We start from the raw sequence: 72,089 nt of genomic DNA, 5'->3' as shown, positions 1-72,089 counted from the left end.
TAGTGGACCTGTCAGTAAGTGTAGCCTGACCTTTCCCTTTCCCTGGAATCCCAATTCCAGAGGACCAAACCAAGATATGAAAATACTCCTATTATTTCTTTTCCTGCCTGCCTCAGGTCAGTGCTCTATTTATTTTTCAGAAAGTTTGAAGTATTCTGAAGAATTGTTTCTCAAGAAAGAAGATAATTAAGACAGATATCAGAAATCCACCAGATGTAGACCCTGGGAAGTGTCCCTATGGTGAAAAGTCTGCTGGTAGAAAAGATTGAACAGCATCCAAAATAAGCCAGCTGCTGAAAAATATGGATAGTCACAGAGATAGGAAGAGGGCTTGACCAGGATAGATGTAGGTTACAGTAATTCACTGCCAAGAGCTGGGCCTCACAACTAAAATGTCAAGTTATTGCAGACAGCCCTGTCATGGGAAATTGTAGTAAACTTTTTTAGAAGACATACGGAAATGAAACAAATGTTAATAGATTCATCTAGCTTGGGGGAAGTCATGTTTCTGGTTTGCTATATCATTCTGTCCACCTTTCTCGCAGCCCTCCTTCTCTCACAGTTTCTGCCTCCAGGCCACTGAGTCTATAAACAGGAACAAGGTCATCAGTAAAACACAATTTAGCTCTTCCGAGAGCCTGATAATTAGTATTTACATTATTGAAATGGAACTGGCTGAATTTGTTGTTGGCAGTGTATTCTGAGTTGACTACAACAAAGTCAGCTTCATCTGTCACCTTGCTGAAAATCCATCAGTCTGGGTGAGTAAATGCTCGTACTCCTGCATTGTTATTAGCTAAAAGGAATCAGTGACTCCTAGTTCAGGTATGTATTAAAAAAAATAAAAAATCCCTTTCTTGCTGGCTTCTCTGATTGAGACGAGCTGTTATGGATTGACCATAACGCCCCATTTCCCATCCCCTTTGCACCACTCGGCATGGGGCGGGGAGGGGGAACGCCTGTGACAGTAACTGACAACTGATCTCCCTGTCCTTATCTCAACTCACGAGCTTTTTCATCTTATTTTCTACCCCTGTCCTGTTGAGGAGCGGGAGTGAGAGAGTGGCTGGGTGGGCATCTGGCCGCTGGCCAAGGTCATGCATAACATTGTATTGTTAGCTATGCACTATATACATTACTATATACATTAATACGCTTAATTGACAAAGTTTCCACCCCTAACTGAAAGGCAAAGGTGCTTGAAAAATTATATGATGAGGTCTGGAGACGTTGCTGAGAATAACTTTAGAACAGACAGTGTGAAAGGAAGAGGCAGGAGAGTGAAAAACAGAAAGATAAACCTAGAAAAAAACAGGAGCAGGCTTCAGCACAGCTCAAAAGCACCATAATAAGAGCCAAAGTATGGGATCTGGGGGTAGCATGTTTGCTGAAGCCTGGTAAAGCAAGGAAGCTGTTCTTACTTATTTGATTCCTCCTTTAGTAGTTATACGTATCAAAGTCACCTGACTTTACTGTCATGAATTCCATCTTCTAATGAGAACAATCTGCAAAACCTACTATTTTGGCTAGCCACTTAGGCCGAAAGAGAGAAAATTCACACGTTATCAGCATAGTTAGTGTTTAATATTCTTACTTTTACACATGGATATCATAAAGATTGTTTCTTAGAAAATATTTACAGACTTATGGATGTTATTTTTAAATTCTTAATTTTTTTTTTCCTCAGTAACTGAATAAGAATGAGGCTAGGGCTTTCACTCCGTGACTTTGGTTTCACATTATTCCTCATGCTGCATTCCTCTTCATGAAGAGAAATTTTCTTTAAATCATTTGGTTCCATAAAAAAGACATTGTTATCACTGGCATTTCCTTTGAATCAGACAAGGGCCAATATATAATAATGTTGTGACTCACTTTTCATACTGTGTCACTTTACCTTATCACTTGCCCTTTTAAAATGTGCCATTCTCAACTTTAGAAATAAAAATTAAAGTGGGAAGCCAACTAAGGTCTTCTTCAGGAAGGTCAATAAGCATTCAGAGATAGGAGTAGAGAAGCTTCCAATTCTAACTGTAGCTATTCTGAGGCGTGAAAAAGAAAAAACACTCTCAGTTCTTCACTTACATCTTTGCTATATCCAGATGTGCAAAACGAGTTCTAGGCTAATGTTATATCAGCTTCAGAAACAATGGGTTTCACAGGAGGAAAAAAAAAAAAAAAAAGATGATGAATGTAAGGAATAAGAAGTTGTTTTGTTTTGGTTTTTTATACCTTTGTTTGCTTGGAGCATCTTCAATATCAGTGTTTTCTGTTATCAGCACTGAAATAGGCATGTAATTTAAAATGTATATTGTACTTTAGTTTCAAACAACACTGAACACTTAATTTTTACTAGGATATGTTTTCCCTGTATCAATTTCCTGAGAAACTTAAATTTTAACTGAAAAGGTTTTCAGATGGTGCCCTCATTGAACTGCAATTGAGATTCCCTTGCTAATGCCTCTCTTCTCCCACTCCCCCCATCTATCTGTCACAGAGCTCGGTTCTGCTTTTATGAGAAAAAAAAAATATATTTCATCCACAGAGGCTTTGCTGTTCCCGAGTGAATGATAACCAAAAGCAAATTCTTCCTCTTTTCCTGCTAAAAGCACTGTTTGGTGGTAACACTATGGAGATTTTACTTTCAAGTTTAAAAAATTGTCTTCCAGACTTGAAAATGAACTAAGTAAAACCCAGGATTTTAACAGCAGCAATCTTTCAACAAAGTGTCTCTGAAGCACTAGAAACCTGTATGAACTTTGAAAAGCTAAACCTAAGACCTGAGAAAACAGACAAATATATCTGTCAAAACGACATCACATGTATGGGTAGAAAACATTCACAGCTAGCCTGATGAAATCCCAGTCAAGGCATACTAGTCAGAAGTCTATACTAGTCAGAAAGACACAATACAAAAATCTTGCACATCCCTAGTAATAAGTGATAAAACATATTCAAATCCTACTTTTTTGATAATGCAGAGCCCTTAATATTCCTCCTGTACTGTTACCTCTGTGTGCCCAAGGTTGCGGTCCTCATAGTATGGCTGCTACTAGAGATCCCAGCCAGCATTTGCCTGCCTCTGATCAGTACAAGCATCTTCAGTATTTCAATTTAATAATATTCAATCAACTTTCCGTTTCTGCTTTAGATCCAGTTTTAGTTTATTTTATGTTTATTGGCTTTTATTTGTCTCCTGTGACCAGCATCACTTTTTGTGAATATTCATTCCTAAGGGAATGTTTTTCCCCAGGACACATAAACTCGCCCTATGGTCTGATGTTTTTGGGAAACTGCATCATCTGGATAACCTGTGGTAGAATACATTTGGTAAATTATTTCATTATTTACTGAAGAAAGGGAAATTTTAAAAGAAATTAAATCTTATGTTGTGATGCTTTCTAAAATAACTTTTTCAGAAATGTTGAAATTTTTTATTTGGAAAAAAAATTTTTTGATGTTTCATTTCAATATTTTATTAAAATTACTTATGCATTAAAATATGGTTTTTTAAAATTCAGTATCTGAAAAATAAAGCAGAATAGTTCATCTAAGGCTCCCCCTCCGCCTTAGCTATTGGCTTTTTGTAGTGTGAAATCCTGGACTTCATCTAAGAGTTGACAAACTTCTTGATTTCATTGGCACCAGAGAGAGACACCCTATCTGGAAAATAGTTTCTAATTCGCAGTTGTATTTATCAGTGATGTAGTTCCCTCATGTCTCATTCACTTTACTATGACTCATACATTGTCATGAATAATGGCTTTTTTCATGAGAGGTCTGAAAATAGCTATTGCAGGTAATCTATGTGACGCAGCTGTGAAAATGACTAACATTCATTTGAGTTCCAGCTAAGGAAGTGGAGGGAACACTCACATAACTTATTCTGGCAGAGTTAAGGTAACACAAGCACTAGATCTTCAGTATCTTCAGTTCTTCAATAAAGGGTCAGCCGTACCTTAATTCAGTATAAAATTTAACATTTATTTTAACCAGAGCAGTGCTAGCTGAGGAGTTTTGTGTTTTGGTTTGGTTTTGTTTTTAATCTGACCTATGCTGTTCACTCAGAGATTTTATAAAAATGAAACTATGCTGCATTTGATGTTGACAGCAATAGGAAACAAACTCAAGTGTAGTGCCAGTCTTATAAAGCATCCGTGTCCTTAGAGACTGATTTTGTTTCTTCCTTTCATGAGGGCAATGAGAAATCAATATACAAATCAACTCTAAAATTGGGTCACTCTCCAGAGAATACGTTGAACCTTTCTGGTTCACATGAACCTGAGAGAGGATGCATGAATGAAAAGCTGTTTTTAAAAGGGATCTTTAGATGCATAGGAGAATAACAGACTTCTTCCTGTATAAAAATAAATATCTCCTAACAGCAAAGGAAAACAGTGTTGGAGATTACATATGTGATCTCTTAAATCATTTACTTGAGTCATTTATTAAGATAAGAACTTTTTTCCTAATATCAACAAAGACTGTGATCTGCTAAAAGGCAAAACTATGCAGTGTTAACAGAGGCAATACTCTGAGCCATTGAAATATATCCATAATTACAGTATTAAAGGGCTTAGAGAGAAAACATCTACAGACCTCAGTGAGTTCCAACTCAAGAATAACAGAAGGTTGGGATGGGGCACTTAAGAATGAGCATGTAAGAAAAGAGGATCAAAGTTTGTGACAGTATTACAGGTCAAAAGGCTGAACTTGAGCACAATTTAAGAGAAGAGGCCAAATCCACATATGAAATATAAAGTGGACTGCAACTACACCCAAGTTTTGTTTGCATTTGTAAAATAATTAAATTTGTTCCACAGTATCCTTTTGTCTTCCTCACTCATTCTGTCATCATTAGGTCAATACAGTGGACAGCACGCAACATTAAATATGTAAACTGAAAGATGAAATGTAATGGGTGTGTGCATGGAAAGATTACTTTGAGCAGAGTTTTATTGCAAAAAAGTCAATGTGATAGGCATACTAATTCAAACTACCAGCTGCTAACTAAGAAGGGGCAATAAAGAGTCAGGTTATTAGCAGATCTTTTTATATGTGACTTACTGTGGTTAAATGGCTCTTAATCCACTATAAGAGAAATATATGCCAGAAGCACAGGACATTAATATCCCTCATCCCTACCTCCCTGTATTCATAACCAGCATCAAACTAGAATGAGGAATGTTACAGTCAGAAGAAATAGGTGTTTCCTTGCACAGTATAAATAACCAAAACATGTTTTGCTTGTTCCATAACATCTTGCTAGTTCCTTAGATTTCCTTATCAGGCTAAATCTGAAGGCACAATGCAGCCAAGTGACTGTCTGATTTATATAATGATAATATCCCCTCTGTTATGATGTACCAAAGAAAGATGAGGTGCCTTTCAGCTACCTTCTCTTTCAACCCTCAGCTTGTATCAAAGAACATTGGGGTTTATGCTGAAGATGTTAGCAAATTCAAAAGATAAATTCTGACTTTACATTAAAAAAAAGAAACATAATAAAAGGTTCTACTGAAGAATCAATATTGAAATTTGATACTGATCTAGCAAGAGATGGTATTTCTCTAATTCGAAGGACTTTTGTTCATAAGTTTAAGAGTCCTATCAACCATACGCATAAAGCGACAGAAATAAATGCTCAAATAACAGTTATTTTATATCAGTATTTAAAGAAGAGACCTATATGGAAAACATTTCTCTCCTATCAAGCCCTAAAACTGTTAGAATATCTACAAAACTTCACGGATTAAGTAAGAAGAAAACAGGCAAGTCCTTTTTAAAATCATGATTTTGACCTAGTTAGAGTCTTTCTCAAAATAAAAATTTTCATGTGGACATCTGTCTTGTACTGTTGGTACTCAAAGAATTCTCTCTCATTGTGCAGGGAGGAGAAAAATTAATAGGATAAAAATAAAATTCTAACCAAGTATCACCATCCTCGAGCTTTATGAGGAATTAAAATCAGAACCTTACTAATTTATATTTTCGTATTAAGGTATTTACTTTTAGCTCAAACTAATACCAGGAGCATTGCACTAAGCAGCTATATGTTGTTATACATTCAGCAATGCTTTTCTAGTACTAGAATCATAAAATCATAGAATCATTAACGTTGGAAAAGACCTCTAAGATTACTGAGTCCAACCATCAACTCAACACCACCATGCCCACTAAACCATGTCGCTAAGCGTCACATCTACATGTCTTTTAAATACTTCCAGGGATGGTGACTCCACCACTTCCCTGGGCAACCTGTTCCAAGGCCTGAACACTCTTTCAGTAAAGAAATTTCTCCTAATATCCATCTAAACCTCCCCTGGCACAACTTGAGGCCATTTCCTCTCGTCCTATCGCTAGTTACTTGGCAGAAGAGACCAACACCTACCTCCCTACAACCTCCTTTCAGGTAGTTGTAGAGCGCGATGAGGTCTCCCCTCAGCCTCCTTTCCTCCAGACTAAACAGTCCCAGTTCCCTCAGCCACTCCTCATGAGGCTTGTTCTCCAGACCCTTCACCAGCTTTGTTGCCCTTCTTTGCACACGCTCCAGCATCTCAATGACCTTCTTGTAGAGAGGGGCCCAGAACTGAACACAGTATTCGAGGTGCGGCCTCACCAGTGCTGAGTACAGGGGCACGGTCATATGTCTACTCCTGCTGGCCACACTATTTCTGATACAAGCAAGGATGCTATCGGCCTTCTTGGCCACCTGGGCACACTGCCGGCTCATGTTCAGCCGGCTGTCAACCAGCACCCCCAGGTCCTTTTCTACTGGGAAGCTTTCCAGCCACTCTTCCCCAAGCCTGTAGCGTTGCCTGGGGTTGTTGTGACCCAAGTGCAGGACCCGGCACTTGGCCTTGTTAAATCTCATACAATTGACCTTGGCCCATCGATCCAGCCTGTCCAGGCCCCTCTGCAGAGCCTTCCTACCATCAAGCAGATCAACACTCCTGCCCAATTTGGTGTCGTCTGCAAACTTACTGAGGGAGCACTCAATCCCCTCATCCAGATCATTGATAAAGATATTGAACAGAACTGGCCCCAATACTGAGCCCTGGGGAACACCGCTTGTGACTGACCACCAACTGGATTTAACTCCATTCACCACAACTCTCTGGGCTCAGCCATCCAGCCAGATTTTTATCCAGCGAAGAGTACACCCGTCCAAGCCACGAGCAGCCAGTTTCTCCAGGAAAATGCTGAAGGAAACGGTGTCAAAAGCTTTACTAAAGTCTACATAGGCAACATCCACAGCCTTTCCCTCACCCACTTAGTGGGTCACCTTGTCATAGAAGGAGATCAGGTTGGCCAAGGAGGACCTGCCTTTCATAAACCCATGCTGACTGGGCCTGATCACCTGGTTGTCCTGTACGTGCCGTGTGATGGCATTCAGGATGATTTGCTCCATAACCTTGCCCAGCACCGAGGTCAGACTGACAGGCCTGTAGTTCCCCAGACCCTCCTTCCGGCCCTTCTTGTAGATGGGCGTCACATTTGCTAACCTCCAGTCACCTGGGACCTCTGTGGTTAGCCAGGACTGCTGATAAAGAATTCAAAGTGGCTTGGTGACAGGTTGCTAACCACTTCCCCTTGAATTATGGGGGCTTCATTCTGCCCCTCGTACTTGCCTTCCAGCTCAGGGGGCTGGGTACCCCAAGAACAATTGGCCTTACTATTAAAGACTGAGGCAAAGAAGGCGTTAAGTACCTCAGCCTTTTCCTCATCCTTTGTCACTATGTTTCCCCCCACACCCAACAAAGGATGGAGATTCTCCTTAGCCCTCCTTTTGGTGCTAATGTATTTAAAGAAACAGTTTTTATTGTCTTTTATGGCAGTAGCCAGATAAAGTTCTAGTTGGGCTTTGGCCCTTCTAATTTTGTCCCTGCATAACCTCATGACATCTTTGTAGTCCCCCTGAGTTGCCTGCCCCTTCTTCCAAAGATCATAAACTATCCTTTTTTTCCTGAGTTCCAGCGAATGCTCTCTGTTCAGCCAGGCCAGTCGTCTTCCCTGCTGGCTCGTCTTTCGGCACAGGGGGATGACCTGCTCCTGTATCTTTAAGATTTCCTTCTTAAAGAATGTCTAGCCTTCCTGGACTCCTTTGCCCTTCAGGACTGCCTCCCAAGGGACTCTGTCAATCAGGCTCCTAACCAGACTAAAGTCTGCCCTCCAGAAGTCCAAGGTAGCAGTTCTGCTGACGCCCCTCCTTACTTCTCCAGGAATCAAAAACTCTATCATTTTGTGATCACTATGGCCGAGATGGCCTCCAACTATCACATCACCCACAAGTCCTTCTCTGTTTGCAAACAACAGGTCCAGCAAAGCACCTTCCCTAGTTGGCTCACTCACCAGCTGTGTCAGGAAGTTACCTTCCACACACCCCAGGAACCTCCTAGACTGTTTCCTCTCTGCTGTGTTGTATTTCCAGCGGACATCTGATAAGTTGAAGTCCCCCATGAGAACAAGGGCTAGTGATCTTGAGACTTCTCCCAGCTGCTTATAGAATATTTCATCTGCCTCTTCATCCTGGTTTGGTGGTCTATAACAGACTCCCACCATGACTACTGCCTTGTTGGCCTTGCCCCTGATTGTTACCCAGGAACACTCAACCCTATCATCACCATCATCAAGCTCTAGCCAGTCAAAACACTCCCTAACATACAGGGCTACCCCACCACCTCTCCTTCCTCGCCTATCCCTTCTGATGAGTTTATAGGCATCTATTGCAGCACTCCAGTTGTGGGAGTCATCCCACCATGTTTCTGTGATGGCAATTATATCATAGTTTTCCTGCTGCACAATGGCTTCTAGCTCCTCCTGTTTGTTGCCCATGCTGCGTGCATTGGTGTAGGTGCACTTCAGTTTGGCTATTGATCCCACCACCTTTTTGAGAAGCCCTAATTCCTATGTGACTTAATTCCTAGGTGCTTCTGTGGTTTCTAACACATCAATAATGCTTGCGTCTTTGCTGCTGCATGGATCTGCACGGATCTCCCCTACCTCCACTGAGACAGCAGACCAAAGGACCTCGCTAGCACACCATCCCTCAAACATTGGCGCACTGCTCCCAGGCTTATCTCTAGAGAGCCTAGTTTTATCCCTTTTCCCCTTCAAATCTAGTTTAAAGCTCTTTCAATGAGCCTTGCTAACTCCTGTGCAAAGATCCCCCTGAAGTCTCTTTTGATTGCCCTCAGACTTCTTGTTGCAACTTCATCGCTGCCTACCTGAAAAATCAATAATGGATAATAATCTGAGGGCCATACCAGGGTAGGAAGCTTTCTCTTCACGTCTTTAACCTGGGCCCCAGGGAGGCAGCAGACTTCCCTAAGAAGTACGTCTGGTTGGCACATTGGGCCTTCTGTTCCCCTCACAAGAGAGTCTCCTATGACAATGACCCACCCATCTTTTTTTCTTTATGGAAGCAGTTTTGACGCAGGGCGTAGGCTGACTTAACCTTGGTGACACCTCCAAGCTAGATGAACCATCGTCCTCGTTATAGTTCTGTTTCACTTGCAGAGCCTCACACCTATTAAGCAAGGGCACCTGGGAAGGTGGGGTAGTCGAAGAGAAAACGCACTTGCTGCATCAGGCAGGACCTTGTCACCATTGCCCCCTATCCCTTAAGTCCCTGTGTTCAGCCAGGCAGAGAGAGGATAGGGAATCCTCTGGATCATGTGTCCTGTCTGCCTGTCCCAGGGAAGGTAGGGTGAGATTCCTGTAGTCTCTCTCTCTCTCGCACTCCCTGATATTTCTCAACCTAGTCACCTCCTCCTGGAGCTCTGTCACTAAGCAGAGGAGTTCCTCTACCTGGGCGCAGCTCCCACAGATGTGCTCACGGCTGCCGTCCGACACTGGCGTAAGAGCAGGGCACAGCCCGCAGCCTGGCACCTGGGCGGCAGCGTGTTCCCAGCAGAGCTCTGCCTGGGAAGCTGCGTCACTTGTGGTGGGTGCAGAGCTTGGAGAGGCCGTGGCTTTCTGCCGGATGGATACCATTGCTCACTGGTCGAGCTGGCAGAGCTTCAGCGCTCTTCCTGCACGCCCTGCCACGCAAACTGCCGCGCAAACTGCCGCGCCACGCCCTTGCTGCCGCGCCACGCTCTGTTTGCCCGCCCTGTTCGCAGTACTCCTGGTCGCCAGCGCTCCTTGAGGGCTTCTTTTATACGGGGGGGGCGGGGGGCTTGGCTGTCGTTGATCCTGGCCCCGTCCAAGTCTCATCAGCCGCTGTCGCGCCAGCTGTGGGCTCCTGGCGGGTCTTTCAGCTCCCCCTGAGGTTCCCCCGGTTCAGGAAACCCCCCTGTGCACCGCACTAGGGCGGTGTGCCGCGGATCGTGCCGGCACCAGAGCTGCTCCCCTCGGTGACGAGTGCTAGTTTCGCTTACACTGCGTTTAAATTTCCTGCTATTGCTCCTGGCCCCGCGCAGGTCTCGTCAGCCATTGAGGGACTTCCTCAAGAAGGAAGAAAGTATCTCAGAAATAAAGCTGATATTAATTATTTCCACGTATTTTGACACCAATATAGGTGTCAAAATAGATTTTCTCCAGCATCCACTGCATTTTATTAAAACACAGTTCCTATCTTCAACACTTACCACTGCACACACATGAATGTTCCTGTATTCTTTGCATGCAATGATAGAAATGAGTGCTTAAAGAGCTCTAGTTGTCTGAGGCTTAGATCTTGAGGACAAATTATATAAACACCAAAACCTTCACAGAACAATTTTGAGTAGTTACTTTCTTCTCTAGCTGTTCTTCCAACTGACAATGCCAAGGAAAAGTGATTTCAATGTGTTCTCACTTTTCATTCTCCCTCCGAACTCTTATCGTGAGGGTGCTCATTGCAGTTCAAGTGCCAAGTTTCTTGTCTTGCTTTTATAAAGCCTCTGAACATTGTCCTCATTCCATGGTAATGGGGCGTTAATTTTTCAAATACAGCTTCTCTGATGCCATACTCACGGGATATAGATTGCTTCAGGGACTCTTTGGATGTATATTCCTTTATCGAGTTAATGTCACCATTAGTTCTGATTGCCTCTTTAAGTGCCTTCTTGTGTTCTGCTCAGGGTATTACAGATTCTTATTGTTGTCTTCTTTTGGGCAATTTTACTTTAATGCTTTGTTTGTTTGCAGTCTCCCTGATTCGTACAGGAGATTTTGCCTCAATTTTCCTTCAAAGTGGATTCCAGTTGTGTTATTAGGTGGAGTACAAAGTGGTTTTCCATCACTTCAGACAGTTTTATACTTGCTTAATGAGGTTAGAGTTTCTGTTTCTGGGGATGTGACTTGCCTTATTTAGTGGGGTTTTAGTCATGCACACTAGTCAATGAGTTTGTTGGCTGAATCTTTTCAATTCCCTTCTGTATATTTGGTGTTTCTTGTAATATTATTCAGAGTTATGACCAGCTGCAGCTGTGTGATTCCATGGCTGAGGTCTGCAGAAAATTCTGCTTATCAATAGCTTCTCAACAGCTGATGAACTTCTTTATTTGTGTATAGTATTAAGCCACAGAATTAACCAAATCCCCCATAACAAATTTTGCTTTTACCTGTGCATGCATGAGTAAGTGTCATTTAATGGGAATTGATGTCAGACTAGAAAGGCTGCATTTCTCCTATTGCACTCTATTCCCTGGTTAGGAATAGCTTTACACATTTTAGTGCACTCATAACAAACTTTAGTGCTTTAGACCTCTGGGTTTGTTCATCCTTAAAGAACCGAGTGGGCTGAGACATTACAACTCCATTCTTCAAGAAGGAAAATACAACAATTTCAATACCTGACTACTAAATTTTCTTCCTGGATACATTATTAGGTGGACAGAAATAAATTTAGCAGGATATTAAAAAAACAAAGGCCTGTATCAGTAGCCCCACTGCAGACATTTAAACTATTCGGATTTTGGCAAATGAAGTTTTCACAGAATCCAATATATTATGGAGGAAAATGGCCTACTTTCACTGCGGGTTTCCTCTGGCTTCCTGAAGAAGAAGGTTTGATTCATATCCCCAGGGTGGATGCTTCTGACATGGCCACCACCCTTCTTCTGCCACAAAGCTCAAACCAGCTCAGGCTGCTCTGTGACAATGTGATTTTGGTGCTCTAAAAGCTGTTTATTTTTTATCTGGTTTTCTCTCAGCCCATTAGTGTGTATTAGTCTTCCAAAGGTAAAAATGCAGTGAGGATAAAGCACAATAGTTGTACTTTGAGGTTAACTTCAACTACTACACCAGGTGATGTATCATATCACCTTAGGTAAAAAGCACAGCATTTACTACTTTTTATTCTTTAAAGCCATGAAGCCATGAAACTTGATAGCTGTGGAGATAAATTATTTCAGCTCTGAAATACTTCAGTCAGAAAAGCTTTCCATAGCCACATTTTAAAGATTATTTCCAGGGAAAAAGGAATTTGTCTTGGTTTATGTTTCTTCATGGCTCATAAACAAGCCTGAAGAGTTTTGTTTACTTTAAAGGGATGACTAGTGGAGTCCCCAATATCAGAGGCTGACTTAAAAATAAATAGAAATGGAATATTAAAAAAAAATCATAATTTTTATTTTTGTTCAACATTGCAAGTCTTTGGATGCAATCGAATCATGTTTTAAAGCGTTTCTCAGTGACTGTCAAACCAAGAAACTCCCTGAGGAAAAAAAAGACTATTATGGAGTAAACATGGGATCACTGCTGTGGGGCTTCAGAGTAGATCATTCAACAGACTCCCTCATGAATGGGATTATTGCATTATTGGAAGTACTGCTTGAAAGAGGCTTTGGAACCTGGACCTAAAACAAGAAATAGGTTTCATCTGCTCAGATTCAGCAGTTTCAATATTAGATGTCCAAGTCAGGACACGGCATTGTTAGCGCTCCACTAGTCATTTACTCAGAGGAGAGTAAAAAGCATTTCCAGGAGATAGCTCATCTCATTCCCAAACCAGTGTTTAGGACAGGCCAGATGAATCACCCTTCATCTGCTTTTATCTATTGGCTATTAGGGGAAATTAGATTTATCTCCATCCCTAAGAATAAAGCAATAATCTAACCATCTTAATTAATGCTGTGTGATTAGTCCTGAGATCCTCGAAGAACTTGGTTATTGTCTTGATAACAAATCTGTGAACCACACCTTCAAGAGAGTAATTATGAGATGTATTAATGCGTGTATACGGGAATAAAATGCTTCATGTTTAAACAACCCTTTGTAATTGTCAAAACAAGAGACTACAATTGTTGTGAAGACGATCATGGCTCAATTTGTATAAGTATCATTTATGTTCTTGGGCATTCAGACGTGCAGGTGTAAAATTCTGTAATGATTCAATGCTCTGGAATCAAGTACTGTAACTAAAAATAATTATTTCTGTGCATCAGAAGTCACTAATTGTTCAGTTACCTTGTAGACTTTGAAAATATAGGCAAGGCTAGACTGCTTTTTGAATTTTCAGTCTTTTAGTCTTGCAAAATTTGGAAGACACTTCAGCAACTATCAAAAGGCACTTGTTCACTTCTAGCAGACAGAATATACCTAGAAGTTCGTGCTCTATGCATGTTTGTCTGACATGGCTTTGGAGATTTATGCTACTAAAACCCCACAAATTAATTCCCTGTAAGATCTGATTGAGTGATGGGTCATATCAATAGCAATATTCCCCTTGACTCAGGAACTAGTGTCATTGTAACTCACCAGCAGCTATATTTCTACATTTCTTTAACATCTCTTAATAATGATAACGCTCGTTGTCTTCACAAAAATCCTTGATTTAGATCTTTCTGTTTTAAGAAGTGGTACTAAGAATGAAAAGATGTGTTGGCATAAACTTCCAGTAAACAAAGATGTGATCCTGCGGAAGCTGGAGTTCGTTTGAAAAAGCACCTGCTGAAATCTCACAGCATCATATATGATAGGATAGAAAATTGAAACTACTGTCTGAGTTAAAATTTTGGGAGCAATGTTGGAGAAATATGAAAACATTATAAAGGGAAGTATTTACCATAGGTAATGACAGCTCATGGAGATCAAACAGGTAGAATATTGAATTGGTCTTAGTTTTCATTACTATGCATGTGGATGCCTTGGAAATGTCTGGTATTTTCCGGCTTTCTCTGAGTGCAATAGGGTGAAAGAAGCAATCCTATGTGAGGATTTCAAATGTGCCTAAATGTGAATACCCTTTTTACATCAATGTGAATAAAAGTAGGTTGCTCAAATGCCAATGGTCTCATACCTTTAGGTGAAGTCTGGACAAAACGAAAGGGCTTTTTTCAAGATGTGTTTATTCCCAGATCCTTTGCATTCGCATTAGGATGCAAAATGTACATTGGAGATATGTAGCCAAACAAGGGGGAAGTGCTAGGCTTGTTATTCCTACTGATGCTGTTGTGAAAAGTGAGAGCTCTCTTGTAGCAGCAGTGGCCATTATTCACAGCCTCTGACCTTTTCCTCAGAATCTGTATTAGGAAAAAAGTGAGCTTTCCAGTGCTCCAGAGCAAACTGGGCAGCGTCATAAACATTTTGTTACCCTTGGCAGGACATCGATCTGGGCAACCTCTTGTCTTGCTTATGTCTACAGTTGACCCTGGCTGATAAGTAATTACAAAACCATTATTGTTGTAGGAGGGGAGGAAGAAAAGACTCTTTCTTTGCAAAAGCAATGGAGGTGGAGAAGAAGAAAGGCTACAGTGGTTGATATGTGTATGAATACATGTATACATAGTTATTTAGACCTTTTGTGAAGGCAAAAGAGAGAAAGTAGAAAGTATGGAGTTAAGTGCAGATGGTAGTAGGTAGGGGTGATAAAGGATTCTGCAGGGACAGAGAAGTAGTGCCTTTGGCAGGGAATTGGGCAATGCTGCATGAAGAGAAATCATTGTTATAGTGGAAGACTTCTGCAGAAGAAAATAGCTCAGGGCAGATTTCACTGAATCACAGAAGAGAACATGGTGATGAATATTGACAGAGAAATTGTTCACAGTCCTTACCTAATTCACAGTTTCTCCTGTATAAGTATAAACATAAATTGTTCTTTTTCTAAGTTTGTTTATGTCATAACTATATGACCCACCACAAAAATAAGTTAATGTCTTATTATACACCATATGTATTTGCAATTTATCACTTTCTTCCCAATGACTATTCTCAGAATACTTTCTAAATATCTTTTAATTAAAAGTTTTCAAGTATTCCTCCTTTATTTTAGGATAGCTTTGCATTTATCTTTCTAGGTAAAGAGATTTTGACAATTAATTGTGTATACACTATCCATGTGGTTTTTTGCGTGGTGATTATTAATATTTTCCCTAGATACCTTTCAATCATTTTTATTATTTGGTTTGAATAAAAAGCATATTTTTGCTACCAGTTTTTCTCCTCTGTAATTCATTTGAAGTTTTAACAGGTTTTTATTGTTTATTTGTGTACTGCCTAAAGTAATGTGAGTAGGAAAGATTGTTCACCATATTTACATCTCAAGTATCTCTACGTTGTTGGAGTGCTTGATTATTCCCTTAGAGAAAAAGCTAATTATAAGTGATGAAGATTCCTCTTTGCTTTTCAGAATATATCTATGGATAAAGTATTGGGCCAAATAATTTTCCTGATAGTTCAAGAACCCTCATTGCCCAGCCCATTGATCCATTTTCATAAAGCATATGTTGCAGAAGTCAGTAATATTTGCTCAATTTACTTGATCCAGAATTGTGTATAGATTTTTATGGTTTATTTGATCCAGAATTGTTATTTATGTCAGTGCCTCCTAAAATATGTTACACCACTTTCTGTCTGGTTAGTGTTCAAACCTCCCTTTCTTGTTACTCTTGCTTGTTTTGCAATTATCTTGAAGTTACTTTGGATTAAAGGTATTACATCATTTGATATTTACACATATCTTTCAATATTGTTCTCATATCAACTGAGATGCTACAGTGCCTTCCTAGACCCACTTCTCTCAAATTTATTAACAAAACAGCACTGCTGGGTTTGTGTGTGTGTGTTTGTTTGTTTCATCAAAACTCATTCTCCTTTTGTCGGGATCTCAACAGAAACAACAGAAAAAGAGGTTCTGTGGGAGTAAGGCTGAGATAGGATAACTTTATGAAGTGGAACCCTCTGTGAAACTGCCCACTTGCCACAGACCCTTTATTCTGGATATCTCAGTACATGAATCTGATTTCATCTTCAGGGAAAGACAACTGCAAATTTGGCACTAAAGTTGACAGAACACAGAACCTGTGTGTGGTGAAATAGCTTTTGAAACAAACTCATTTAATTATATTGAATTTAAATTTAGATTAAGTAATTGAGTTTGTGACATTTGTCAGGATCTTGTTTTGTGTCTAAAGAAAGAAATACTTATTTATATTGTTTAAACCTGAATGTTTTTGTCGTATGCATCTCTTTTAAAAACAATGCAGAAAAACATCCCTTTGTATACAGTTACTGAGAGTAGAAGTTGGCTAAGAGTACTGGAAATTTAATCTGTTAGTGGAATTCCAGAAAGAAAGCATTTTAAAGTTACTCTCATGGTCTGAAGTTAGTAATTACAATCCCTGCATAAGATCAAACATTGTATGTTATATAGCAGTTCTTACATGAAGAATATAACTTCATTTTGACATAAAATGTACGTTAAAAAAAATGCAGAGAATCCATTGCATCCATTTATATTTTTTTCTCAATTTTTGATTGATGTAATTATTCCAAAGATACCTTATTCTTGCACTGAATTTGTTTAGTTATATTTTCTGGATATTAGACCTTTTTTACATAGTCCACCCCCAGCTTTAAGTAAATATCTTACTATTTGAAAGGATCTTTGGCTGTTTCTACAGAACAAAACTTCCAGTAGTTGGTGAAAATCATCCAGAATTTGTGTTCATCTTTCCCAAATGATGAATTCTCTGTTCAATTATTTGTATATATGATGGCTATCATGAATATAAAGTTATTCACAGATTATTGAGTCAAAAGGATTCATTAGGTAAACTTTGCCAGATGGGATTTACTGGGGATATTTTCTTTCAGAAGTCTATTGACTGTCCTTGAGGTGGAATAGAAATGTATTTCCAGCATGCACTAGGTTAGTGTCTGCTTCATTTCTAAGGTGCCTAAACGACATGAAAAACTAGTGGGAAGTTACGGGCAAATCTCTCCTCTTGGATGGTTGAAGTGAGAGCAATGTTAAATGTGTCTTGATTTCTGCAGGTATAACAATGTTACCTATGTCTTGAAGTGATTTGTTTGGATGCTTATTTTTGTAAGTAAAACAGACCCTGAAGGAATGGATACATCTATAGTTAGCACTCCATGTTTGTATTATTGTCCTTATAATTGCTCATCATCTCATAATGCCCACTCCTAATACAGGCTGATTTGGACTCTGGAAAATATAATCCGTGTTTATTTTACATCAATAAAGTTATATCTAATGATGACTGCACCCCAGAATACTGTATGGTATTTCAGTGGTGCACATTGGTAGAACAGCTTGATGGAATACAGAGAGAGGATTTCAGGAAACTACAGGTGCCATCTGCTGTACTTTGTGGAGAGCTGGAAAGATTTTTTTCTCCCATTTGACAGTGACATACATAAAATGTATGGCAGCACAGCTTGAAAAAAGCTAGGTCATGCCCTTGCTCTGTATTTATCTCCACACAGTTCTTGAAGCCATTAATAAAGACAGCACTGACAGAATTCCTGCTGAGTAGGCAGCTGTAGGCAGTTCCCAACACAGTGAACTGAGCTGGATATTTAACACGGGGCTTAAAAGTTCTGGATATGTTTTGGCCATACCGTTGGATATACAAAAAGTTCAGAAACAGCTTTTCATAGTGCAATGGAAAAAAACCCTTCAAGCAGTTGAGGAACTGAGGAGGCTCCTGCCATGGTGGCTATTTGTTTCCAAAGCACATTCATCACTATCACAAATGGGGATAAGCCAGTTTCAGTACTTCTTTCCTGCCTGTGACTAGTGGCATCAGACATTTTTTCATGACTCAAAAATTGATGTGCTCTTTAAAGTAGGACACACTGTACACCTCTGAGTGATAATGCATATGTGATGGATACCCCCGTTAATTGATAGAATAGCTCAGCTGAGGAGTCAGTAGAGTCAAACTTCACATTAACCTCACTCTGGCTCAGGAATATCAAACACCTGTCAAACCAACAGAAGCCAGAGGCTGCCTGTTATACGTAAAGTTGTAGAGCATGTTGAGATTGTATCAATGATTTGAACCCTGTTACGCCTTAACCTGTCCTTGCCACATCGTTTGTAAAATGTGCTTCTTCTTAACATGAGTTTCTGTCACATTACCTAGCTTGAGTTTTCAGACAAAGACTAATAGTGAAAGTATCAATATGGATGACAAGGAGCTATTTAATGATGAATATTCCATATCAGGCATGACATATAGTTCATCTTACCGAAATATTTCTTAAAGTATTAAAACTGAAATATCCATAGCTCATATTAGAGGATGCTAATTTAGAACAAAGCTATCTCCAGCTGAACCATTGTTTTAAATAATATTAATTAAAAGGTCTTAGGAAATTTGTACAACCTAAACTCAAAAATGCAAGCTTTGTTTTAGAAAATTAGGAACAACAGCAATCCAGAGGCTATACATATTAAAATAAAAAATAAAAAACACGTATTTTTCACATCTGTTTATAAAAGTTATTAGAAAACATAGTTTGTATTTATGTGACACATTTATTCTATGTGTTCCAAAATGTCATACTTGATGTAAGTAAATACAGCAAATTTACAGAGAATAATCCTCAAGATGTGAGACACCTGTCCAAACAAGTCAATAAAAAATTTAGAAGCAGGGTTAAAAAATTCTGTCATACTAGCAATGATTTGATAATTGGGTCAAATGTGCATTGGTCCCTGACTATAAAGGGACATGAAAAGTTAAAGTGCAGCAAGAAATTAATTTTTGCTGCTGTAGACTGTTAATACCTTTTTAATTATTAATACCTTTTTGTGGTAAATATTTTTTACATTATAGTTGACAAGAAAGTATGCAGAGATTGCAAACACAAGCAACAGTTTTTACAGTCTGTTATTACAAAATATTCAAAATACTAATGATAAAGCCAATTCTAAAAGGTCACAGGCAAAAATTGAAAGGTGAATGGTTAATTTAAAAAGAGATTTAGAGGTTAAACTTTTCCTTTTCATTAAACTGTGATTTTAGACACTTCAAACATCATTACAGTGTCCACTGAACTTTCTATGTTATGCTGTTTCTGATTCTTTATGTGTATGTAACTGCTTTTCATCTTCTTATTAATGGAATAAGCTATGTTCCCACTCAGAGCTGGTTCCCATCTACACCAGGATGAAATCTCCCCATTTTCTAAAATATTGTTCTGCCCGTATGATATTCTGGTCTTGAGTTTTTAAATTGTGGTATGGAATTTGACTTATCCTTACTAGTGTTCTGCTGATGAGAAGTAAGAGCTAATTACTATCCTGTTTCAATATAAAGAAAAAAAGAACATTCCTGCTTCATCTGTAAAAATTATTAGTAGGCCAACTTGACAGGATTCTGCAAAGTAGACTTTCTATTTCTAGTAAGAAAAAAATTTGTTCATGGATCGATTTTTTTTAATTATGATCAAAAATACCAAAATAAATAAATCTGACTTTCTATAAAGAAAGATATTTTGAAGAAAAATCCATGATCCAGTTGCATAATCTAAAAGAAGGTAGTTAATCAGTAGGTGTGCTGGTTTTGGCTGGGATAGAGTTAATTTTCTTCACAGTAGTTAGTATGGGGCTGTTTTGGATTTGTGCTGGAAACAGTGTTGATAACACAGGGATGTTTCAGTTATTGCTGAGCAGTACTGACACAGAGTCAAGGCCTTTTCTGTTTCTCACACCACCCCGCCAGCGAGTAGACTGGGGGTGCACAAGAGGTTGGGAGGGGACACAGCTGGGACAGCTGACCCCAACTGACCAAAGGGATATCCCATACCATATGATGTCATGCTCAGCATATAAAGGTGGGGGGAGAAGAAGGAAGGGGGGATGTTCGGAGTGATGGCGTTTGGTCTTCCCAAGTCACCGTTAGGCGTGATGGAGCCCTGCTTTCCTGGAGATGGCTGAACACCTGCCTGCCGATGGGAAGCAGTGAATGAATTCCTTGTTTTGCTTTGCTTGCGTGCACGGCTTTTGCTTTCCCTATTAAACTGTCTTTATCTCAAACTACGAGTTTTCTCACTTTTACTCTTCTGATTCTCTACTCCATCCCACTGAAGGGGCGAGTGAGCGAGCAGCTGTGTGGGGCTTAGGTGCTGGCTGGGGTTAAACCATGACAGTCCTTTTTGGTGCCCAATGTGGGGCTCAAAGGGTTCGAGATAATGTCAGATTTGATTGGAATATGCTAGATCAAACTTATAGCTGTTATTGCTGTTTAGCTCTTAATTGGCAGGCTCCTGTGCTTGCCATGGGGCTTCCTTGCCTTAATGTGTATTAGTCTTGTGCTTGTTAGTGGCTGCTTTTTGCTTGCTGTACTGCTGTACTGCTTATCACCTTACTCTGCTGTGCCTGGGAACATTCTGATAACAGCAATGGGGATGTGCCTGGGCTGGCAGATGGCCAGGGCATCGCTGCTGTTTCTGTGCTGCTGTACTGGACAGGCTGGAACTACAGTGTGAACTCGAATCGAAGGGACTGTGACCTGTGGATGAGTCCACACGGGAGCAGGACACCCTGAAGCGACTGTGACTGTGGATAAGTCTATGCTGCAGCAGGTATATCTCTGAAGAGACTGTGGCTCACAGATAAGACTCCACTTGGAGCAGGTACACCCTAAGGGACTGCAGTCTGTGGATAAGTCCAAGCCGGAGCAGGGGCAAGGGGAGGAGTTCATTGCAATGTTAAACCCTATGGTCTGGTCCAAAGGGACCAGGGGTGAAGATTGCAATGGAAATACCTTTAAATTGTTGTAACCCATGATTTGAGTTGCATGTTATGGGAATTACTACAGCAGGAACCCCTTGTGCTAGCCAGGCTAAGAGCAAGGGGAGGAGTTGATTGCAATGTTAAACTCTATAACCTGGCTGAAAGGGACCAGGGTTGGAGACTGTAATGGAAATACCTTTAAATTGTTGCAACCCATGATTTGAGCTGCATGTTACAGGAATTACTATAGCAGGAACCACCCGAAGCTATGGAGGAGAAGCCTTACAAGAAGCAGTGCAAGCACAGCAGTGACCCGACCTAAGCTGGCTTTGGTGCCCAATAACTCCATGCAACACACCACCTCTCCTGACCTGAGTGACCACCATAACAGATGGAGCCCAAAGTCATGGACTAAATGAACTCGATAGATGTTTTGTGGACATTTTACAGACATTTCACAGGCGTGGTCCATAGACTAAGGGAATGATATCTGTGTATTTTATCAAAGAATGGGAAGGGTGGTGGTGGGTAATGAGAATGTATTGGATAGTGTGGGACCTGAGCATGACATAAATGGTATGGAATAAGGGGTAGAGAATGTGATGGTTTTGACTGGGATAGAGTTTTTTTTTTTTCCAGAGTAGCTAGTATGGGGCTATGTTTTGGATTTGTGCTGGAAACAGTGTTGATAATACAGGGATATTTTCGTTATTGCTGAGCAGTGCTTACACAAAGTCAAGGCCTTTTCTGTTTCTCACACCACCCCGCCAGCGAGTAGGCTGGGGGTGCACAAGAAGCTGGGAGGGGACACAGCTGGGACAGCTGACCCCAACTGACTAAAGGGATATCCCTTACCATATGACGTCATGCTCAGCATATAAAGGTGGGGGAAGAAGAAGGAAGGGGGGATATTCGGAGTGATGGCATTTGTTTTCCCAAGTAACCGTTAGGCGTGATGGAGTCCTGCTTTCCTGGAGATGGCTGAACACCTGCCTGCCGATGGGAAGTAGTGAAGGAATTCTTTGTTTTGCTTTCCTTGCGTGCGTGGTTTTGCTTTCCCTATTAAACTGTGTTTATCTCAACTCACGAGTTTTCTCAGTTTTTACGCTTCTGATTCCCTCCCCCACCCCACTGGGGGCGAGTGAGCGAGCAGCTGTGTGGGGCTTAGTTGCCAGCTGGGGTTAAACCATGACACAAGTGTTTCTATTTTTTTTTTCTTTTCCTTTTGTTCAATACTTGATTTCTTATAAAAAAATCTTCAAATGAGTCTGTGATTTTTCACTGACTTATTCCTGCCTTTACATAATAGTTTCTTAGGTGACTGAGAAGCCTCTCATTAAATCTCTTCAGCGATATTTTGTTTCTTAGATTATTTTGCTGGGAGGGGACACAGCTGGGACAGCTGACCCCAACTGACCAAAGGGATATCCCATACCATATGACGTCATGCTCAGCATATGGTAGCTGGGAGAAGAAGAAGGAGGGACTTTCAGAGTGATGGCATTTATCTTCCCAAGTAACCGTTACGTGTGATGGAGCCCTGCTTTCCTGGAGATGGCTGAACACCTGCCTGCCAATGGGAAGTAGTGAACGAATTCCTTATTTTGCTTTGCTTGTGTGTGTGGCTTTTGCTTTACTTATTAAACTGTCTTTATCTTAAACCACGAGTTCTCTCTCTTTTACCCTTCTGATTCTCTCCCCCATCCCACCAGGGGCGAGCGAGCGAGCGGCTGTGTGGTTCTTAGTTGCCAGCTGGGGTTAAACCATGACGGTAGGACAAGTCTGAGTTTTCTCATAGAATAAGATTTGACTGTATTAACCTAATTGGACTTGAATTAAATTGTTTAATTTCAGATCGGAAAATAAACTCTTGTGGCTAATACTAAATAGAATAAGTAATGTACTGGTAAAAAAACTATTCCCCCCAAAATGCACCAACTTCTTTGTAGCTGCTGACAACAACTTCATCTCATTCTTGGCAGAATTTTTTCTCTGAAAAGAATTAAATAAAACCATGTACGTTCACATTATATATGTGGAAAAATAATCTCCAGTTGCATGCACTAGGGAGAAGATGTGACTTTCTTTCTCTAGTGTACTTTTTAAAAATGCAAATAGGATAGAGGACTGTTGATAGAGGCTAAAAAGAGGAATGACCAAAAATCAGTGGCAAAATGAAGAAACCGTAAGCAAAATAGTTAAAAACAAGAAAAAAAACCAAGCATGCACCCCAAAAAACCTGTGGAAGGAGAAAAATGAAGAAAAAATGAAAGAAATTATGGAGTATTAAATTGAATAAGGCTGAATTTTAACATTTACACAATAAATCTTTCATTGAAGCAAATATCAAGAAAAAAATGTCTGAAAAGAGGCTCTGTTCTGAAAATCCATTGCTGTTCTCTGATTAGAGATTGGTTTGAGTTTCAATCATCATAATGTGCACACAAGTATGTATGTTTTGCATATAACACTGGGTGGACTTCACATGTTGCCAGAAAGTATAAACTTTTAGTTCAATTGTATTTTAGGCCAATGGAAACTTCAGTTTCAGATGTATGAATTTTCAACAAACAAGTTAAAAAAAAATGAACAAAAACTTATATTTTTTAATTAGAAAATGTTCTGTTACAGAAAAATTTAAAAAACAAAAGTAACTTTGTGTTTAAAAATTGAAGAATTTTAATGTTATACTCAAATATAGATGGAAATCACACACAAGGAAAACTCTGTTATTTTTAAAGCAAGTATTACAGATATTTTCCAGGGATTGGCACTAGGCACAGTGCAATCCTGTCAAATGACTTGGACTGAAAAAGCAACCTGCCCTTGTACAATCAATGCTTATTTAAAACATTTCAAACTCTTCTTGGGCATAAAGATAAAATGCAGGTAAAACTACACTGGTAAATGTCATACTAGCTGGTGTGAAATTATATAGCTACTTTTAGAACAGCCTCTCCAAATTCACAGCCTCACTAAGTAAAAAACATTACACAGACATTTAGTGAAAAGGTTTAATATTCAAAAAGTATGTTATAACATTTTTTACTTGATTTCTTAACCTCATTGTTTGCTGTTGAAGTTGCAGCAGAAGGAAAATCTGCAGTTCTGGAAGATCAACACTTAATGAGTGATAGCAGTACTGACCTTGCTGTTGTGATTCCTGATGTTCAAATGGTCTCATGTTTTGCTTAAACCAAAAGCTATTCCTCTGAGACTGAATTTGCTAACAGATAGCCTTACATCTGAAAATCAGGAAAGCCTATCAATTTTCAGAGCTGTTTTGAAAGGTGTGCTTTGAGGACCTTAAAGGAGCTGCAATCTGCTTTCATTCAAGAGATAGGAACAAGCTGATCTGGTGAGCCGTGCATTTCAGCACCTCATCCCACACACAGAAAGAGGACATGAATGCATTGACATGGAAAATCTGTTCTAAACCACGGAAATGAGCAAGCTACCTGGGAAATGATCACCCCCAAACCTTCTTCTTCATCAATATCTTTTTCCAGAGGAAAAAAGGCCTCAATATCTGTAGATCAGACAGCACTTAAGCTGTCAGCGGCAGTACAGCAAGACTTGAGCTGAAAGGGAGTAAATTCCAGAAGATTTCTCAGAGACAGACAAGTTTCCTGAAACTCAGAGGTATGTATGTAAAAGAAGATGTAATTATTCAACACTGCAGGAGAAAGAAGGTCCCCATGGGATTTTTAAGGAAGTGTTACTGCCTGATAACCAGTGCAGAGAGAGACATGCACCATTATTTAATTGATCCTGACCTGGAAACATGCAACATCCAATCTCTGAGTTTTGCTCTAGACATGTAAATCCCTAATTATGGGGGCATGAAGCTCTCTGAGGTCTCAGATATGGAAATGAAGTAGGAAATGTAATGAACTATTACACTTCAATGAAACATAAAGAACAGTTTCTGTGTACATATTTTTCAGCACATAACATTTTTGCCCAACTTTGCCTGCTTCATTGTTACTTAAAACAGATATAAGCAGGCATTTCTTTCAATGATCTGGTCTACAAATAGACAATTTTGATTTTGTGTTTATTTTTGATAGATACGTTAGAAAGGTGGACACATCTTCATTTTTTATAAAAGCAGAAGTTAGAAAATATTAAATACATGGCCAAAAAGAAGATAATAGCAAGTGTGATGATAAAAAAAAAAAATATTTGTTTTCAAATAACAATTCAAAACATGTTACAGGTCCATCTTCTTGCTTATTTTTCTTTTACGCAATATGAAAAACTAGAATGCTCACCCAAAGTTCCCGTACTTCTTGAAGATCTTCATATCATGGCCAAACTAGTTTTAGTTTGCCCCATTCAATATCTTCTCCCTTCCATTGAGAACACATGGAAACCCTTTTCTCCTAGTGAACATGTGAAAACGAGAAGATCTGATTTCATTATCTCCTGGTATATACCTCAAATGATTGTTCTTCTTTCCGTTTTTTTTTTTCTTGAGAGAGACAGTACCTGTTTAATTGAAACAAACACAGAGGTGTTGGCAAAGAACTACTAAAAATGCCAAAAGAAATGTTCAACTTAACATTAACAGGAAAAGTGAACGTAACAGATCAGGAGAATAATAAGGTTGAAGTCTAAGGTACAAGGTTTCAAAAAATGTAAAATTCTGAGTGCTAACAAAGAATTCCCACAGATGACTAAGAATCAAATTAAGGAATACAAGAAAATAAAGGGTCATTTTAAGGATTAATTTAATTCCTCACACAAAATTTTCTATAAACTCAAGCTCATGTTACATAATCTCTATCTAAAATGTACACAAATAATTACTGATGTTCTTGCGATATCTGTTTACCACACTGGAGTCAATGACGTTATGTCAGGGACAAATCAGGTCTTGAGAGTATACCCAATTTGTCAGTGCTAGGGTAAATTCCTGGTTTAAAGTATTTATATTAAGCTAAAATGTATTCCATCACTCATAAACCAGTCTTGAGTACATACCCAATTTATCAGTGCTAGGGCAAGTTCTAGGATTACACCATTTATATCAAACCTAAAATGTACCTCATCGCTCAGACTAGACATATTCTCAAAGCAGAATTCATCCCTCATAGAGCTTCATCAGCTTCAGTGGATTTACTGACTGTGAACGAATTTGGCCCAATGCTCTTACTAATGCAAGTTTTAATAATCAATTGTCTTTTAAGAGGTACAGCTGAGAAAGTAACCTGTTATTCTCTCAGACTGATGTTGAATGATGTCACTTAATCAGGCAGAATCAACTATTGTGCTCATCCAAAATCAGATCAACTTCTTGGATTAAAATAACTCCAAATAATAGCTCTAATCCAATAACTCCAATTTAAATAGTCTTCCAGATTATTTTCCAGTACCTCATGATGACCTCCAGCTTAAGATGTGAAAAATGAAATGTGATTATTATTTTTAATTCCACATACATGTAAATATTTATTTTATTGGTATGCTTGTCAAAAATAACAGTAACAATGAAACAGTAACAACAATTTAGGCCATGTTCACTTGGGCTCAGCTATTTTCTTAGCAAAGAGCAAGGCAAGCAAACCAATGAATGAATTACCCCTTAAATAACTGGATTTTCTCAGATTAAGCAGTATAGCAGTTTTCTAAGTTTAGAAACACTTAAAAGTCACCTTCTTGATATGCTTTTTATAGCAGAACCAACCTTAACACAGCAGCATCTTTTTGTTTGTTTGTTTGTTTTTTGCTCTCCTTTTCAGAACTTTATCAATGTGACCTAGTAAGTCTCCTCCAGCCAGATGTAGCATGCAAGGTACTCCCTTACTTGGGTTGTTCTACGTTTTCCTCATGGGTAGGAAGTGTTATTCTAGGAAAAAATGCCTCCCATAACAGCAACCACCACCCTTTACTCATTGAAGATCAGCTCATAGAATCATAGAATCATAGAATCATACAGGTTGGAAAAGACCTCTAAGATCATCGTGTCCAACCGTCAACCCAACACACCATGCCCACTACACCATGTCCCTAAGCGCCTCATCTACACGTCTTTTAAATACCTCCAGGGATGGTGACTCCACCACTTCCCTGGGCAGCCTGTTCCAAGGCCTGAACACTCTTTCAGTAAAGAAATTTCTCCTAATGTTCAATCTAAACCTCCCTTGGTGCAACTTGATGCCATTTCCTCTTGTCCTATCGCTAGTTACTTGGCAGAAGAGACCAACACCCACCTCCCTACAACCTCCTTTCAGGTAGTTGTAGAGCGCGATGAAGTCTCCCCTCAGCCTCCTCTTCTCCAGGCTAAACAACCCCAGTTCCCTCAGCCGCTCCTCATAAGGCTTGTGCTCCAGGCCCTTCACCAGCTTCGTTGCCCTCCTCTGGACACGCTCCAGCACCTCCATGTCCTTCTTGTAGTGAGGGGCCCAAAACTGAACACAGTATTCGAGGTGCGGCCTCACCAGTGCCGAGTACAGGGGCACGATCACCTCCCTGCTCCTGCTGGCCACACTATTTCTGATGCAGGCCAGGATGCCGTTGGCCTTCTTGGCCACCTGAGCACACTGCCGGCTCATGTTCAGCCGGCTGTCAATCAGCACCCCCAGGTCCTTTTCCTCCGGGCAGCTTTCCAGCCACTCTTCCCCAAGCCTGTAGCGTTGCATGGGGTTGTTGTGGCCCAAGTGCAGGACCCGGCACTTGGCCTTGTTGAACCTCATACAGTTGGCCTCGGCCCATCGATCCAGCCTGTCCAGGTCCCTCTGCAGAGCCTTCCTACCCTCGAGCAGATCAACACTCCCACCCAACTTGGTGTCATCTGCAAACTTACTGAGGGAGCACTCGATCCCCTCATCCAGATCATTGATAAAGATATTGAACAAGACCGGCCCCAGTACTGAGCTCAGATCAGCCTCTTCCCCTTCCTTCCTCTTCTTTCCCTTACTCTCTCCCTCCAGCCTATCTCCCAGGCCCCCTCACCCTGAAAACAGCTTTTCTGGTCCCATTCAGCCCAGCCCTGACTCCCATCTTTCCTTCTCCCCTTCCCTTCTGTTACCTCTTGGTAGTCCTGTACCGTGCAATTCCCACTTGTATAATACCAGCCACAGGAGTGTTTATTTGGCAATGAAAGCTGAAGCTGCAGAAATAAAAATAGAGAGGCTGTTGCTTGTCTGAGAGATAAGGTAAATGACAAAAAGGTGAAGGATGATCCAGCTCTGTTCCAGGAAGCTGGAAGAGATAGCATATGTGTGGATCTAAACCCCCAGTGCTGCTGAAGTTGAACCACTCCAAGTCTGCTGTGAATATTGGCAATAATTTATCTGACTTCCCAGGGAAATAAGAAATGTGATTATTCTGTATTACCCTTCTCATAATTTTTGAAACTATTTTCCAATTTTATCCAAACTTGACAAGGGCTAAAAGGCCTGAAATGTTATTTACTTCTTGTAAGAATTGTCAAAGAGAATGGTCAGATACATAAACTCAGTTTATTTCTTGGAGTGACTATAGTTTGCATATTAGCACATTATTAGATACTGGAGAATCTACCATAGGAGAGGGATTACATATTCTGGCACTGTCAAAAACTTCAGGTTTATGTTTGTTGAAGGTCTCTCTTTATTAATTCTAGTCTCATGGAAAAAAAAAACAACTTTTTCTTTAGATATACAGCTAGTGATTTTGCAAGCAACAAATGGCTATAATACAGAAAAGATATACCAACAAAGGCACGTAAGAGCTTGTTCTAGAGCAGGAATTTGGAAGAACCATACCTACTACACTCAAAGGTGCCAGGTTGCTTCTCCTTCCTCAGAGTGGACAAGAAGAATTGTAAATTAAATGGAGGCAAGACCATTTACTAAGAAAGACTGCACTACAAATCTAAAATGGTTATCAATACATTCTCTTTTCAACACTTTAAATTATTATTAGGGAGCAATAGAGTATGCAGTATAAACAACACCATATACACGACAGGTAATGTGACACAACACAACTTTCATGGATAGGTGTTTCATTTGATCTTTTCCATAGTAAATGTTGAGATTAATGTCCTTGGTTCTGGAAGTCTTGCTGCCTCGCCATTTTTGTGTCCAAACAGAATTTCCTGGATCAGCCCTTGTTGGCTGAATTCAAAAGGAAAAGGGTATATAATAAGAATTTCTCTTACTTTATTTAAATCACTACTTGTTAGACATGACTTTATTAAGAGAGGCTGTTTTTTTAAAATTTATTCCACCCACCCACCCCCAAGGTGAATGGAAAGGTAAGTAAAGAACATGAGAGAAGCTAGAATGCACCATGATGACAGAGAAGGGCAAAATCAGTATATTTCTGGGAGAGTTCACTGGGTGTGCAAAAACTACAGGACAGGAGGCAAGCCTTACATGTTCAGCACTTAGAGGCATAGCTCAAGGATATTTTTTTCTTATAAACTATGATTGTGTTTATTTAATTTTCGTTCATACCATAAGTACACAGAATGTGTCATAGTAGATAAGCATATTTCGAGAATGCAAGCTTGAAGATAATTAAAGGTATATTGAAGCCACAAATATCAGAAATTGAGTTCCCATGGATTTCTCCAAAAGTAGGATTGGAGATGCATTACAAACAAGCTTTGCTTGCAGTGAATAAGTAAATAGTTGTAATTAAAGTTCAAGACACTGTAATTGTTTTGATGTATTAAAGCAGGAGCAAAATAATCTAAGAAACAAAATATCGCTGAAGAGATTTAATGAGAGGCTTCTCAGTCACCTAAGAAACTATTATGTAAAGGCAGGAATAAGTCAGTGAAAAATCACAGACTCATTTGAAGATTTTTTATAAGAAATCAAGTATTGAACAAAAGGAAAAGAAAAAAAAATAGAAACACTTGTGTCATGGTTTAACCCCAGCTGGCAACTAAGCCCCACACAGCTGCTCGCTCACTCGCCCCCAGTGGGGTGGGGGAGGGAATCAGAAGCGTAAAAACTGAGAAAACTCGTGAGTTGAGATAAACACAGTTTAATAGGGAAAGCAAAACCACGCACGCAAGGAAAGCAAAACAAAGAATTCCTTCACTACTTCCCATCGGCAGGCAGGTGTTCAGCCATCTCCAGGAAAGCAGGACTCCATCACGCCTAACGGTTACTTGGGAAAACAAACGCCATCACTCCGAACATCCCCCCTTCCTTCTTCTTCCCCCACCTTTATATGCTGAGCATGACGTCATATGGTAAGGGATATCCCTTTAGTCAGTTGGGGTCAGCTGTCCCAGCTGTGTCCCCTCCCAGCTTCTTGTGCACCCCCAGCCTACTCGCTGGCGGGGTGGTGTGAGAAACAGAAAAGGCCTTGACTCTGTGTAAGCACTGCTCAGCAATAACGAAAATATCCCTGTATTATCAACACTGTTTCCAGCACAAATCCAAAACATAGCCCCATATTAGCTACTCTGGAAAAAAATTAACTCTATCCAATTCAAAACCAGCACAACTTGAAAGAAAAAAAGAGGAATGCTAATTAGGGAGAGTCAAAGAAGTGTGTGGGCACAAAGAATATATTTTATTTAGCAGATTATCTAGCTTTTTGGTTTACAAATCTGTGAGCTCACAAATCCAAAGTTGAAATGAAGCAACAAACTACAACCTGCATGCAACCTGGAGAAATTTCTCTGAGTTTTAAGTTAGTTGTGTTAATCAATCCAGCAGTGTAAGTGGGTTACTCGGATAACCTAGCTAAATTGTGATTAATAAAACACATTACATCTTCCCATACAACTTATTTCTCATATCCTAGGCCTTGAGAACCAGGATAACTGTACTGGGTCTAGCTGGGTTAGAGTTAACTTTCCTTAGAGAAGCCCATATAGTGCTGTGCTTTGCATTTGTGGCTAGAATGGTGTTGATAAGACAGCAGTGTTTTGGCTTTTGCTGAGCAGTGCCCACACAGCATCAAGGCTGTCTCTCCAACGCACTCCCCTCCCCCATTGGCCGGGGGGTGGGGAGCAAGAGGTTGGGATGGAACACAACCAGGACAGCTGACCCCGACTGACCAAAGGGATATCCCATACCATATGACATTGTGCTCAGCAATAGAAGCTGAAGGAAAGAAAGAGGATGGGGGGATATTTGTAGTCATGACATTTGTTTTCCCACACAACCGCTGTGCAGAAGACCTGCTTTCCAAGAAATGGCTGGACATCTGCCTGCTGATGGGAAATAGTTTTTGCTTTGCTTCTGTACGTGGCTTTTGCTTTTCTTATTAAGCTGCCTGTATCTCAACCCACAAGTTTTTCCATCTTATTTTCTCCCACTGTCCTCTTGAGAAGACGGAGTGAGAGAGCAATCGGGTGGAGGTCTTGGCAGCCAGCCAAGGTCAACCCACCACCACAACATTCCCACTTTGATTCATGGAGAGAATGAAATAGGTGTATATAACAAGAAAATAAATACTGATCAGCAACTATTTTAATTAATACATAAGAAAAGGATCAAAATTAGTACTTGCAAATACCTGAGAAAGTCTGTGACATAAATTAAACCATGAAGTATGAAAGTATATACACAACTAGTTGGGACAGATGAAGAAATATTTGCAAAATCTGAACAGACAAAAATATATCCTAGAAAACAGGTGGAATTAGAGTAATTAATGAAATACCAATAATTACTGTTGATTACTTTAAACTGAAGAGATATCAAAATGAGAGACAGACATAATAAGTAAAACAGTAAAAGAAAATGACTGTTTCTGGTATAGATTATTACATAAAACAAGAATTCTTCAGGGTCAGTAAAAAATGTAATACCTATATTACTAAGTGCTTGCATGGTAAAAATATAAGTAATACAGTAACATATTATTATGCTCCATTTTGAAAATCCCTTTCCTGCAGGAGTTTCAAAATTATTTATTAGAAACAAAAGTGTTCTGCAATAGTAAAAAAGTAACTGCTGGTTACAGTGAGAGGTTACAGTTATCACCACATCGCATTAAAGACAACATTTCTGCTCATGATGTGGTGTTCAATGAGTTATTTATTCAAGATGCAGTCATGAAAATAGTATATATCAACAGTAAAGTAATTGGGTTTTTCCCCCACAAAAAATCACGATCATCATATTCTCCTCTATATTTTGAAAAGTACTAGAGATTATATTTATTAATATATACAGTGAAATGAAAATCACTTGTAAAAAGAAAAGGAGTCACTTCTCATAAAAACTCATGCGATTCAATGTTTGTGAATTAACATGGAAGCCAGAAGCTAACATTTTATCCTGCTGGAAAACTCCGGGAGCAAAAAGAGGATAGTCATCGTTCTTCATTTTAAGTTAAATACATAACCTCAGGATAACAAGCAGAGATTACTGCTTTCCTGAGGAAAAAAACCCAAACAACCAATATGTTAAATGCTATCTCACCAACCACAAGACAGTATTGAAAATACCACTGCAAGCTGGAGAAGAAGTTATGGAACTTTAAGGGGAGAGAAAAAGCGAATTTTTGTCCTGTTCTGTAAGTGCATCAGGGAGAAGTAGAAACAAAGCCCTGGAAGTGTAAATTAGTACATATAAGGAAATTGATTTCCACAGAAAGATATGAGAAGTTGAGTCTGAAAAAATCTTAGTGGAAAATGAAAAGAGAAGAGGGAAACTGTATTGACAAAGAATTCAGAGTTATTAATTACAACTGATTTTTTCTTTATACTTGTACAGTCTCTGCTGAAAACCACTACAGGAAAGAAAGGTTTAAAAAAAAAAAAGTGCCTTCAGCCTTATTAAAGTGCTGGCATTCAAACTATGTTCACAAGTCTATGGGGCCAGATGGGATCCACCCAAGGGTACTGAGGGAGCTGGCGGAGGAGCTTGCCAAGCCACTCTCCATCATTTACCAGCACTCCTGGTTAACTGGGGAGATCCCGAATGACTGGAGGCTTGCTAATGTGATGCCCATCTACAAGAAGGGCCAGAAGGAGGATCCGGGGAACTACAGGCCGATCAGCCTGACCTCGGTGCTGGGGAAGATCATGGAGCGGTTGGTTTTGAGGGCGCTCACAAGCCATGTGCGGGACAACCAGGGGATCAGGCCTAGCCAGCACGGGTTCATGGAAGGCAGGTCCTGCTTGACCAACCGGATCTCCTTCTATGACGAGGTGACCCACCTAGTGGATGAGGGAAAGGCTGTGGCTGTGGTCTACCTGGACTTCAGTAAAGCCTTTGACACTGTCTCCCATGGCATTCTCCTAGAGAAGCTGGAGGCTTATGGCTTAGACAGGTACACTCTTCGCTGGGTAAAAATCTGGCTGGACGGCCGAGCCCAGAGAGCTGTGGTGAACGGAGTTAAATCCAGTTGGCGGCCAGTCACAAGCAGTGTTCCCCAGGGCTCAGTACTGGGGCCGGTCCTGTTCAATATCTTTATCAATGATCTGGATGAGGGGATTGAGTGCTTTCTCAGTAAGTTTCCAGATGACACCAAGTTGGGCGGGAGTGTTGATCTGCTCGAGGGTAGGAAGGCTCTGCAGAGGAGCGTGGACAGGCTAGATCGATGGGCTGAGGCCAACTGTATGAGGTTCAACAAGGCCAAGTCCCAGGTCCTGCACTTGGGTCACAACAACCCCATGCAATGCTACAGGCTTGGGGAAGAGTGGCTGGAAAGCTGCCTGGAGGAAAAGGACCTGGGGGTGCTGGTTGACAGCCGGCTGAACATGAGCCAGCAGTGTGCCCAGGTGGCCAAGAAGGCCAACGGCATCCTGGCCTGTATCAGAAATAGTGTGGCCAGCAGGAGTAGACATATGACCGTGCCCCTGTACTCGGCACTGGTGAGGCCGCACCTCGAATACTGTATTCATTTTTGGGCCCCTCACTACAAGAAAGACATGGAGGTGTTGGAGCGTGTCCAGAGAAGGGCAACGAAGCTGGTGAAGGGCCTGGAGCACAAGTCTTATGAGGAGCGGCTGAGGGAACTGGGATTGTTTAGTCTGGAGAAGAGGAGGCTGAGGGGAGACCTCATCGCGCTCTACAACTACCTGAAAGGAGGTTGTAGGGAGGTGGGTGTTGGTCTCTTCTGCCAAGTAACTAGCGATAGGACAAGAGGAAATGGCCTCAAGTTGCACCAAGGGAGGTTTAGGCTGGACACTAGGAAAAATTTCTTTACTGAAAGAGTGTTCAGGTCTTGGAACAGGCTGCCCAGGGAAGTGGTGGAGTCACCATCCCTGGAAGTATTCCAAAGACGTGTAGATGAGGCGCTTAGGGACATGGTGTAGTGGGTATGGTGGTGTTGGGTTGACGGTTGGACACGATGATCTTAGAGGTCTTTTCCAACCTTAATGATTCTATGATTCTATGATTCTGTACTTAGCATTTACAGAAAACTTGAAACTTTCTGTGTTGCCATTAAGGCAATATGTAAATATACCAGCTTACATTTTGTCTCACTTTCTAATGTACTGTAATTTGCATTAAATAACTTGGAAAGCAGTTTGGTCAGAAGTCTTCTCAATAAGATAGAAGCAAATTTTCACAGTGAAATGGAAGCTTTACAAATGAATAAAAGAATTGTGATTTCTCAGCCCTGCCACCTTCATCCGCAAAGTAAGTGGAGTGTGTATGTCTACACGTATGAGGGTCTTCATGGATATATGTATGTATATATAACTGTCTCTGGAAAGTTTTCTATCATATTCAATATTTTTCTGGGTGTATAAACATGAAGGTGTGGGGTTTTTTTGGGGGGCTTTGAGTTTGGCTTTCCATGGAAGCTCTTCCCTTTCTGATTTAGACTTACTTAGGTAAGTTATTAAAGGGAATCATCAACTCAAACCCACTGCAATGCACCCAATTAGATACCAGAATTATTGTGTCTGGAAGCTCCAAGGGATTCCTGATTTAATGCACTGAGTCTGGCAAACCATTGAACACAAGTGAGTCAGCATCACTGCTGTTCTCAATGTTGCCAATCAAAAGTAATTTATGTTAACAGAATCTTCCATGATTTTTAAAAATAATACATAACTGCAGATACAACAGGTTTTAGGCACACAGCTATTGTATTAAAAGCACATTGTTCTTATTACCTATAAAAATGCAAACAAAAATATGATATAAGGTATTATAACTTCTATATTATACACTATATCCTATATCCTTTGTGACGTATTTCTGTACCTAGAAAGATGTACTGTGGATAAAGACAGGGAGTTTTCGGCAGAGTTCCAAGGTTTAATTCACTACAAGATTTATTAACACAGGCAATAAGACGTTTTTAAAAATAAAGCACTATTTTTTTTCCCCGCTGAAGTAAATTGTTCAAACTAAGGTGTTTCTTCAAGGTCACAGAAGTAAAATCATGCTTTGTTTGAGCCTTCATATATCTAAAGAGAAAATTCTAAGAAATTCCCTAAAGTAAAAAATTACTTTGATAAACAACCTTTATTGAATATAGTTGGAGGAGTATTTCTTCAGGGTACATTGCATTTGAGGTATTTTTCAATGGAATTAATTAAAGCCTGTTCAAACCACCTTTCTTTATTTTCTAATGAAGTCATTTACTGTCCAGTACAAAATCAAATTGACTGTAAATTAGAATCAATTTGTCTGACAGTGAAATCATGAAAACTTGTAATTAATTGAGAAACTTTAGTTTTATTTATCTTAAGTAAAGGACACCATGGGCATGATGTACTAAATTGGGTAAGTAGCACATTTCTGGAAACCTTGGCTCGTAGTTGAGCTAAATCATAATGAAAAAGGTTATTTTAATATCTTTGGACATTGTTCAGCAATGTTTGTGTCCTTTTCTTGCATCCAGGGACAGAGCTATCACAGTTTTTAAGTACTGTTTGGAGAGTCAGATCTCTCTGCACGCGTTAGGTGTAGCTTAACTACAAGCCCTTGAAGGCCACTGCCATGGTAGACAGGACAATTCACATAATTCTATGAAGAACCTGTCTCTGAACAAAGGATCTTTTCCAGCCTGGGCAGCTTAGGACTTCATAGTCAGTGTAGTTCACGGTATATGTGTGTGTATACATATATATATGTCCATATGTATGTATATGTGTGTATATATGACATAGAACTTTAATTTAAATCAATATAAATGTAATTTTAATTCATATGTACAGTTCTTAATATTATTCATTATTTAAATATATTTATTTTCGTGCATTTTTAATTTAAGTATAGGCAAACTGAGGATGAGATATAGTGATTAATATAACAATTAATAGATTAATTATTTGTGAATTTAAAGACAGTCATTTCAAAATAAAGAAATTATTGACCTCTCTAAAAGTGTTAAAAGAATAAAATACTTTGACATGCAATGTAGTTTATGTGTACTAACATTGTATATAAACACAGTCAACACATGAACAAATCCTTACAAATTCTTTCCTGAAAATAGGGTATTAACAAATGTTGACCAAATTTAGCTGCATCATAGCAGTCTTACTATGATTTGGTTTGTGCTGACATGAAACCAATATGTCAGTCTCATACAATTTGAGATTTTTTCTTGTGCACCAGAAATCAGGAAGGATTTGCAAAAAGTCTTTTTGTTTTGTGCCTAAAAGACAGGATATACACAAGGACTTGCAGTTAAATTGTAAAGATAAGTAAATACTAAAAATCGTAGTGGTAAGAAAGAGAAGAAAAAATAGTTTTCAAGAAATGAAAAAAGTGCTGGATAAAAACATTCAGTGCAAACTGTTACAATCTGGGATTAAACACTAAACCCCACTTTGCTAAAGTAAGAAGTAGGATTGAAATAAATCTTGTTCACTTTTGTTGCGTCGTGCAACAAATGCTCTAATCTCATGCTCTCGATTTTTTGTTAGTTATATGCAGAAATAATTTCTGCTAGCATGAAAGCATTTGACATCTAGTTTTGTAACATGCTTCTAGTCTCTGAATTGCAGGATTTTGATCAGGGTTAGAAGCAAGCTGATGAGGAAGGAATATTGGTGTGGCCAGTCATGATAAAAGTGCTTTTCTGGTTACTGTATCTTATTTGCATATTTAAGGTCAAAAAGCTGAGCCAGATGTGGGTTGAGGAAGGAGTTTTCCCCGGTTTAAGTTGAGAAGGCCCCCATTTTTTCCTCTGGAGCATGACATCGACCTTTCTTGTAAGAGAGTTCATATTTCCCCAAGGGTCTTCTAGCAAGGATATGAAGGGCTTTCCTACAATATGTAAATAATTAATAGGTATTAAAGCTTGGACCTGAAATTTAGAATCAAGAAAGAATCCCTTTGTGACAATAACATACTTTGTCATTTTTTGTCATGGGGAATTCTGCCAAAATTTAGCTAATTTAAATGCCTTTGAAAAATCCCTGCTCATCAGATATGCTGAGAATTGACATTTTACATTTCAGCAACTCTAACCACTTAAGAGTTACATGTTTCACTCGCGGCAAAAAAACCCAGAATGGGATCTATTCAGTTCGGGGCTTCTGGGGTTGTTTGAAACATATGGATTATAAACAGGGAGCTTATATTGTGGAGACAGGGACCTGCTGAAGGAATTAATCTGTTTCATTATCATAGGATGAGGAGACTGGCCAGGATATAGAAGACAAATTGGATAAGAAGCTTCAGGAAGGATATGGGAACCACAGGGGAATATTGGCAAGCTTCACTGGGCAAAAGCGGTAAAAGGGATGTGTGGTAAATACAGTCTGGACTTTGGGAAAAGAAACAAGGATTTGAAAGATATGAGAAAATCCAGGTTGCCAGAGAACACAGGCTGGGAATGGGAATGCCATTCCGGCATGGTAAAATGGTGTTTTCAAATAATCCTGGGATGAACAGCCTGAAATTGGAAGTGTTCAAAGTCAGGTTGGATGGGACTTTGAGCAACCTGATCTAGGGAAAGATGCCTCTGCCCATGGCAGGGGGGTTGGACTAAATGATCTTTAAAGGTCCCTTCCAACCCAAGTTGGAACCATAATTCCTGAGCCTGGCCCTTTCTTGTGTATAATAGGAAACTCACTCACACGTGTGTCTCAGAAATGTGTGTTGGATGTCATTAGTTCTTATCACATCATTCACTGGATATGATATGGAGTTGTGTGATATTGTTTAATCCATTAGCTTCAGGGACCTAGAAGATCTGGAGACTGTGGTGATAGTTTTGAGAACTTAAATGATAGCATTTCAGTCTTTTCTTTTTTAAAAAATTTCCCTAGCTAGGGGAATTACAACCACAGAAGCATGTAGAACTGCATTTACATCTATTCGAAGTATTTGTAAAGAAGAACATTTTTAAGGTTGAAACATTAGGCACTTGAAAGTTAGAAAATGTCTGACTGTGAGTTGCCTATGCTTCATATGACCTGACCTCCCGTCCACCTTTTTGGTAGTATGGTTTCCAATTAATCAGAGTGACAGCCCAGGCTCCTGTGCTTTCAAAGAAAGCTCGGGAGATATAAAAAATGAAAACAACTATAACCTCAGTTCCATAGCACGTACACTCTATATCAAAAGCATTAAAGTTAGTGCTATATAGAGCAATACAAAATACTGTAGGTGAAACAAGGGAGAAGAATTACAGATGTAGAAAATGCAGTTCTTTTAATTAACCATGCACAACAGTCAGTAACCTCTCTCTCCTCTGCAATGCTGCTACCAGCTTTGCATACCTGACTAAGGTATGAGAACAGCTACCACAGCTTGGAGGGCAAGGAAAGTGGCTATGGTGGTAATGACAGAAATTGCATACAGTCCTTACCACTAATTGAGGGCTGTGTTCAGTAATGGATTTGCTGTATTTCCATACCCACAGCTTTTGTTTCATTAAGACAGCCAGAGTATAAACCTTTTGTAACCTGATGAGAGAAAAATGTTGGCTCTCATTTCAAGAAAATGCTTAATCATGCACTAATTTTGAGTATGTGGTAAAGTTATCTGAATTTAAATGCCTCTCCTGTGGAACTGAGTCTTAATAAGAGGACAGCTGAGAATGGAGGTATTTTTCCACACATTTCAAGGGCAATCAGACAACACACACAGGTCATAAATAGGCAGGCTTGACAATCATTCAAAGTAATAACATTTACCAACACTTTAACAAAAATATATTTCTCCATTCCTTACTTGTAGTAGAATTAACCTCTTTTCATTTTAGACGTATAAAATCTAGGCATTTAGTGCACAAGATTAAAAAATAACTTTCTAGTTAACAGAGAAAGATCTTCCAGGGAGAAACTGATCTGAAAAAATGTATAAATGGCATCTTTATCTCTCTGGTGACTAAAAAGGAACACAGATGTTTGGCCTTGATAAAACACCTAGACTTCAGATGGCTAAAATGAGGTGACATGAACTCCATCTTTGATGTCCAAAAAGAAACAGTCACCAAGGGTGGACCTATACTCTAGATAAAGACTCTGTAAGCTGACATCAAATTTGTCAAATCTAGACCTGTAAATCTGGTACATTGATGCTCAAATTGTTTGGCATAAATTCAGCTCAGCTCGAGATTATAAACTGGGTATGCAGAATCACACAACCCTGAATTTTTACCTAATAAACACTATCTGCTTGGTAAGACCTGCTGTCTGACTGATAGTGAAATACAGATAAGATAATACCAATTGCTGTAAGAGTTACTGACTTTGGTCAACACATGCAGTGATGTGTGGGTTTGCAATTCCTCCTGGCCATAGCTCAGTGATTTGTAACACTCCACATAGGGACATGCCAAAGGTCTGTCAACCTCTACTTTCAGTTTTGTTGAATCAGAGTGAAATATACACAAGTTATATAACTGTCTACAAAAATTGTTTTAGCTCCTTGCAACTTCCCTACTTTTTTGAATGTTGTTATAGAATCATAGAACCATTTAGATTATAACAGACCTTTAAGATCAAGTCCAACCGTTAACCTAACACTGCCAAGTCCACCACTAAAAAATGTCCCTAAGTGCCACATCTACATGTCTTTTAAATACCTCCAGGGATGGTGACTCAACCACTTCCCTGGGCAGCCTGTTCCAAGGCCTGACCACTCTTTCAGTAAAGAAATTTCTCCTAATGTCCAATCTAAACCTCCCTTGGCGCAACTTGAGGCCGTTTCCTCTTGTCCTATCACTTGTTACCTGGGAAAAGAGACCGACATCCACCTCACTACAACCTCCTTTCAAGTAGTTGTAGGGAGTGATAAGGTCTCCCCTCACCCTCCTCTTCTCCAGACTAAACAACCCCAGTTCCCTTAGCCTCTCCTCATAAGACTTGTTCTCTAGACCCTTCATCAGCTTCGTTGCCCTTCTCTGGACATGCTCCAGCACCTCAATGTCCTTCTTGAAGTGAGGGGCCCAAAACTGAACACAGTATTTGAGGTGCGGCCTCACCAGTGCCGAGTATAGGGGGACAATCACTTCCCTCCTCCTCCTGGCCACACTATTTCTGATACAAGCTAGGATGTTGTTGGCCTTCTTGGCCACCTGGGCACACTGCTGGCTCATATGTTCAGTTGGTTGTCAACCAGCACCCCCAGGTCCTTTTCTACTGGGAAGCTTTCCAGCCACTCTTCCCCAAGCCTGCAGCGTTGCATGGGGTTGTTGTGACCCAAGTGCAGGACCCGACACCTAGCCTTGTTGAATCTCATGCAGTTGGCCTCGGCCCATCGATCCAGCCTGTCCAGGTCCCTCTGCAGAGCCTTCCTACCATCGAGCAGATTAACGCTCCCACCCAACTTGGTGTCATCTGCAAACTTACTGAGGGAGCACTCAATCCCCTCATCCAGATCATTAATAAAGATACTAAACAGAACTGGCCCCAATACTAAGCCCTGGGGAGCACCACTTGTGACTGACCACCAACTGGATTTAACTCCATTCACCACAACTCTCTGGGCTTGGCCATCCAGCCAGATTTTTACCCAGTGAAGAATACACCCGTCCAAGCCACAAGCAACCAGTTTCTCTAGGAGAATGCTGAAGGAAACGGTGTCAAAAGCTTTACTAAAGTCTACATAGACAACATCCACAGCCTTTCCCTCACCCACTTAGTGGGTCACCTTGTCATAGAAGGAGATCAGGTTGGTCAAGGAGGACCTGCCTTTCATAAACCCGTGCTGACTGGGCCTGATCACCTGGTTGTCCTGTACGTGCCGTGTGATGGCATTCAGGATGATCTGCTCCATAACCTTGCCCAGCACCGAGGTCAGACTGACAGGCCTGTAGTTCCCTGGATCCTCCTTCTGGCCCTTCTTGTAGATGGGCATCACATTTGCTAACCTCCAGTCAACTGGGACCTCCGTGGTTAGCCAGGACTGCTGATAAAGGATTGAAAGTGGCTTGTTGAGCACTTCCGCCAGCTCCCTTTGGACCCTTGGGTGGATCCCATCCAGCCCCATAGACTTGCGTGTGTCTAAGTAGTGTAGCAGGTTGCTAACCATTTCCCTTTGGATTATGGGGGGTTCATTCTGCTCCCTGTACTTGTCTTCCAGCTCAGGGGGCTGGGTACCCCAAGAACAACTGCTCTTACTATTAAAGACTGAGGCGAAGAAGGCATTAAGTACCTCAGCCTTTTCCTCATCCTTTGTCACTATGTTTCCCCCCACACCCAACAAAGGATGGAGATTCTCCTTAGCCCTCTTTTTGGTGCTAATGTATTTATAGAAACAATTTTTATTGTCTTTTATGGCAGTAGCCAGATAAAGTTCTAGTTGGGCTTTGGCCCTTCTAATTTTGTCCCTGCATAACCTCACAACATCCTTGTAGTCCTCCTGAGTTGCCTGCCCCTTCTTCCAAAGATCATAAACTCTCTTTTTTTTTCCTGAGTTCCAGCCAAAGCTCACATTTAAATATTTAAAGTAAGTGTATTATTCTTAACTGTAAACCACACTCCTATCTCAAAGCAACATATTTTAATGTTTTCAGTAATTTCAACACCTTTAGCTTTTTCACCAAAATATTGGATCAGAGTGCACAGGAAGTGAAAAAATACATTATGAAAATACATGAACACAAGAGTTCCCAAAATGATTAAGTACATGGACAGGGAAGGAAATATCTTGTTAAAGTAAATATATTGAAGTGGTTTTATGTATAATGTATATACAATGAGGAAGAAAGGTCATGTTACATGACAGGAAAGGGGAAAGGGGGAAAGGGGAAAGGAGGAAAAGGAAAGGGGAAGGACAAAGGGAAGGGTAAAGGGGGAAAGGGGAAAGGGAAAGGAGAAGTAGAAGCAGAAGGGGAAAGGGGAGGGGGAGGGGAAGGGGAAGGGGAAGGGAAAAGGGAAGGGAAGGACTGACGCTAAAACTGGTCCTTGGAATAGTAGGGTTTTTTAAACCATTTAAGTTATTTTACTAGTTCTATTTTTGTGTTGTCATCTCTGGTGGGAGAAGGAAGGGAATGAGAGGAGGAAAACATTCTGGGAAACATGAATGACATAAACATATTTTATTTATCTGCCAATAAGTGAAGACTTATCTCATATTTTGAACACTCACACTAATACTCTTTGAAACAAAAATAAATACAGGCGGACCAGATTAAGTGTCATGATTATATTGCAAAATGTGTTTCTTTTTACTATTTATATAATCTACTTTTGCAATAAAATATTGGTCTTAAAGATTCGGTCCTTTACAGAGGACCTCAGGTAAAGATTTACAGGAATGGCGACATCAGTCTGAACATCAGCAGAATTCACCTTTCTATTGATCTTGCTAATCAGATAGGCCTTGTTTGTGAGCCTAGATGTTAACAGAAAGTTTTAGTCAGTTAGTGAGGAAATATAACTATGACAACAGAACAACGATACGCTCTGAAAAAAGTGGTCTTGCTGACATTGTTCTGCAAACCATGCCGTAATGGCAGAAATTCTGACATAATATGGCCAAGGGCACCACAGTATGATGTAAAATGATTAAAAATTTCAATCATAAGAAGGATTTTTGATCAAACTTATGCAATGCCATGAATAAGAGCAATGAATCAAAGAATCTAAAGAATACTCTTCAGAACAGGAACATATTCTTCCTTTAATATGCTGATATTCTAGCTCATACTGCAATTTCATTTCATGAGTATACAGCTAACAATTTAAGGAATGTGAAGTGCCACAATAACTTGCTAGAAACTGAAGGTCAGCAGCTTGAAATAAATACAAGACAAGACTTAAATCGTGATTAAAAGATTAATATTTACAATTGTGGGATATGTAATAGAAATACTTTCCCTTTCTTTATATCAGCAGTAATTCCTTTAGATACGAAATAAACAAAGCAACAAAAACAAGAGGGTGTTTTTAAGTCTAGCATCAGTATTCTCTACTACTAAGCAATAAAAGTGTTGTCAGTCAGGACACAGTACTGTTTTGTATTGCTGTGCTTTGTTAAAATCATTATTTTACTTCTGATAAAGCAGCTGTAAGGATTAAAAAAAAAACAACAAACAAACACAAAATAAAAATTTGTGACGAACACTTAAGAATGAAAAGATGATTGAACACTCCTTATTCATTCCTGTATTTTATCTCTTCCTTATTCAGACTTTTATTGTATTTTTAAGAAGCATCCCCATTGGGATAAACATTCAATGCAAGTAATTAAAACAGTTATTGAGCTAGAGGAGGTTTCTTTGGAAGATTTAGGAGGCACAGCATTTCTTATAGCATGCTTAGGGGTATGTTTGTTGTACAAGACTTAAGCAGGGCACATGTTCATCTGGCGTTTTTTCCTTGTCTGTGATATGATACTCAGACATATGATCTTTCACCATTTTTATATTAAACATGTCTTAGGATATATTAAAGGAATAATCACAGGAATAATCATAAGAATTATAAGAATAGGCATAGGCTGTCTGTCAGTATCAACTTTGTACTTTACATTTTCTTCCTGAAGGTACATAAAAGCAAGATAATTAAATCAAAACCATGGAATTCACAGAGTCACTTGATTGTATCATAATCTGCAGAGCTCAAAACATAGTCTGCCTGGTTTATCCTGCTTAAATGGGATTGACATGAATAGGTAACAGTGGGGAGCTGCTCTGTAAATATATAAATACATTTGGAGAAAATTATAAGGCTCTACATGCTTGACAGGAAACAAAACTTTAACAAATCTCATAAAACAGTGCAGTCAAGAGAGGTAATGCTTACATTACCCTACAAGTTGGTGTCAAGAAGATTAGAGAGTCAAAATAGTCAGAGAAGATAAAAGAAACACAGTGATTAATTAAGAATAAAACCTGAACCCATAAGTGACAGTAATTAAAACATAGTTGCTATTTTTTTTAGTTGATCAGAATGAAGTTCCTTGAAAATCTGTACATTGTGCAGACAAATTAGATTTCATCTTTTTGGTGTAAGACTGCCAATACTAATTTAGTTTTGATTTTTTTTTCATTAAAATGTATGTAATATTTACTCCATTAGGATTCAAAATTGACCTTTGACATTTTATAATTTATAATGTTATAATTTTCTGTGGAAACCTTTGAATTTGCACTTCAAGTAGAAATTGAAAAAATACAATTTGGGAATTTTTTTTCCAAAAGGAAATGTGTTTTCTAAAAATCTTTAAGTAAGCAGCTATTTCCCATTGCATTACTGAGAAAAATAAGGATAATTTCCTACTCTGGAAAAAATGTGCATTGTAAACAAAATTAAACATAAAAATGGAAAAGAGAATTATGGCATAAGTGATTAATAAAAGCTCAGTATTAAAAAAAAGTAGCTTAATAGAAGTGAAATGGGGATTTATTATCTGCATGCTAATTAATTGTTATCTGTAATAATGTAAGCCTTCTGAAATCAGGAGAACCAAGGTCAGATGAACAGTTTTCCGAAAATGTAGTAGCTGTCTGTACTGAACTTATTTGGATGAAATTGCTGCCAAGCATCCTAATAAGAATTGTTCCATGTACAATACTCCTTGTCTTTTGCAGTGGGGACTGATCATTTAACATAACTCCAGAAAAACATAAAAGCATAATTTATCAGTTTCCACAGAACAATCTCCTTGAAGGGTCTCATTACAGCACTTGGTTTAACAGCAGTTTAAACGGTGGGATTGAAGGATCCAGGTATTAGTGTCATTAGGGATGATCATTCTGTGGGTCAAGAAAAGGATATTAAAAATAAGCCAAATGGGTAGATAAAAAATCATTAGGCAAAGTGAAATAGTGAAATAATGAACAGTGAAGTAGAGGTTCTGCATCCTCTGGTCAGGAGCAGCATAGAAAGTGTGCATTCAGCCTGGATTTTGAAGGTCAGGTGCATGATGTGGTAGGTTATTACTGCAGCTGGGTAAGCTTTTGGCTACTGACCCACCGCTCCTCAGAGAAAACAACTTCTCCAGTACACAGACCATGCAAACATCATGAAGCAGCAGCTGCAATTCAACAGTCCCAGGACTGTGCTTCAGTGAGTTTCAATTCGTGATGGGATTTTCTGCGTAAATATTTCTGCCTAAATATTTCTGCCTAAATATTCTACAACTAGAATTGAATATCACAATCTCGTCCTTTCTCTTTTTAAATAACCTAATGCTACCAAGAAAGTATGTCATTCTGTCTCAAGATGGGTACTAGGTGAAACATATAAAATGGCTCCTTAAGGCAAATCTAAATTTTAAGGACTATTTGTCCTGAGGGCATGTTTTAGCATTCCATCTTAAACTAAATGCACTAAATTAATAGAATCATAGAATCATAGAAGGGACCTCAGAAGATCATCTGGTCCAACCTTTTATGGAAGGAGAGCCTAGATGAGATTATCTAGCACCTTGTTCAATCACAAACTTTGAATAAACTTTCTTTGGTACCATTTTAGTAAGCTTAAGGCAGAAAAGATCACAGTTATGATCTAGCCTGACCTTAATCCAGAATCAAGACCAAAGCACTCCTCTGTAACTATTCATTCTCTAAATTTAATAGGTATTCTTGACATAGATTATTATTATTTTAATCTTCATCGTAACATAAGTTTTTAATGAAGAGGTCATTATGAGTTTACAATGGTCTTGTCTTCATCAACACACTCAGATTAAAGTGAAATTCTTATTTTTCAAGCTTTTCACAAGTTACTCCTGGAAAAGGTTAGAAAAAAGTCTTCAGTTTTCATTTTACTAAATGAATTTATTAACACTGACAAATATTTTTCTTTGCATATATGTGTACTAAGTATTTTCTCACAAATAAAATTCTACTGAGTTTATCCCATTTTCAACGACCTATAATTTAAAAATTTTCTAGCATTATTGGATTTTTGGCTACGTTAATACAGTTCAGCTTCTGAAAACTAACTGGACTGTTTTCATTGCAAGGATCAGAAATATAAGTGAAATGAAATATACTGAGATGCGGAAGGATTGACAGGGTTGGCATCAACTGTGTACTCCAGCATTTCACAATAGCCCCTCATTCTTTGATATGTAAATGGCTTCTGCACCCAAAGCTTGGCTTGATCTGACAGATGTTCTGAGACTTTTTCTGATAGATCAAACTTTGTTCAAAATGAAGTCAGGAGATGATTATGTTTCTCATTTAACAGCTAAAGAGCTAGAAAAGGAATGAGATATAAATTCCCATATTCCTTCTCCTTCAAAACCTTCCCTTTTTCCACTGTATATACGAAAATAAAGAGTAACAAACTGTGTGTGTAAATAACCTAGAGGTTTGGGAGCAACAACTGAACTCCAGTTCCCGTTACACTGAGATGGTATTGATTCAGTTTGGCGATAGGCACCTGAGCTAGCAGAAGAAGAGAAGGAAAGAGCCACTGTCACATCGTAATGATCAAATCCCATAAATGCCATCAGCCTAGAATTTGAAGGTGATACTAATACTTATATGGAGGCTAAACACATCAGATATTTGAAAAAAAGATTCAGTACCTTCTTCGCCGTAAGGTCCACCGCTGTCTACAGCAACATGCTGGCTACCTTCGATGCAGGTTCTGGAAGTCCTAAGGGTCTGAGTGAAGAAAACTGAGAGTGTCTAAAGGAACGAGTTGTTGCTTGTTTCCCTAAATATCTACTACTGGCTATTATTGTCTGTTGAACTGGATAGACCCAGTCAGGCTGATCAAGGTGAGAAGAATTTGTTTTGTTTTCAAGTCTAGCTTTTGTCTGATACAAATCACCCTTAGTCTTTCTGATTCAGATATGCAGTAGGCACTTGCTAACTACCCTATATTGTAGAGAATTGGGCAGCTTGGAGCAGGCAATGGGTAATGAAAGTAGATAACTTGGTATCTTCCTCATGGTACATACATAAAGTTGGATCTTATTAGGATTATCAAATTTATGGTTAAAGGAAGTCAAATATTATCTTGGAAAAACATAAAAAAAAGCAAAAAAAAAAAAAATCATGCAAACCTCTTGTCCAACTCCTCTTACAAATATGAGGATATTTACTTATTTTAGAAAAGTACAAAGTCAGGGCAGCTCATTTTTCTTTAAAAACTTTTCTAGAATCTCATGATTTTGCTATATTGAGACAAAGGTTCTTCTATAGAAAATTGGCAATCTGAAAGCCTTTGTGCCAAATGTAATAGGATTGGGGGAAAAAAAAAAGGTAGTTAAAGTTTAATGGATTAGCATAATATTAGCCACTTGATGTTAGTGTTAATATAAATATTAATGTTAATGTTAATGAAACTGCCCTGCTATTGAAATCCATGCATATGTCTATTTGATTTGAGATAAATGTTACTATTATAACACTGTTCATTTAGTTCTATATTTATTTTTAAGTCCATAGCTAAACAGGGAAGACTGGGATAATCATTTTCTTTTTTTTTTTCCTTTTCATACTTTTTTTTCCTTTTCATATTTTTTTTCCCCTTCATCTCCTCCCTTGTTTTAATGAGAAGTACTTCAAATTAACTTAGAATATTCTAACCATATTTTGCTATGGAAATGTTCATGTTAGGAGAACATTCCGTCTTGCACAGTTAAGAAAATGTCACTTGGCATGAGAGATTAGAAAATTTTCATCAGCACCGTCTAAAGAAAAGGGCCACCACATGTCGGTGATGGATTACTCTTCCAATGCCAGGCAGAGTTCATTAGTTCTTGTGCCTTCAGGGCCTCATTCCAGGTTTGAGCTCTCACGTGACAATACAAATTAGGAATATACGGGGTTGTAATGACATATTCAGTCCTTGTTGTGCACAATAGCCATGCATCTGCAGCAAGTGGCAGAATGTTTGTCAGTTTGAGGAGGCTTTATGACACACAGAAGGCATCCTACAGCTAAATCATTTGGCTGAACTGACAGCTACTGGTGACTGTATTGCTCTAATGCATGTTTGATCATTCCAAACACAGTCTCCCATTAAGATACAAGGCAATTTTAATTTTTCATCCAAGTGTTTATTAAATATACTTGGCCAAGTTCAGTGATGATTTACCTGTGCCTTTGCTGTTGCAGTTTGTTTCTTTGCTGTGATTTTTCTTGTGTGTGGTTTGGTTTTATTTTTCTTTTTTTTTTCCTTTCTTGGATTAATTTGTACTGTAAAAGAGTCCAGCTGTTTTTATAGTTTCACTTAGGGAAAAAAAAAAGACACTTGGAGGTTTAATGGTGTGTAATATACCTGCCTTTGCTGGTGTGTAATATACCTGCCTTTTCAAGGTTTACGTACATATTTAATTTTAAGGATTGATTGTAGACTGTCATTTTTACATAGCATTTTCATAGGCTATAGGAGGGATATTTTACACAAGCAATGTTATTGATACCAGTAGTTCTTAAAATACAGGTTGAAGACATCATTGTGTTCACTGTATCTTTGTGATCTAGCTCTTAAAAACAAAAAGTTGTTCTCAAATTGGCTAGTTTAAACAACTGTGGAGTTTTATCCCATTTGTAGAGAAATGTAATTTCTTGTTCTTCATGGATGACTCTTTTCAACAACGTTCATTCTTACCCATTCATTTACAGAAAAAAATCTTTAAAAAGGACAAAGTCACAATCCAAGGCTACTTGCTTTTCAGCAGAAATAGAATTTTAAAGAGTTAGAAAATGTGGCTGACAGGGTTAACTAATAGATAAACTATTTTCTAATAATTTAATGCAAACACGTTGATTTTGAAGTGAATATGATCCCTGTTAGCACCTATATGAATGCATGCAAGGAAATTTATTTGGCTCAGAAATATTTAATCAACTAAATTTGTTGTTGCAAAAACCCACCAAAAAAAAATACCAAAGGTAGTCATGAGAACTAAGAAGTAAGAACTGAAGTTTCTCTCCCACTGCTTTAATCTATCTTGAAAATAACCAAAATATCTTTAAAAGATTCTTTGTAATTTATATCCTGTGCTTTCAGTCTTGAAGAAAAGTTATATTCCCATGACCTTCTTTGCAACTGTGAAAGCTAGAAATATTTCTAAATGAAAATTGAGATTTGCAGTTCCAGGCACTGGAAATAAATATTTTAACTGAAAATTTTGAGATTATATAACATGAAGGGTGAACTTTCTAGCATAGACAAACTGAGCTGTGCTAAAATTATTGTATGGAAAGGAACACAGAAATAATAAGAAGCTAGTAGTAAAAGAGTATATAGGAACTATAAAAAGGTGTTATTTTAGAAGAAAATTATATATTATGTACACATATTATTATGTCATGTCTGTGAGAGTATAAGGCATTCAGTTGCTTATAATGTCATATTCATACTGCTAATAATTGGTGCCTCATATTCAGTAGGAAAACGTTGTCAGCTTATTTGTGGTTTAAACAGTTCATTCTTTTTCCTAAATACCACCCGCTATTCGGTATAAAAATACAATTTTCTAAAATCTAAATCATTTCTATGTTGCAATGACTTTCCGTACATCTCTAGGAAAGCTCTTTCCAACATCAATAAAATACCAAATCTTTTGTTGTGAGAGTAAAATAATTATCCAGCTAGAATATTCAGACCTTTATAAAAAAAAAATTATCAGGAATAGTCCTTCCCTATGATCTGCCTAGATCTATCTTGGTATGGTCCTAGTCTTTCTCCTTAAAACACTACTATTTTCACAGGTAGACTTGTATCACTTTTCTTTCAGCCCTCAACCAAACAAAAACTATCTACAACTTGAAAGTATTACATTCCTAAATTTAGCCCTCCAACACCACTTCCCTTTCTTACAGTAATCCTTTCAATTCCTTTCTAAACCAACCTTTCCTAGTCTCTGAATCAAGGCCTGAAAATGGATATATGAAACTATGGTTAATGCAGTAGTTGCAACCCATTTAATTATTCCCAACCATTAGCCAGATTAAAACCGTCCCAGCAAAGAATAATATGGAGGACAATGACCCAGGTATTTATTTGGTTTCTTAGCTATTTTTTCAATCTCATGACAGGTTTGATACTCGTACAGTCGTAGTAAAAAGGCCACAGCCTGACCTCACAATGCTGGGTCTTGGGACTTGTTTGAGCTTGTTTTGGCCTGAGTTGGTTTCAAGGTTGTTCAGCTGTGATAGCAGTTACCTATTAGTCAGGCAGTATTGCCCAAATTTTTTTTGGTGTGGTTTTGGTTTATAGTAATGACAAGTAGTTATTTTGCGTAAAATTAAGTTGTCTACTCTAGAGTGAAATGTGGTAGGGAAAAGTGCAGACACAGGATAATACCAGGAGGTTCCAGTCTGTAGATGCAAATTGTAGTGGTCAAGCAATGATCGCTACTGGTGAGCAACCAGGTAAAACTGATTTTAGAGATAAAAAAGAGAAGAGAAAAATGGAGTCACTGGGAATCAATGAAAAGATAGATCACAAAAACAGACTGTGCTAAGAAAAGATAAAAATTATTTTCAGTGCCACAGAGACATATTGAGCCAAAGATGTCACCAGCAAAGTGATTTGGGAGGGTCAGGAAAGACAGCTTTACAGCCAGCCTCTACTGGCTCCTGGACTGCTGTTATACACAGTAGCACTTTAGGCAGGTGTAAATCATCATATCTACATGATTTTTTTTTTATTTTCTCCTACTTTCATCAATGTAAGTTTGAAATTTAAATTTAAAATACTGAAGAAAGAAAGGAAGTCAAGGTGGGGTAAGAAAAGTGCAACTTGGACCAGAAGAGTGTAGCAGTGATTCTCTCAGACCAAACTCTGTGATGTCTCACAAGATAGCCATGGCAAAATGTCCTAACTGCACAAATTGCTAGTTTACAGTGCTTAATCACAGCTAATCTGGCAGGGAACATTAGATTTTCCTCTGTGGTGCTACATCTGTGCTCTTTTTTACTGACAGGTTTTTATTGAGTGGTAGAAAATTGTTAGTAGGATTGCAATCTTTCAGTTTCTTTCTTCCTTAGCCTTTACCTTTCTCCTTGTTTCTTGCATTGTTCTGACTGGGCTTGCCATGACTCATATTTGCTTGATTACAACATCTGGGACATTCTTACTTCTTACATGAAATATACTTTCCTTCCTCTCTGATACTTTTGGTGTCTTTTTAAAGATTTAATTTCATAGGTATAAAGTGGTGGTGGACACAGTTCAGGCCTTGATTTAAATTTTCTCAAAGATCATTGGGTTTCAACCCCGTTTCAATTAAGTAGAATGTTGAACAGTTTGTTTTTTGTTTTTTTTTTTCTGAAATGAAAAATTTAGAAGTTGACTAAAATTCTCAGGATCAGGATATTCATCCAGATGAAAACTGTAATTAATTGTGATTGTCTCTTATTTATGCACAACCAGTCCAGTGAAAAGTTGGCCATAGTTTAAAATCAGGAATATGTCATGATTTCTGCTTCAGTTGATGAAAGAAGCAAAATTTCTTAGATAACTGTCCTATATATGCACAAAGTTATATTCCCACTCACAGACACTTTAAAATAAATTAATTTTAGGTGTTTTATTCACACCTCAATCTATCAATGTTTTGTGCATCACTTCTTGGCCCAGCGTCTCTCAGTCTTTTATCAATTGTTACCATGATAGCTTTTCCACCAGCAATCTGTGGCTGTAAATAGGCTTGCCTTATGATCTCCACTAGCTACACTGCTGGGAAGCAAGACAATTTGAAGTTTATGTTGCTTCATCCAAAAATATCAAATCCCATACTACCCAGGTTATCTCTTGTGGAATAATTTCATTTCTGAAATAATGGAATTTAATTCATTCTTCAGCTCCTGATTTAGCAGGTCTCTGAAATCTCCAGCTGCTGGAATTGCCTTGCCAGTGGGAACAGGCAGGAAACTTTACAGGTGGCTTGGACCAGAACTATCTGGGACCCTTGATTACACAGGTTTCCTCCAGATATTTGCTCTTCAAATTCTTGCCATACAGAAACTAACAGAAAGCAAAAGATTATCTTCAGCAGTTATGAATACTGAGCAAGCTTTAAGACTGATTTTTGTAGGAGGGTACCTAATGCGGCGTTTAGCCTTACACCCTTTTGTGCCCTTTGACATTCAATGCAAAGTATAAATATCACGAGAATAACCATTTTGCTAAGTAATTTCCTTTCCTTCCTTAAAAGTAAGGAGAGAGAAACTGACGGCAGAAGATTTTTTTTCCCCTTTGTCTCTTAATCATTCTTTCTTTGTCATTGTCAGTGACATGAAGAATCTGGGTTTCTATGTTCAGCATGCAAGCAAATTATGGTAATTTCAAGAAAAGTCAGGCACTAATTCCATCATATTCTTAAAGCCAGTTGTATTTTTCTTAAAAATGAGCAATATATATTTAAGAAAGCATCTCTCCATAGAAGTAGTAATATTTTCAAGTGGTGAAAAACATTTTTCATCTTGCAAACAAGAGCAATATTTGCTTCTATGTAAACTGCTTCTATGTAAACTACTTCTATGTAAACTTCTATGTAAACTGATGCCACTATGACTCAGCTACAGTAGTATTTCCATAGCATGTGACTTTCAGAAAATGTTCCTCCTTGCCAAGTTTTATGAGATATGGAAGATCTATAGAAGTATCATGCACTGAAGAACTCCTCGCTGAAGTACATGCGCATATATATGTATAAAGGAAAAACAATATAACATCAGGGTATGTATTTTGGCAAGGGGACTAAAATATGTATTGCTTTAGGGGAGAAAAGGAAAATTACATCTTTATCCAAACATGCATTTAGAATCCAGAATATGCATGCATATATTGAGGAGAAAAAAAATAGACTTAGAGAAAAAAAAAATACCCTTTTGCCCTAATGATATATTTCAACCTTCAAAATTTTTCCTGTTTGATTTGGGAGAAAATTAATTTTTTTCCTTTATTTGCACTGAAAAATATGGGAAAGAAATATTTCTGACACTGCAAAGCCGTACTTATCTGATAAGATACTCTATTATAAATTCAGAGAGCTCTTTTCAAAAAGCCCTACCACAACAGAAATTGAACTTTTATCTATGACAGCCCAAGTGTGTTACCAGCAATCATGTATTATGAGCACCCAGCCTTGCAATGCTGGAACTTCTACAATTTGTACCAAATGATTAAATTATACATTGGACTGGACAGTCATTACAAGAGAGATAATTTAGTCTTGTAATTCTGATATTCAAGAGAATAGAAGAGAACTGACTGTTGAGTTGCTTATCAGACTGCAAGATTATGACATAGATACTCTAGAAAAACTATTGACATTATGGTCAGAGCATACTGGAGACTCCACTTCAAATTCCTATTCCAAACTGAAGTTCAAAGACAGTTTTATAAGTTATGTATTCCACTCTTCAGGTGAGGTTGTGGATATCTAGTGAATATTTGAACAGAATATTTTCACAGAAGTTCATCTTGACCTTGCACCAATGCGCTAAGCAAAATGTTTTACAGCAAGTTAAAAGAGTTCCTGACTGTACTTATTTTTAGATGTATATATGTACAGATAATCCGTCCATGAGTGAGATATTGTCCTTAACATTGCAGAAAAAAGACTGTCAGAATAATGCAGCATGAAAATTTATAAAGTTCAATACGTGTTCTGTTTAGAGTGTCTTTTGTCTCTAATGTTGCAAATACAAGAACAGCAACCTCGTTCCTTAGAATAAACTAGGGTATACCTCCACCTTCTTTTGGTGATAAAAATAACAGGAATTATTCTGGTGGCTTTCTGCCATTTCAGGATTCCCCTTTGTTTGGGGAAAAATCCCACAGGCAAGGGAAAGTACTCTTATACCAGCTTTGTGTCAACAGATAAGCACAGTACTCCACAAATGTGAGGTCTGGGACACTGTATTATCTAGTGCTGTTCTTTTCAGGTCGTTAAAAGGAATATTTTTTTACAATTCTGGCATTGTGTCAAAGATAAATTTCTAAGTAAATTTTGTGGGTTTCTTTGTTTAAACCCATTAAAAAATCAAGAGGCTTATCATTATAGTATAAAAAGAGAACAACTTTTAACCACTATTTTCTTGCTCTTTCATTTGGTTTTGATGGTAAATATTAACAGAGGAAAATAAAGTTCTGACCATAGGCATACAATTTATTTTTATAAAATTTTATAATAATTTAATTTTATAATAATAAAATATATATTTTATAATAATAAATATAATATACATAAAATATATATAATAATAAAATTTTATAATAATTATTATTGATGAAAGAAACAAGTTTGTATTTTCCTACCTGCTTACCCCATTATAAATCAAACTCCTGCTTTTTTAAACAAAACTATTAGTCTCTTGGTATTTGTATTCATAGCAGACATGCTTCCAAGTCACTATAAAGCTATTGTTAGCTGTATGATTTAAAATGTAATAACAGGAAAACACTGGAACTCAGAGTGTGTTGTGCATGTGTTACAGAGAAGCAAATGACATTGGGTATAGCCCTCACAATATCACCCTCACAGTAATGGAATTGACTGATTGCTTATTGTCATGCTCATAACTGCACATAGAATGCAATTATCTATACAAAGCTTTTGGGATTTGAAGATGCAAGTGGAATAAATAATATTTTTTATAGGAACAAATCATAGAACTCACTGACAAAAAGTTTTAGCACCCGGACTTAAAATTCACTTTCTAAGAGAAATGAGACCAAATAACTGCCTTGCTCTCTCACCTAAATAACAGGAAAAGAGGCAAGGAAAATTTTCTTTAACAAAACCCACAAACACATTTGTATTGTTCACTGATTTTAGTATAGAGAGAGGAAAAGAAAAGGTTGAGAAAAAAGGAACTTGTCACAGCAAGTATATGGATAGGATATGGTATAACATGATGTGAAAAGGTGAGATAGAGGCACAGTGTTACAACATATCTACATTGAAAGCCATCGAAAGAACATTACATGTTCTGCAAACACCAGTTTGCTTATATATAGCACCTAATCAGCTAAAAGCAGTTATTTCTAATTCTCCGGATCTCTTGACCATAGATAGCTGGAAGCTTGCTAAATATTGCTCTGAAAGTGCCAACAGCTGAGAACAGCCAAATGTCTTGGACTTTCTCACATTTGCTAGTAGAATTTTAAATAACAGAGACCCTCAGATTCTACTCTAAACTTTGCCAAATCTGGGTCTGCAGTGATGTGGAAAAGTACAGCCAAACTGTAATGGGAAACATACTTTTCAGCTTTTTACATTCTTTTGTGGGTATTTGATATTAATTGGAGAAAAAATCTTTTTAGAATACTGTTCGGAGAAAGAGATATAAAAGTTATCATTTAGCTACAGAGAAGTTCTACTGCTTATATACTGCATAGATAGTTTCCAGTTTAACTATTCCAATGTAAGAACTATTGGAAAACTTCAATAGTAGGAATTCTTTAATTGGATTCAGTTAAATACTTTGATGATGCCCTCCTGTTTACTTTGCATCCAAAATTGGCACTAGAGGTTTGCCACTGAGAATAGGTATAAAGGAATACATCCAGCAACATCAGCCAATGTAGTGCTTAGCCATCTGTTTATGTTTGCTACTTGACAAATGATATCACCATTGCCTATTTCAGGGATAATAATCATATTTTTCTACACCTCACAAATGCATGCTAAGCAAATCTGTATGGGTTTGTTTTGTTTTGTATTAACATGTCTAGATCTGGGTTACCCAGTAATAGAATGACATTGACTAACTGGAGCAAGTTCAGCAGAGGACAGCAAGTCCAGTGGAGAGCCACCAAGATAATTAGGGGCAGAAACATAAGGCATAGAAGGAGAGGCTGACAGGTGGGCTTGTTCAGTTTGGAGAAGGCTAAGAGGAGATTTCACGGCTCGCATCAGCAATGTAACGGGAGGATATAGAGAAGGCCAAGCTAAATTCCTCTTGGAGGTGCATAATGAAAGAGTGAAAAGCAAGGACACAAGTGCATCAAGAAAAAATCTAGTTGGATATTTAAAAAAAAAAAAATTAATGACTAATGATCTAACATTGAAGTTAGCTAAGATTCGATCAATATAATTCAGATACACACTCTGAATTTCATAAATTTGTTAAAAAAGTTTTTGATACAATCTTCAAAAACAAATTTGAGGATGATTCTTGGGGAAATCTGTAAATAGAGCAACTCCACATCGCAGACATATCTAGAAGTCCTTAAATAGTCTGATAGTATGAATACTCATTGAGAAAGCCAACAATGGCCTTCTTTTAGTATTCTAGAATAACTTTTGTTTTGATAGATGACTGCTCACCCTCAGTTTTATATCTGAGCAACTTAAATTCCAAGACATATGTTAAACTACCTATTTTTAATAGTATTTAATAAGATATTCCAAGTAATAAGTACAACAATTTAATAGATATATATTCATTGCCATGTACACAGTGTGGCTGAGACAACTTGCTCAATTCTATGAAATTTTGAAAACCATTTTTAAAGGAAAATTTAACTAAAAAATAAATACATCACATAGTCTATAAAAAAAATATCTATATCAGCCAATAATCACCATACAAAGAAAACAAACCCTCCCACTTTTTTTGATACTCATGAAAAATATATGGGTTTTGCAAAATAGAATCTTTAAGGTTGGAAAAGACCTCTAAGATCGTCGAGTCCAACCGTCAACCCAACACCACCATGCCCACTAAACCACGTCCCTAAGTGCCTAGCCTACAAGTCTTTGAAATACTTCCAGGGATGGTGACCCAACCACTTCCCTGGGCAGCCTGTTCCAATGTTTAACCACTCTTTCAGTAAAGAAATTTTTCCTAATGTCCAGTCTCAACCTCCCTTGGCGCAACATGAGACCATTTCCTCTCGTCCTATCACTACTTACTTGAGAGAAGAGACCAACACCCACCTCACTACAACCTCCTTTCAGGTAGTTGTAGAGCGCGATGAGGTCTCCCCTCAGCCTCCTCTTCTCCAGACTAAACAACCCCAGTTCCCTCAGCTTCTCCTCATAAGACTTGTTCTCTAGACCCTTCACCAACTTCGTTGCCCTTCTCTGGACATGCTCCAGCACCTCAATGTCCTTCTTGTAGTGAGGGGCCCAAAACTGAACACAGTATTCAAGGTGCGGCCTCACCAGTGCCGAGTACAGGGGCACGATCACCTCCTTACTCCTGCTGGCCACACTATTTCTGATACAAACCAGGATGCCGTTGGCCTTCTTGGCCACCTGGGCACACTGCCGGCTCATGTTCAGCCGGCTGTCAACCCCTAGGTCCTTTTCCTCTGGGCAGCTTTCCAGCCACTCTTCCCCAAGCCTGTAGCATCGCATGGGGATGTTGTGGCCAAAGTGCAGGACCCAGCACTTGGCCTTGTTGAACTTCATACAATTGGCCTCAGCTCATCGATCCAGCCTGTCCAGGTCCCTCTGCAGAGCCTTCCTACCCTCGAGCAGATCAACACTCCCGCCCAACTTGGTGTCATCTGGGAGCACTCAATCCCCTCATCCAGATCATTGATAAAGATATTGAACAAGACTGGCCCCAAAAGTGAGCCCTGGGGAACACCGCTCGTGACCGGCCACCAACTGGATTTAACTCCGTTCACCACAACTCTCTGGGCCTGGCCGTCCAGCCAGTTTTTTACCCAGCGAAGAGTGTACCTAAGCCGTGAGCCACCAGCTTCTCTAGGAGAATGCTGTGGGAGACAGTGTTAAAGGCTTTACTGAAGTCCAGGTAGACCACAGCCACTGCCTTTCCCTCATCCACTAGGCGGGTCACCTGGTCATAGAAGGAGATCCGGTTGGTCAAGCAGGACCTGCCTTCCATGAACCCGTGCTGGCTGGGCCTGATCCCCTGGTTGTCCCGGCCATGGCTTGTGAGCGCCCTCAAAACCAACCGCTCCATAATCTTCCCTGGCACCGAGGTCAGGCTGACCTGCCTGTAGTTCCCCGGATCCTCCTTCTGGCCCTTCTTGTAGATGGGCATCACATTGGGATCACAGTCGTCCGGGACCTCCCCAGTTAACCAGGAGTGCTGGTAAATGATGGAGAGTGGCTTGGCAAGCTCCTCCGCCAGCTCCCTCAGTACCCTCAGATGGATCCCATCCGGCCCCATAGACTTGTGAGGATCCAGGTGGCGTAGCAGGTCGTTAACTGCTTCCTTTTCGATTATGGGGGGTTTATCCTGCTCCCTGTCCCTGTCTTCCAACTCAGGGGGCTGAATACCCTGAGGATAACTGGTCTGACTATTAAAGACTGAGGCAAAGAAGGCGTTAAGTACCTCAACATTATCCTTGTCCTCGGTGGCAATGCTCCCCCCCCTGCATCCAATAAAGGATGGAGATTCTTCTTGGCTCTCTTTTTGTCTTTAATATACTTGTAAAAACATTTTTTGTTGTCTCTTACAACAGTGACCAGATTGCGTTCTAGCTGGGCTTTTGCCCAGAGATCCCTGTACTCTTCTTGAATTGCCTGCCCCGTCTTCCACAAGTGGTAAGCTCTCCTTTTTTTCCTGAGTCCCAGACAGAGCTCCCTGTTCAGCCAGGCCGGTCGTCTTCCCAGCCCGTTCTTCTTACAGCATATGGGGACGGCCTGCTCCTGCGCCTTTAAGACTTCCTGCTTGAAGAACATCCAGCCTTCCTGGACCCCTTTGCCCTTCAGGACTGTCTCCCAAGGGACCCTCTCGACCAGTGTCCTGAGCACGCCAAAGTCCGCCCTCCGGAAGTCCATGGTAGCGGTTTTGCTGGCCCCCCTCCTTACTTCACCAAGAATCGAGAATTCTATCATTTCATGGTCGCTAAGTCCAAGATGGCCTCCGACCACTACGTCTCCCACCAGATCTTCTCTGTTTGTAAACAGCAGGTCAAGTGAGGCACCTCCCCTGGTGGGCTCACTTACCAGCTGTGTCAGGAAGTTATCTTCCACAGACTCCAGGAACCTCCTTGATTGTTTCCTCTCTGCCGTGTTGTATTTCCAGCAGACGTCTGGAAAGTTGAAGTCCCCCACGAGAACAAGGACTCGCAACTGTGAGACTTCTGCCAGCCTCTTGTAGAATACTTCATCTACCTCTTCATCCTGGTTAGGTGGTCTATAACAGACTCCCAGCAGGATATCTGCCTTGTTGGCCTTGCCCCTCATCCTTACCCACAAGCTAATGGCCTAAAGATGCACAAATTGAGGAGGCTAATGACTAAGGAAAAGTATCTCTGAAAAGAAGATCCTTTCATGAACTCCTTTAAATGAAACAAGCAAAGTACCAAAAATGGTGATAATTTTAATGCTGCATCTTGTGAAAGAGTAATTTCTTTTAAAAAATCATGTTAAATTATTGAGGAGATTTCAAAAGGGTCAAAGGACAGACACTTATTTTCTGTTGAAAGGCAACAGGTTCTTTAACTCGTTTTTGTGGATTCAAATATCAACACTTCTGGGAGAACAGGGTCAAAAACAATTAACTTGTAAAAGCTATGTAGAAACTACGTTAAATCAGTGTGGATGACAGATTACAAGTATAATCCTCGTAGTAAATTACAGCAGCTAATAACCAACCTTTCTAAATTTGAACAACTTTATTTCCTAAAAAGATTTGAGATCCATTCTGTGTAGATCATTAACCTAGAAATAAAGTAGGCAAACATGACTGTAGCAAGATCTATATCATAACGGAATTCTCATAATTTGCAGGCAGGTAAGTTAAAGGAAAAGGAGAAGGAAAAGGAAAAGGAAAACAAAAAGGAAAAAAGAACACTTGGCCAGTACTTCTATACAATTTCCCAAACACTAGATGGAAATTTAACCAGACATCTACATTTCATTTTTAAGTAAATTTGCACACCCTCATTCACCAATGAGGCAAATTTATTCATTCCCTTACAGTCTTTTCCCTTCTACCACCTGTTAGTTAGGTAATTCTCAAAGAGCTCTAGCTCTCAGCTATGCATCAACTCCTACTAGACAAAGGGGGGGAAGGTCAACAACACCAAATAAACCTGATGAAAGAGACATTCAATGTTAAGATCCCTGTCTTTGGAAGTGTAGTGGAGGTATCTCTCACTGATGTGATCAAGAGCCCAGACAAAGAGGAAAGAAGACGAGAAGGATTTTTGTGGGTTGCCATGCAGGAGGTCCCTGAGTGAAGAAAACCAGTCACCAACTTACGTATCATGAGAATTTCTGTCTTTTAAAATGAATGAGTGCACAACCAAACTTCTGAGTTTCTTTTTATGTAGAAACGAAATGAATAAAGACTATTTCCGCTGTAATAGATACTGTTGAATCATCCTGATTGTCAGTTGTTACCTACATGAAAAATAAAAAGGTTTTTCTCCATTGGCCCAAGCTTCTGACATCTGAGGAGTCATCTGCCATGAATTGTAACTATTACTGATGTCAAAGGACTAAAATTCAAATGATCATTTAATGTTGTCTGACATGAGAGAAAACATAATTGAATTCTAAACAAGTAATGTCACATTCTGTGAAATGGTTGCTGCCTAGATGGCAGCAATAACTCCCCAAAGAGATGCTGCATTTCACACAGAAAAAAGAGCTGGCTAATAAATCAGATGCATTTTGTTTAAATATTACATAAAAAAAACCCTAACCAAACCTTCTTTCTTTTTCCTTTTTTTCTTCCCTTTTTTCCAGAGAAAAAAATTTTTTTAAAGTATGGCAAGGAATAGGCAAGAACACGTCTGTAGCCTTCCTGAAATATTTAAAAATGAAGAACAAATCAAGAGATCAAGAGGACGCTTCATTTACATGGGAGGCCTCTGTAAGACAACAGTAAGATCTTGGATCACATTGCAACATTATTAAAAAGTATGATAGTGTTCAGGCCAAATAAATATGGAAAATGATGCCATACTGGTTAAGGACTTTGGTGTAAACTGAGCATTGGCACACTTTGCTGTGTGTTAGAGTACAATTATGCTGAATTATTGTTGTTGCTAATGATCATTATTGTTGCTAATCATCTGATTGTTTATATGTAAGCCAGGCAACCAACAGTACACTAATTTTGAAACTGTTAATTTGTAGGTATCCAATGTAACACAGGTTGGGCCATGTATTTACATCCCTCAATAACCAGCTAAAGAAAACCTAGAGGAAGAAGCAGGAAACCTTGATGGAAAAAATCCAAATATTCGAACATGCAGAATTTCTCAGGAATAGATTAATTTACATTAAATACAATATAAATAACATATTTGTTCCATTGGCTGAAAATGGTCGTATGAAATATTTTACTTGTTACTGATTTCCTTTTTTAATTAAACCTGCTCACTCCTCTGATAACACTCCTTGATATTATTTTTGTTATCATGGACAAAAAGGCATAATTCAGGGTTAATGTAATGGAATAATTTAGAAGGTTATACTTATGTTTTTAGATGGATTCAGTTATAACTGCTTGCATGACAGGATATCTTAAAACCAGAAATTTTTGTGTCACCATCATGACTTTTTGACCGTTGTAGCTCTGCATCAGCATTTCAGCTCAATACATCTTAGTGATGACTTCAATTAAAGTTAATATGTCCTCATTATGCTTAGAACAAAGCTGTCACAAACAGTTTCTGGTATACCAAGACTAAATTCATTTAAGCATTTTGCTTGATCTGGAAACTAGCATCCATTTAAAAAAAAAGGATATTATGTTTTCAACCAAAGTTCATACAGTTAAAGGGAATTTTCCTCAGGATATAAAAAATATTATGGCCCTGAGTCAGGAAAGAATCTGGAAAGCACAGAAATCCATACGCGCTCAAATGTTTCTTAGAAATTTTTCCAAAGGACCATCAGTTTAAGATCAAGGAATAAAGAAATCAAATGCTAAATATAAAATTCACAGCCTGTATCTTCTGAGATGCCCAATCTAATAGACATTCTCAGAGCATTATTGATATGTGCTGGATCAATGCTGCATTGCATAAGAAAGATTGAGATATATATGCAGAAAAAAAAGGAAATGTACTTTTTATACAGCAGTCTATTGGTTGGAATATGGTGATGTGGTTTCCACAGAAAAACTGGAGAGTGTCCTCAAGAAGAATATATGATGATCTACTGTCTCCTCTGCTGGTTTCTGTCAGGTAAGCAACCTCCCAGAACCACTTCCGGAAGAGTTATCCTCTTACCAAATTATTATATTAAAAAAAATTAACATCACAATTGTTTTATTTAGGAAAACAAACAAAAAAAAACACCACACCTTCACCACATTTTTAAAACAAAGATCTGCAGGTGGTTGGGACACATTCAAGAAATTATTCCGGGATATGGTGCATTATAGATAACTCTTTCCCAGCCTGGAGCACTCATGTATGGGTCCACACAGAGTACGCAGTGCTTTGCGCGCAGCCTGCTCTGGATTCTGCTCTGGGGCTGGGTTCAGGCCTGCGAGCAGTGAGATGTCGCAGTCTGACAAAGTCATGGACTGCCCTCCAGAATTAAGTTTTGTGGACCTAACTCTCAGGCATCAATATCCTCATTAGCTAATATTAGGGAGATGTTTTTGTCCTGTATTGAATCCAGATGCTTTCCTAAACCAGGAGAATATTAATATATTATGGAAGAACATGAATATTGACTTATTAATGTCATAAGAAGTCTCCACAGATAAGCAAGGAAAATAATATGAACTTCAATACTACAGTCGTCTTCCTTGACTTACGCACGACTACTCACTTGCATAAAATTAATCACATTCATAAATGCCTTCGGAGTTGCATCTGTCTTTAATTGTGACAACACTTGCAACAAAAAACAGTAGTTTGAGAGCATGGCTCAACATAAAAATAGTCAGATTCTTTCTAAACTAAATTATTAGTGAATATGCCATAGCTATGGAATGTATAACTCAAAGTAGAGCTTTTTCTTTGCACTTCACACTGTCCTGCCTTGAAATATCTGTTGTCTTCAGATTTTATTAATTTCTCTCTGGGTACTTGCTTAGGATTCATTTCTTTGGAAGTTAATTTTGCATGTATACATCCCAATGTATTTTAATCAAAATCCCAGTCTGATACATACATAAAAAGACTGTCTCCTATGTCAAACTCTCTGTAAATCAAAAAACAACTATACGTTTTTATGGAAATTATTTATTCAAAACAGCTATTTGATCCATAATAATAGTCACATGAGAAAGAAACAACAGAGAAAGAGGCCTGAGAACACATGGCAGGAACACAAATGTAATCACAATCAGCATTTATTTGTCAGACTTAGAAATACAAAATGTGCATTCACAAAAATAATCATAAAACAAAATGTCCCAGGGTTCCACTCAATTTTACACCATTCCTTTCTGAGGAACACATAGATATGAAGAAAAAACTAATTCAAAAACAGAAAAAGTGTGAAAAACTATGTAAAATGTAAATCATTTATTCGAAACATTCAATTGCTGACCCAGTCAGATTTATTTAAAGCAAAACACCACCTCCTGCATATCAAATTAATGGTTACCATGGCAAATAAGAGTTCCCACCACACTGCTTTATTGCAATATGTATGGCAATTGCAAGTGTGTCACTCAGAATATTTCCATAATTATATTAGCTGGTCTATCCAGCATCAGACAATTAATTTTGTGAAGCATCAGGTGTTCAGTATTTATCCTCATAAAAATTAAATACAAACATTCACATATCACATGGAAATGGATTTCTTTATACATCACCATCTTACTTTCTCTCATTAAATATTTACTTAGCAATTAGATTAGGATGGGAGAAAGACTTTTGGTAAGTTTTCTGTATGAAATGGCCATGATCTCTACAATATTTTTATTTTTGAATAACAGCTAATTTTAAAGTGTGTTCAGATACAGAATATATTTTGTAAAAAAATGTTTCAGTAATGAGCCTATACTGGCTTGTAAACGTGGTCCTCGGTGAAATACAACTTCAATCTATCTTTTTTTTAAGGATTTTCTTGCACGATTATGGCTGGATGAGGCAGACCTTAGCGCTGCCAGATTTTGTATGAAATGAGCAGGAATAGTTTGCTGCCCCCCCAAAATTACATGTTAGTAAGGAAGCCATCTAGAGGAAAAGTAAGGACTAGCCTGAACTTCTGCTTTGAACACAGGTTTCTTTGAACTGTTGTGATCCAGGGCTCAAAACTTTCCCTTCAGAAATGTTTTAACAGTTTTCTTTTAAGCAACATATTGTGGTCATTTCCGTAGTCACTATCTGACTCATTGTGCAGTCCAACCTGGAGAGAGAGCTGCCTCCAGGACACTGCTCTCTTCTCTCGGTTATAATCTTTTCTTTGAGTGGGACTCATTTTCTATCTCTGTGAAGCTGGGTTGTGTGCTGAAATGAACGCTGAAAGTAATCCATCCAAAGTGACCCAAAGAATAAGAGCAATGAAGAAACCCTCTGGTTCAGAGAGATTCAGATCAGGGAGTTCAAGGTTATGCCTGTAGAACAGTTTCTGGGTTTCTGGACAGTCATAGTTTAAATCCCTCAGTAATTCTGAGAGAGGGTACTAGGTTTTTAGCCAATTTCTTCTCTTTGAAGTGAGGAGCTTACTTATTAAGGAATCATGCTCCTTCTTCAGCTTAACTTTCAGTGAAAATGCCTTTTCATAAGAAATCTTCGTCTTTGAAATGACTTCAGTCTCCAACAACTGAATAAGGAGTCTAATTAAGGGGAAAAAATAATAGAGTCATGTTAATGAACTAAGTGTAGGAAGAAGAACTCTTGCTGAAGGCCCATTAATGAAGCTGAAGGTCTGGTAAAGTTAGAGTTGGTAAAATTATTATTATTAATAGCACTACTAGTAGTAATAATAGTCCTGCTATTTTGGCACTTTGCCTTTTGATAAATTTTAAGAAACAGCTGTCATATATGTGTGTAGCAAACAGATATCATGCAGTCTCTGAAGCCAAACTTCAGAGCTGGGCATTTTTACTCCTTTGAGAATGTGTTCTTATGTCTAGATTCTGGTTTGGTTTGGTTTGGCTTTTTCCTTCTTTGTTGTTTTTGTTGTTTGCATTTTTTTGGGTTTTCATTTCCCCTCCTTATCCACAAGATCACTTTGGTAGACAGCTTGAAGTGTAGTTTTACATGTGAAAATATAATCATAATCTTTTTTTATATATCTAAGGCCAATCCTATGGAAAAGTTGAAAATTAGGACAGAAACCTTGAAATGATTCTCTTTGATATGAAATACTTACTTATTAATAGTAGCACAACAAACTCGTTAAATAATCATAATCTAGTTACAGGGAAGAAAAAAAAAGCTAATTAAAGACAAAGTAATATGATTTGGTTTTTAGATAGGTTTTTGACTATACTTGGCTTCTGTAAAAAAAGAACAAGCCAGCAAGCAAAATTAAGGTTCACTGCACATATTCTGATTCATAGCACCAACCTTGAACGTTACAAAATCTGAAGCTGGGTGTAGGCAACAGAAGTAGCTGAAAAATCCAGAGTCATTCTCAACATTTTCAACACAAAATTTTGCAATGCTTTTGTTTTAGTCTTTTGGCACATACTGTAACCATTAGCTTCATTTAGCAATATCCAGCAGTTTGATGGATCAGATTATTTTTTAAATGAATGAAACTAATTTTGCTTGCAGTAACTTCTACCACACCAGCTGTTATTGTTATCACTGCTATCATCATCATCATTATCAGCATTACTATAATTACATTTAGAAAGATAAATCAAGGGAATGCAGCAGTGGAAAGACAGAGTGCCAGGACATGGGGCTGTCCTTTGTTTCTGAGTCTTACCAGTATTGCTTTATTGCAGTCTGCATTGTGGCCGTTCACTGCAGCAGGTTATTTAGTGTCCTGTGATTATATTTGCTAGAATTAATGGTGATTTCTTGTGTATCTGTTGATATTTTCTACATAAAGTCAAGAATCAGTTTTGATTATATGATAAGTAGTCTCATTGAATTTGTTTCTTTCATTAAAAAGGGAACACCTGCAACTCAGCAGATCCTCCTATTATTTCCATGTAATTTATCTGGGTAAATACATATTAAAAGCCAAATATAGAAATAGAAAAAGACACTCTATTCCACTGAATACTAATTGGGTACTTCTGAAGTGCTAGATTCAGTAATATGGTCAGATGTCCATTTGAGTCTAGGTATACATATAACATGATCAAACTACACTGGCTTGGGGTGAAACTGTGGAAAGGGAAAGGAAGGGAAAAATGTAGTTAGTATCATATTCAGCTGTTTATCTTACATCCAGTAACTCTATGCATATAATCAACTGCCCATTTATAGCTGGGAATGTGAGAGTAGCTCCAAAACCAAAGCATCATTGAAATTCACATCTCTGAACTCTTAGCTTTAAATGTCACTACAAATGTGAATTTAACAACACTTACAGTCTGACTCCCTGATTCTCATTATCCCACAGGAAACATGCACATGAACATAAGCATGAGTGTTTGCCACTAAAAAAAAGCACACAAAACATAAAATTCAATCTCTGGGCTAGGCTTCCCTGTGTATGTTTTTTATTCTGAATATTAAATGATTGGCTAAGTCAAAATTATTGCAATTCTGGAGGAATATCATTGGATCTCATACTAGTTTTGCAAACTTCAAAAAAATCAGGAAATTTGCTATCTTTCTGATCATACAGAGGTCTACATCAAAGAAAAATGTTTCTAAAGATTATACTTCAAATAATCTCCCCGCCACATTATTAATTAAAAAAAAAAAAAAAAAGTCAACTAATATTTCTTAAATATAATGGCCATAGTAGTGTCCAGTCAAAGCACCAAAACACTATGGAAGTACATGCTTGTTTCTAGAGACAGGACTAAATTTCCATTTTATGACACGTTAAAATTTAGTGTGCAGTCTTTCACAAGTCGGAAGATCTAATCACCTATTCACTCCTTGTTTAAACCTTAGGGATAAGAAGGTTATAAAGAAGCAGGTTATCTTCTAACACTGTCATCTTCCATTCCCAGATTCAGATAGCTGAGACAACAGGCTAATTTAAAAAGTAAGTTGTTTTGGGTCTGGAACAATTGTTAGTTTTCTTCATGATCTCTAAGAGCAAGGCAGAACTTGAAGATAAACATTTTTCATAAGTGGAGGTATTATTGAGTCAAAACATGTCTCATTACTCCTGTTAGGTTTCTCTTCATGTCATAACTTTGAGAACAAATATATTCCTTACCTAGCACTCTGCACTTCTATAATGTAAATTTTAGATTTAAAGTTTTAAAATTATTTATTAATTTTTACATTTTAATGACTGTTTAATACTTACCCACATTCCCCCTAAAAAAGGCTGAACTTAAAAAAACTTAACATTATGATAAACTACAAATATTTTATTTATTTCATTTTAAATGTAAAAGTAATGGTTATGGGAATGAAACTTCAAGTTAACCACTGACAGCTATAAATATGCAGAAAGGTTGCCAAAATTATAACATAAGAACATTAATTAGAAAACTAAATAGCTTTTAAACTGGTGAAGTCTTTGTTTCTACAGATTTACAAAGTCACTGTTTGAATGTTAAACAGTACAAATGCTGACACAGACTATCCACCATCTTCATCTGAGAAACAGAAAATGTTTCTTATTTAATACCTAGGCTTTTATTCAGTAATGCATTTAATATAAATTCAACATATAAAGTGCTCAAGTGCTGAGAAAGATTGAATTATATATTTACACATTTTGTTCAAACGGGATTAATTTATGCGAGTAACCGTTGTTACATGTTGCGTTGTTGGCCCCAGTTCTCCAGAAAATATAGATAATGAATCACTTGGCACATTTCTGCTCTCTCTTACTCACCTTTGAAGGAATAGCATTAAAAGCTGTCTTAAGTCTGTTCACAGAAGGATAGCAAATACAGTGATAGAGTATATTTGGGTTGTGAGCCATTGCAGTATGAAACCTAGAGCTATCTATTACTATCTGTAGAGTAATAAATGAAAAATGCTCAAGGTTTCTCTCATTGACTAGAAGAAAGTCCTCCTCCTGTTCTTTTTAATTTCTTCCTTGCCCTTTTTTGATTATCTCCTTACAGCCTTTAGGGCTTTTCTCGCTGTCAAAAATTAAAATATACCATTATTTATAGCACTGGGGGGAAAAAAAAAAGTGACAGGAACTCCTGGGCATACTAATGTATTTTTCTCTTTTTCATTTAAGCCTTTTTAGACCATTCCTAAAATCTAATTTAGCTACATGAGTTAATGCCTCACTAATATGAGGAATGTCTTCTACATTGCTACAACCCTTTAGCTGTGTGAATTGTCTGGTCTTCACAGAACTCTTTTGAGGACCCCTTTTTATTCTGTACTTAGTTCATGAACTTATTGTTAATAGGCAGTTAAAAATCATTTAAATATGAATTACAAATAATGCTAGTAAATCTACTGAAAAGAACTAAAAGGTTTTCTTTAAAAATGAAAAAATAAAATCGATAGGAAGGTGACTGGCCTGAGTGGATCATCCATCTATTAACATCTGGATAATACCCCAAATGGGTCCACAAATTGATTTTCCAGCAATGACTTCCCAAAGTAATCTGATTGAATTCAAAGAGGGAAAAATTAAAATGAATGAAGGAAGAAGTGAACTATCTGTGTTTAATCTTCAGTTTCATCAGAAATCGATTAACTAGCTGACTTTGGGTCCAAAAGAATTAATTATACTCAGTCTCCAGTATAATTAACAACACTATGGCCATCTCCCAAAATATTCATTAAACAGTCAGGAACAATATGAAATTCAAATTAAAATTGGAAAAGAGATTAAATAGAAGTAGTCATCTCTAAAAAGAATCATACTACATCTGAGATGAAATCATTTAAGCAATACAAAATATGGAAATACATTTTGTGTTACATTTAATTATCATTAATTCCAGCACTGCAAGCTGGCAGCTATTTTAGGCTCATTACAAAGACTAAAATGGGCTGGAATTTTAATAGAAATCAATCCTCATTGGAATAATGGGAATATGACTCAAACTTACAGGAAGTTTAGTTCTAAAATCCAAGTTTTCTTTTTAATTCTAAGTTTAACTGAGGAAATTTGCATTCTGCAACACATATACCATTAATGTAAAAAACTAAGAAATAGGCACTTAGCTGGGAATGGAAGGAGGAAGAGGAGGGAGGAGTGAAGACATAGCTTAAATATATGTTTTGGAATTCCTATTTTCCAAATTTCTCAAACCTAGTGTCTGTATGCTGTGGAGCTGAATAATGCTGCCATTTGCCATATTGAATTTATTTGCAGATTTCTGCATGTAAAGTTTTTTGTCACCCCCTGTAATTTTACCTTGCTATATTTGGTATATTATTCTTCTGAATTTCAATACCATTTAGCCAGTAAAAGCCAAGCTTTTCTTGCTTTGGATTTTTCCTTTTTTTAATTCACATATCATAAACACTCATTTTATCCCTTTCTGTAGAAAATAATAGCAGCAGAGCAAAAGAAAAATTACATTCAAAGTAAACCATCTTGGTTATTAATTATCAAAATTAAGTCTTCTATTATTTTACAGTTTTATTTTTAAATTGCTTTTTTTCCTGAATGCATAGAAGGCACTTGCTCTCAATTCTTGATTCCTTATGCAGATCTCATTTTTGCTTACTATTGACACCTTCAATAAGGCTGTATCAAAAATAAATTTGCATTTAGAGTAAAAAACTGTTGGGTTTTTTATATAGTTTGGTGGAATATCATCATCTTGCATGTCAGCTTTTCTCTTCTTCAACCCTCTAGCTGGCTTGACTAAGGACTAATCCACTGGCAGAATTTTGACACTGCATGCAACACCGATTTTCAGTTCTGTGGTGGGTTGACCCTGGCTGGACGCCAGGTGCCCACCAAAGCCACTGTATCACTCCACCTCCTCAGCTGGACAGGGGAGAGAAAATATAACAAAAGGCTCATGGGTCGAGATAAAGACAGGGAGAGACCACTCACCAGTTACCGTCATGGGCAAACCAGACTCGACTTGGGGAAAATTAATTTAATTTATTACCAATCAAATCAGTGTAGGGTAATCAGAAATAAAACCAAATCCTAAAACTCCTTCCCCCCACCCCTCCCTTCTTCTTGGGCTCAACTTCACTCCTGGTTTTCTCTACCTCCTCCCACCACAGCAGCACAGGGGGACAGGGAACGGGGGTTGCGGTTGGTTCATCACACGTTGTCTGTGCCGCTCCTTCCTCCTCAGGGAGAGGACCCCTCACACTCTTCCCCTGCTCCAGCCTGGGGTCCCTCGCATGGGAGAGTCCTTCACGAAATTCTCCAACGTGAGTCCTTCCCACGGGAGACAGTTCTCCACAAACTTCTCCAATGTGGGTCCCTTCCACGGGGTGCAGTCCTTCAAGAACAGACTGCTCCAGCGTGGGTCCTCCATGGGGTCAACAGTCCTGCCAGCAAACCTGCTCCAGCGTGGGCTCCTCTCTCCATGGGGCCACAGGTCCTGCCAGGAGGCTGCTCCAGCACAGGCTTTCCCACAGAGTCACAGCCTCCTCGGGTATCCACTTGCTCCAGCGTGGGGTCCTCCGCGGGCTGCAGGTGGATATCTGCTCCACTGTTAACCTCTATGGGCTGCAAGGGCACAGCCTGCCTCACCATGGTCTTCACCATGGGCTGCAGAGAAGTCCTTGCTCCGGCACCTGGAGCACCTCCTCCTCCTCCTCTTTGTTCACTGACTTTGAGCTGTCTGCAGAGCTGTTTCTCTCACATATTCTCACTCCTCTCTCTGGCTGCTGTTCTGCAGCAGGTTTTTTTCCCCCTTCTTAAATATGTTATCACAGAGGCACCGCCACCGTCACTGATGGGCTCAGCTTTGGCCAGCAGCGGGTCCGTCTTGGAGCCAGTTGGCATTAGCTCTATTGGACATGGGGGAAGCTTCTAGCAGCTTCTCTCAGAAGCCACCCCTGAACCACCCCCCCCCCCCCCCCCCCCCGCTACCTTGCCATGCAAACCCAATAAAAGTTCAGAGGCCATTTTGGAAATATTCAACAATTTAAGTTTGGTCTTGCACAAGTTTCTGAGCTTTCAGGAATTTTTAAAAGACAGATTATCTGCATATAAATTTAGAAAACAAATTTTAAAGCACTTCTTTTGAAAATGTTGCTCTTTTATAACTTTTTTCCTGTGTCCTAACCCTACAATCTATGCACTGCAATCATGGAGTAGGCTAAAAGTGACAGTCTAGAAGAGAGGAAGAATGGACAGGATATTTCTGCAAACTACTCTGGGTACAACATTCTTTTTTTTTTTAAATAGGAGATGATAACAGTTTGAAGGAACTAGGCAGACAGAGGACTGTATAGGGCAAGCAAAGAAATTTGGTACCTATAAGGCATGAGGGCAAAGCAGTTAATCAGTCTGCACTTCTCCAATTCTTTTCACTGAAAGTATTGTATCTACTTAGGCAGAACTTTTGTTTTAGGAGGGTTCTTTTTTTTCATCACAGGTCAGAGGCTCCAGAAAGAGAAGAAAAAAAAAGAACTCCACCAGACATTTTTCAAGCAAGCTCAGTTTATAAGGTATACTGAGACTAAGAGCATGATCAACAACAGGTAAGAAAAATGTCATTTGAAGATAAGTAGAAGCCAAAGGGCTGTCAGGGCAGGAGGCACTCCAGTAGAAAGAAACAAAGAGGCAACCACAGCCTTGAACCTTGTAAGAACTTTTCTCTCATTCTCCATTCTGGAGCTAAAAGGAAAAGGCCTGTCTAAATGTTTGAGTGAAGAAAATCATTATTTTCCTACAGTCTGGTTCAGCTCACACTGTGAGCTAGCCAAGCAGTTCTGACTGAGATGTGTACTGGGCCTGCCTGAGGGTCCCTCAGGCTTTTTGGTCAGTGCAGCATGTCCAAGCTACGCAGAGTAGGCCATTACATACAATCATGACATGTGTGGGTGATTAGCCAATACTGTCTGTGCTTGAAGCAGTTT

Source organism: Calonectris borealis, chromosome 2 (genome assembly GCF_964195595.1).
Source record: "Calonectris borealis chromosome 2, bCalBor7.hap1.2, whole genome shotgun sequence".
NCBI classification, from domain to species: Eukaryota; Metazoa; Chordata; class Aves; order Procellariiformes; family Procellariidae; genus Calonectris; species Calonectris borealis.
The sequence above is the reverse complement of the archived record's forward strand: the minus strand, read 5'-3'. Positions refer to the sequence as shown.